The sequence below is a fragment of the Triplophysa rosa genome, linkage group LG4 (genome assembly GCF_024868665.1).
Source record: "Triplophysa rosa linkage group LG4, Trosa_1v2, whole genome shotgun sequence".
NCBI lineage: Eukaryota > Metazoa > Chordata > Actinopteri > Cypriniformes > Nemacheilidae > Triplophysa > Triplophysa rosa.
Window position 1 is genome coordinate 426,098 of NC_079893.1, and position 72,089 is coordinate 498,186.

Genomic DNA, 72,089 nt, shown 5'->3' on the forward strand with positions numbered 1-72,089 from the left:
CGATGCTTCCATAACGCTCACAGTTTGCTAATTCAAATCAAGACAAATGATCCACTGGTTAACCCTCTTAGTGCGGCCCATTTGTCTTGGTTTAAAGAGCTTGACCCCTTTACCTTGTAATAGGTTTTATTTTTTTCTCATGGAAAAGGCTGATATTATTGACAAACTCTGGACCTTGTTGAGAAGTCGGCACACTAAAACACAGATTAAAACCAGAGTTTTCCATTTATTGGTCATATATTTCAGATGCCAATTGACTGACATCATGATTATTAATCGCCTCAAACCAAACTGCAGTACATAATTTTTATGTTTTCCTCATAAGAAATTGAAGTAAATTAGCACCTCAAATGAACACAACGTATAAAGAACTGTGTTACTTTATCAAATATTTTACAATATTTTAAGCGCATTGGCGTACAAACATGTACAAAAAATGAATGCGTACATCTTGGCAACAAACACTATGTAGAATCAATGAATTACATCCTCATTTTTAATTCAAATAGTTTTTATTTCTTTATGGCTTCATGTGACATTCCTCGTCGGGTTCTAGACTGCATGCTTAAGTGTATTGTTTCTAGAAACTGATTCACATTGAGCCCCTCCTGCTTCACTTCAACTCATAAATCACAGTGGCGACGTTGTCGTCTTTAAACAGATTTCAGAGTGCATTCCTGTAAGAAATGAAAACATGACCTAAAAGTACGCAACAGTCTTACTGTAAGAGAAAATGATTGAGTTATGCACTAAAAGTTATACTTCTTTCTTTTTCAATAAAAGGCTCTTCTGAATTAGACAAGAACTTCAACTTCCAATACATTGAGTCAGTGATGAGATGGGAAAAGTTCATTTCCATTTATAATGGCAAAAGATGATTAATTGATTGAAATAATAGAATTAAGCAGATAATTGATTCGAAAAACAATCAATTGCTTTGGCGTGTCTCTCAAATAATGACTTCCTTTAAAGGAATTGAGCCTGTAAAAATACAATACTCTGTATAAATACATTTCAGCACATAACAGGACAAACTTATCTGAAAGATTAGATAATATACTCACCTGCATTGTTGTAAGGTTATAAACATTTACATTTACATTTATTCATTTGGCAGACGCTTTTATCCAAAGTAGGAGAGCATATAAACATTTTGTCAACACACTAAACAGTTTACAAGGCCATTGTCATGGCTCTGCTTCATTTAGTCATGTTTTTCTTGGTCCCGAGGCAGAGCCATGACAAAGTCTTTGGTTATGTGTGGAGAGAAACATATTATTGTCCTTTTGACAATAATATACGTTCTCTCCAGTGTCTCGTCATTGACCCCGCCCCTCTCGTTTCCTGTATTGTCTCCCTGCCGTGTCTTATGTTTCACACCTGCCCTCGCTCGTTATCCTTCGTTTGTCTTACCCTATTTAATGCCCTCTTGTTTCATTGTCCTGTGCTCGTGTATTACGTTTGGTCTGTGTACTGTTACGTTGAGTAGTGACTTTTTTGTGCTATCCACCTTGTCCAGTGTTCCTGTTCCCACCCTTGCCCGTCGTCTGTGAGTTTTGTGGTTTACCCTTTCGTGTTTTGATGTTAGACGTTTGGGCGTGTCTTTTAGTTTAGTTTTTTGCTGTTCTTGTTTTTGTTTTGCCCCCTCGTGGGAAGTCTTTTGCTTTGTTTGTATTTTTTAGTTTTGTTATCCCCATCGTGGGTGTTTTGTTTGTGCAGTGTTTTGGTTCTTTGTTTAAATTAAAGTCTCGCTTTTGTTAACCCCTTCACTGCCTGCCTGCATCGATTCTTCTCCACCTCGAATTCTTGACAGCCATGCTAGAGGATTAAAGCTGGAGTAAGCAAAGGAGGGAATGAACAATTTTTTTTGACAGACATACAGAGTTATTGGTTTGTCAAATAAATGCGGAACAGGCATGTTTTGAGCTGTTTTTTGAAAGTTGTGAAGGATGCTGCAGTTGGTGTGGAGGCTGGCTCATTCCACCACAGGGGAACTCAATGTGTAAAGGTTTTTGCAAGTGATTTGGTGCCTCGCTGTGATGGAACAACCAGGCGCCACTCATGTTCAGACCGAAGATGATGGGAGGGGATGTAGACCTGGAGCAGTGAGTTAAGGGGTGAATTTGCCGTTATCTGTCTGAAGGCCAGTGTCAGAGATTTAAACTTGACACGGGCGGCCACTGGCAGCCAGTGAAGTGAAATCAGGAGGGGTGTTACATGGGTTCTTTTAGGCTGATTGAAAACAAGACATGCAGCTGCATTCTGGATCATTTGCAAGGGCTTGACTGCATTGGTTGGAAGGCCGGCCAGTAGATATTTGCAGTAGTCCAGTCTTGATATGACCAGAGCTTGGACAAGCAGCTGAGAGGTTGCTGCGATGTGGGAGGTGAATTTCAGCTGGTCGTCGAACATCAACCCCTGAAAGCAAGATGATGCCAAGTGTCTCTGTAACGAAGCTCAAAAAAACGGAAGGAAGGAGGCAGGAACCGGCGAACATTTAACAAACTTTAATGAAAAATAAACAAACAATAATACAGAAGTAAAAAGGCCGGCAGCCCCTCACGGACGACTGCCAGCCACACGAACATAAACAAAACTTAACACTTCCGGGCCCGGTCCTCTCTCAAAATGACTCGACATGAAAACATAAATAAAAGGTTTATGGCAATAACACACTGAGAGAGAAGCGCACCTGTCTTATCAAATACCCAACATGCAGAACACCATTTTGTCCTCATCTTACATACTAAACAAATATTGTTATTTTATTTAAATAACCCAGCACATGCATTTCAAAGAAGTTTGGATCAAACCTGAAAATTTGAACGACCTCATTTCTCAATGAAATAGTTGCACAACCATTTCATGGAAAAAACAGGTTTGTGATAATTGAAGCGTTTCTACAGTCACTCAACCTCAGATATTTAAAGGTGATTATATATAAAGTTACCTTTATCTCAGTGAAGGATTTAGAGTTAACTTAGTAAATAATGTGAGGATGTACCTTGAAATGATTGTAATTTGTTATTATAGCAATGTCTTTATCAAACGAGCCTTAATATGAGACAAATCCAAAACATCACAGAATGAATCGAAACTTATACTGAAGTGTTGTGCTGTTTTCCCTCCAACATGATGTCACTTCCTGTGCGATGAGATCATTCAAGAGCTCGCATAGTTACAGGGGCATTAGACAAGATGGCTTGTGAAATTGAAAACAAAATGGTTCATTTGAAACGTTTGGTTTAGAAAAAGTATCAGCTAATCGGAGTTTAAAAAAATCTTTCATATAGTTAATTGTGATTTCCATTATTAGAAAATTGTGAGTTTAATAGTCATGTTCGGAACTGGAACGTCAATTTTATGACATTTTATCAAATCTAAAATGTACTATAAATGATGTGTATTCAAGCAAACGAGAAGCAACCAAACACATGTATTAATTCATTGTATAAAGCATTGTACAATTGAATGTTTTTAGTTTATTCAAATAAGAGTCATGAATTTTCTCCAGAAACGTGAATATTTCAGCATTGGTGCAGATCCTGCGGCACGCAGGACACTTCAGCCGTTCCTTCACCACTCCTAAACCTCATCCAGAACACAGCCATCAGGATCTGTCTTCATCTACATCACTTCTGTCCAGCCTGTCCTGTCGCTCAAAGACAGATCTCATCATCTACAGCAGTGCCAACCCAGAGAAATGAAGGAGGGGCCAAGAAACTAGCTGAATGATAGAGAGAAAGTAAGAAAGAGATGGCAGTAATTTCATTCTGCATCTTTCTGCTCTCCACGTTGACTTTTATTAGAGGATCAATACTGTGGGAGTTGCTGGCAGGTCTGTGAGATGGAAAAGTCCTGTAATCACGGATGAAGTGTATCGGCCGACTGTCGGGACCACCCCAGAGTTTGACACATCAGCCCATCCCACTGACCCCTGGACCGCAGGATTCAAACGCCGGAGAGAAACCCATTGCCTGTAGAAAGGAAAGATCTCGCTAAAATCTCAATGGTCCCTTCAGACAGTGATCCAATTCAGATGAAAAATTCTCATCCACTAATAACAAACGACTGAATACGCCCTTTTCACAATGACGTCACTTAACTTCCGCCTTTTTGCAAAGCAGTGTATCATAACATCCGTCTTGCAACAAACAAGAAGAAGAAGAAGAAGAAGAACTTCCGTTTTGCCGTCGCGCTGGAATTTAACAACAGTGAGAAAAAAAACTGACAGAACACGTATTCAAGTACTTATCCTGGCACCTTCGCTAACACAAAAAGAAAACAAAACACTTACCTTCATAATCAAACAGGTACTGTTCAACGAAGAATTTGTATCCTTTCTCTAGCTTTGATCTTGTCGTTAGCGAAAATTTCTCTGCAAGACGTTGTACATCATCTAGACGTATTTGTGGCAGATGTGCAAGCCACTTGGTAAACTATTCTGAGGCGCTAGCGGAAGTAACTTCTTCTTCTTGAGTTTTACTGGCGGTTGGCATATCAGCTTATAGGTGCATTACCGCCACCTTATGAACTGGAGTGCTAGCAGAAGTAATGATACACTGCTTCGCGGCAGCACGGAAGATGCGTGACGTCATGTGAAAAGGGCGTATTGGACAAAATGTGGGGAAACTTTGATTGACACTTGATGTTGTGAGTCAAGGTTAATGTTGTCTGCTGTGTCCCACCTGTCTCTCTCCCTCTCTTCATCTCTGGTCATCCTTCTTTCCTCTTCTCTCTCTCTCTCTCGCTCTCCTTCTGCTGAATGTATAATTCATACCTGCTAATGGGGGCTGTAGAATCAGAGCCTCGGGTATCAGATCTCGGCTCTGGTCACCGGACACCGTGCTGTGTGCAGTAATGAATACTTTAATTATGGCTCCGCTGGAAGGGCTCGGGTGTCGGGTGACTTTGGGAACGTGTCAGTGGCCCGGCCGGGATGGGATGGGACGGAGGGTCGACGTCAGCTACGGCCGGTGTTTCTGTGTGGGTGAGATATTGTGGGTCTCTACTTTTACAAAAGGTGCTGTTTCAAAAAAGAAAGTGTATGTGTGTAATATTGCCCTTACAAAAAGTACCATTGCATTACCATGGTTGTTTGATATTACATATTTGTGAAATGTTCATGGTATTTTAAACAGTAGTATATGCAAAAGACGAATGATAAGAAGTGAGAAGACCATAGAAGAAAATGAATGGGCATCATGGTTTTCTGTCTTTTTTGGTCTGTAATCTTTTTTAAAGCTTATAAAATATTTAGCGAGCCGAGGGAGTTTGCCCGGCGTGCAATAATGATTGATGGCTGGACGGGACTGCAGGAGTTAGCACTAAAAAAACATGCGATCCGGTTACGGTCCTTATCAATGTCACACCCATTAGTCTCCTAATAGTAACCAATCACACGCTGCGTCTTTCTCAATTTCCTCCAGGACACATTCACACTCTCTCAGCCAACGACAGCGGACCTCAGCGTCCCGCGGTTACTCTTTCTGTTTTTTCCATCTTCATCTTGTGCTCTTCTCTTGCATCTCCTTGTCCAGAGGTCTGAAACAGAAGGAAATGTGTGTTCTTTTTAGTCATTGGAACAAATATTATATATTAAAATGTCAAAAATATGTCATTAAACAATTAGCAGGTTTTATAGTTTGGGTTTTATGTATAATCTTTTACATCTTATCGAAGATTTGATGGAGTTGTATTATTTAAGTTCATTTAAGTATCAACTGCTGTTTTTCCTCAAATTTGCTTACAAATAAAAACGAAAAAACAGACAATTGTTGAAACACGTGAAGAGTCTGGAGGTGTAAATGAATGTAGATTGTTGAGGTCAAATAATCTTTATTTGATGAGAAATTTTTGAGTTCATATTGAGATCTTCAATAATATTGACTTTTGATTGCAGACTTAATAATACTAATAATAATAATAATAAACCTTTAATTTTCTGTAGCGCCTTTAAAAGTGCATCTCAAAGCGCTTTACAAGAAGAAGTAAGACAACAAAATACACCTTATAAAATGACACAGTAAACCATTCAAATATTAAAATAAACAATATTCAAGTGAAAGCTAGACTAAAAAAATGAGTTTTAAGACGAGATTTAAAAATGCTAAGAGACTCAGCATGCCTTATCTCAATAATTGACACAAGACTTGACAAATCTGAGCTCAGTTTGCGAAATATCTGAGACGCAGATGAGATTTGCTCTCCATTTAATCTCACTGATGTCCATGAGATGTTAAAGAGAGCTCATCTGTGATTTTTGCTTCTTATGGGCTGTTTCACACAAATTTGCCAATACCCCATAACAATGACAGGTGCCACTATTGATAAATAAAGTATATAAAGATTTGTTAACCTGAAAAAAACACAGAGTAATTTAGTTTAATAAAGAAACATTACACCTGTCTCATTTGAAATACTGTCATTGTTATATTATATGATCAACATAATATTTTCTTATTAGCATTAATGACAATTATTGTGAAAAACACAGAATACATGAGTGGTGAACTGCATTATTAATGTTTAACTGTATATTTCTCACCACCACAACACAATCAGTGTGTCTGGCTGCTGTAACACAATCATTCCTACAGTAAATCTGTTCTTCCACCCGTCTCACCTTCCTCTCTGTGGCACAGCGGTGGGTGGCACCATCATCGCAGATATTGGCTCTCACCCACACTCTGTCGGCTTGGGTGGCCGGCCCGCTCCTGTGGTTAGAGGTTTCAGACGTTTCCAAACCTTCTCTGAACCACACAGGCCTCTGGTGAGCCACAACGTCCGTGAGGTGTAGAGTGACACCAGACGAGCGGCCCGCACTCAACCAATGAAACACACACACGCGCACTCACGCACACACGCACGCACTCACACACACACACACATGCACGCACGCACGCACACACACTCACACAAACACACACACGTACTCACGCACACACACACACGCAAGCACACACACACATGCACACATGTCTGGTTGACTATCTCCGTGGGGACAGTCCATAGGCGTAATGTTTTTATACTGTACAAACTGTATATTCTATCCCCTATCCCTAACCCTATCCCTAAACCTAAAGATCATAGAACACTTTTTGCATTTTTAGATTTGTAAAAAATATTGTTCTGTACTATTTATAAGCTTTTTTTCCCATGAGGACCTCAATTTTGGTCCCCACAGTGACACGAGTCCCCATGAGTTGTACATTGGTGTGTATTCAGGTTTAGGTCCCCACCGGGATATACAAACATGAACACACACACACACTTATACAATCATGTTTTACAAGCAAAACTACTTATAAAACCTATTAGAAAATAAAAGAACTGCAGTGGTACATTGGTGCAATGATGGTGCCTTTGGTATTTCAATGCTACGTTTGAGTGTGATTCAAGAAAAAGCAAAAATATAAAAAAGCCAGGAAAATGAATTTATAGTCACTTTTGCTGAGAAATGTTTGAGCTCAATTTGAGATCTTTAGTAATATTAAGCTCAGTTTCTGACATTGTTTAGATCTCTTCTGAAACTCTAAGCTCTTACATTTCTGGTTACTATAAGCAAATGTATTCTCATTGATGTCTTGGGTAAGATATTAAAGAACTCTCATCTGTTATTTTTCTTTCTTACGTGAACAAATAAATAAAAATTACAAACTAAATCACAATTGCGCACACAAGCGACCCACAAAAACCTGAGGTCGTGCCCTTATTGTGTTCCATGGCTTTGGTTTCACCCTGACAAGTGGTAATTGATTCCGCTGTAGGTTGTGCCGGCGGTAAGTGGGGGCGACTCTCCAGTTTCACTGAAAACAAATCGCTCTTTTCTGTGGCCTGACCTTCCCTCCAATGTCCACCTTCCCAAGTCTTTAGTCTCGATCTCATCATGTGTTCATGTGTGTCATGTTGGGTGATGAAGTGTTAAAGTAGACAAAAACAATCTTTAAGCTGTCTTATATATTCTTATCACACTCCCTCAAGACTCGTTTTTCTTATGTGAAACACAAATGCTGCATGTTACTGAATAACAGCCTTAGTCAACATTAACATTCATATTTTCTCATAAGAAAAATCGCAGATGAGATCTTTGTAATATCTCCATTATTTCTCCAGTGAGATCAAATGGAAAGCAAATGGAAACTTAAAGTGATACTCACCCAAAAAATAAAATGCTGTCATCATTTCCTCACCTTCGAGTTGTTCCAAATGTATGTCTTTGTTCTGATGAACACAGAGAAAGATATTTGGAAGAATGTATGTAAGCAAACAGATCTCGACCCCCATTGACTCCCATAGTAGGAAAAAATACAATGGTAGTCAAAATTGCCCCAGAACTGTTTGCTGTCCGACATTCTTCAAAATATCTTCTTTTGTGTTCAACAGAACAAAATAAATGATAAAGTCATTTTTCCTACTATGGGAGTCAATGGGTGGCGAGATCTGTTTGGCTATAAGCATTCTTCCAAATATCTTTCTCTGTGTTCAACAGAACAAAGACATTTATACACATTTGGAACAACTCGAAGGTGAGGAAATGTTGACAGCATTTTTTGGGGGGGTTAAGTATCACTTTAAGTGTAACTTTTTGCATATTTTTTGCATGTTTTAAATTTTGTTTTATTTCTCTTGAAAGAGCAACCTGACCGGTCCAATTATTCTGGGTTGGTTGTCTATAAAATGAAAGTAAATGATTATTGAGACTGTAAGTCAGTAACATTTTTTCCTCCTTGTTTATCTCCTAAATGCAAAAAAAAAACATCAAGTCAAAAGATAAAGTACAAAGAACATTTTGTAGCAGTGTCTTCATAGAGGACGTTATGGCTAAACTATACCCAACACTGTCCCCTAGTGAGAGACTAGAGCTATGACACAGGAGGCCACCAGGAATCTACTCAATAGACTAGTCATTGCATGCCATCAAAAGTTTGCGCCTTTTATCCTTTTATATTCTCTCCCAAATATTGAGAAAATTTAGAACAAAGTACTGTGTGTGAATATGTTTATAGTGACTATGCTTGTATTAACGTCACCATTTTTGCAAGAGGCAAACACTGGCCCAGAGGCACTTCCTGTTTCAGGAAATGTTATCAAATACAATCAACATCTTAATTACAGGGTTGTTTTCTTATCTTAATTGACATTCAGTACTCGCACTCTGCTTGACGTCCATCTTGTTTTAGAAACGCGCTTCACGAACATGTCCTAGAAATGCGTGCATGCGCCCTCTACGCAAGAAGCTTCACTTTTATTTATTTTGATCAAAACTTCCATTAAAAACCAAAGACACAATTGATAACAATGTGCAATAAATAATTCTCGAAGATATATCATGTGTATACAGATATCAAGTTGGAATTTGCATCCTGTACTATAAAAAAGGCACTGCGCATTTTAATATGCCCACATGAAATAGATGTCTTACATTTATTCTAGGGCTGTCAAAAGATTAATCGCGATTAATCGCATCCAGAATAAAAGTTTGTGTTTACATAACATATGTCTATGTATTGTGCATATTAATTTTGTATTTATAAATACAAACACATACACAAGTATACATATTTAGGAAATATTTACACGTATTTATTTATATTTACCAATAATTGAAATTATATATAAATGTTTATTAATATTTAGATTTTTCTTAAATATATGCATGGATGTGTATGTGTTAATAAATACAAAATTATTATGCACAGTAAACAGATAAATATTATGTAAACACAAACTTTTATTCTGGATGCGATTAATCGCGATTAATCTTTTGACAGCCCTGATTTATTCATTTACTATTTAACAAAAACAACATAATAAAGATATCCTACTGGGTACAGATCACATCTTTGATTTTCAGGTCATGTAACGTGCGCTGTTCGATCATGACCGCATCTGTGATTAGACTTGTGCATAATGTTAAAGCAGGTGTTGAGCTATAAGATACGAATAATGTGGAATGAAAACGCCATTTTAAAGGATAACTGACACGCCAGAGAAAGATAATAAGCCTAGATTTAATCAACTGGTAAAACGTTTTGTTTCCAGTAGCCAGCCTATACGTTACTTGGATAAAAGTGTCAACCCAACCCATAAGTTAGATTGTGGAGGACCTGACAGGTCTTTCATTTGTTGTTGTTTTCAAGGATGATGGGACAAAATGGCGAGAGGTGACGTACAGTAGGCTATGCATGTAAGAGTAAGTCGAGGTAAGAGGGTGAATTCACCTTAAACGGGATGTGCAATGGTGTTTCATGCATTCTGACTTTTTTACAATGTTAAACTTGCGGTCTTCTGACGCTTAACATGGTCAACTTGTCAAAAAAACATGTTGGACGTATGAGCATACTGTATTTTTGTGCTGGATACACTCCCCCAGCATTCGTATAGGTTTCAGAAAGTTTTTTTCAAACATGAAAATCCGTTTCATAACGACTTTTCTTAGTCCCTTATTGGACAATTCTCCCAGAAAAGCACGGCCACGCGTCAACCTGTCAGAACCAGATGAAAGAGCACGACCACGCGTCGTGTTAGTGTTCTGAAGATGAACGGATGTTTTATGGATGTGAACCACTTCAGGGTGAGTAATTCATGACAGAAATTTCATTCTTTGGTGAACTTTAAGTGACATCTGCTGAACATATGCAGGTGGTTGAGAAATATACCGTACACGTGTCCTATGATGTGACAGCAAAAATGTAGAAGAAAAACTGTTAATAATAATATATTATTTGATATTATTGTTATTTACTGTATATTTCTAGTGTAAAATAGACTAAGAGAGATTTATCTTCTTAGGTTTTGTTTGATGATTCAATAATTAATGCACACAATGTGAATAACATAGCTGAGTCTCAGAGTTTAGTTTTGGTCCAGCTCTGGCTCTCGACTCCAAGTAACAAACAATCAAAGGCTACTTTCTTGGCCATGCACAGCCTGAATTTGTTTACTTAAAGAAACGGTATGTCTTCTTTTTCATCAGTACACGAGATTGGAGACTCACGCACAGACACCGATCACAGAAGTGGCGAGAGCAAGAAGGGTAATGAATTACTGGATGCTCTCTGGTCGGCTCCTGCCTTCCCGGCAACCTCCATTGAGCCACATCGGCTCCATTCCTCCATCAGTCCTGTTGTCCGCTGTGACCGCATTCCCCTTCCCTCTCTCTTGACATCACAGCACAGGGCAAACAGAAATTTACACTTTCTGTGTCATTAACACCCAACGGGATCACACACATTTTCTCGCTCAAACAGAAGTGAGCAAACGTAGCAGAATAAATTATTCGTAAAGCTTCACTGGGACTTTCTTTATTAAAGTATATGAATTTTGTCATCATTTATTCACGCTCATGTCAATACCAACCTGTATGACGTTCTTTCCTCTGCGGAACACAAAAGAAGATGTTGTAAAGAACGTTGATAACGATATTGAACCCCATTGTGTGAACAATTTCTCAAAATGCATTCAGTTTCTATTTTACCTTCAGGTCCTAATTTATGCTCATATGCATGAAGCCTATTTGCATTGGCACACACATCAAACGTCGCCCAGATTCGGGATGGCCCTTTTGACCCGTCCGAGGAGCGGACGGAGTCGTCGGGTGCGCCGCTGTGTAAGCAGTGATAAGGCCCTTCTTAATGTGTTTGCACAGGGGCCGGAGAAAAAAGGGCCTCTGACGCAGAAGGGTCCAGCGCCTGCTGCCGTCTTCACAATGTAGGACCCCGACACCAAACACAGCCCCAAATGTCACGCAACGCACAGATGTGGCAAAGACAAATGCCTAACCTGATTGGACGATGTCCATGTGGGTGTCCTCCGTACGCTCGGGTCGAGGCAGGTTTAAAAGGCCCGGGTGATCCGGCGTGATGGGAGAGGAAAGGTGACGACACGTAAAGTACAACACTTGACAAGCCTTCTCATCCAAGAGGCGCATCGCTGTAGATATTGTGACAGTTGTACGCATTTGCCCGGAGACCAAAAAAAGAGACAATTACTTCGTTTAAGAAGCTTTCTTTAAACACGACTAGACAAAGAATAGAGTCAGACCGTAAAACCTTTGAGATGAATAAGGTATTGACCGCTGTTGCTCTGTTAACTCTCGCTCCGGGTTTCTTCGCTGCTCCATTGGTGCCTGGTCAACCAGATGCTTCTGAAGACCCAACTGATGGAGGTAAGGCCGGAAACACCTATGAGCTCATGACACAGCATATTATGTACTAGAATTCTATAGACACCCAATTATTTAGACAGTTTGTAATGAAACTAGACTTGACATTGTAGAAAAAGCACAGATGAGATCTCATGTTAGTTATTTCTTCCTAGACATCAATGAGATTTAATGAAGAGCAAATGACATGCTTAATTCTCATCTGTGTCTCAGATATTCCTCATCAGAAAGAGTCAGAAATCTGACAAATGTGTCTGTCATGAGAGTTTGAGAAGTGAGTCTCAAACTGAGCTCAGATTTCTCTCGTCTGCAATCAAAAGTCAATATTAGTGAAGATCTCATTATCAACTCAAACATTTCTCATCACATTTACTCAAATCCAGATGATTTCACCTCTACAATCCACATTCATTTACACCTCCACACTCTTCATGCGTTTCAACTATTGACTCATTGGTTCCTGAGAACTCAACAGCAAATTATGTTTTATGAGTTATGAAAGATCAGTATCATTTTCTTCTGGGTAGTTTGCTCCATGAGTGCCTTTAGATAAAACTTTTTTGTGCTAAATTTTGTCTTTAAGGCTGCTCTGAAACGGAAATCAAATGATAGTAATTCTGCCAAAGACAATTGTGTTGGGTGTTTGCTTCTAACTTGACCTTGATTAGAAATGAGATACTAAGACTATTAAGACTCCAACAGCAGACACAAGTTTTAATAAAGTTTCAAAAGTTATCAGCCTTGTATCTCACACAAATGTGTCAAATTTAAAGGAGATAAATGAAACGGCTTGGTTCCCAAAGTGATGTTACAGTATTTTTTAATGAAGAACTTAAATAACATTTAAAGAGTTTATGTGTTTCCCACAGACGGTCCAATGAATATCATTTCTCACACTTGCACTGCACCTGTGTTGTCTGGACCGAGAGAGTTTTATTGACATTTCTACAAGTGGATTAAACACATTTACACACTTGCTGTTGTTCCTGATCACATGTCTTTGTTCAAGCGAGTTTAGGCAATTATTGGCTTAAAGAATAAATACAAATACAAACACAGACAGTGTGTAAAAAACACTTCAACTCTCCAATACAAACATGTATTATCAAATATATATTTGAAATTTTGAACTATATATACAGTATATAGTTGATTCACATGCACCCTTATCAAGTCTTTTAATTTTTTAGAATAGAAACATGGCATATTTGTGAACATAATTATACTGTTATTATACTGTTATACTGTAAGATATTAATCTTGAAAGAATTTGACGAGAAATGTTTGAGTTCATACTGAAATAATAATATACTTTATGTATGAATGAATGAGAGTTCTTCAGGAGAAATGAGATATCTCACTTGTGATTTCTCTTTACTTTGGGTTGCTGGTCTCTCAGTTGTCAAGTCAACAGAGTTAAAGATGTCCGAGGACCAAAATAATCAAACCATCGGCGCCAGGCGCTCGTGATCTTCTCTTGAACCCTGTGTGTAAACCTTAAAATCTTCAAACACGCTCAGCTTCTGGACTCTTCCTCCGGCTAAAATCACCTCAGTGATTAGAAGAACCATCATTTTCACATGTGGATTCAATATTTATGATTAGTTCAAAATTTGAAATTTGACATCATTTCCTGAAACTTAAGGTGAAATAGTTTTACAAGACAGATCAAGAAAAATTACAGGTTGAGATTTCATTGACCGCAGTTATTTCTCAGAATCAATGAGTTGAAATGGAGAGCAGATGGAAACATTTGCTTTAGTCTCTTTAGATGTTTCTCCTGAGAAAAGAGTCATAAATGTGTGTGTCATGAGAGTTTGAGAAGAGATGTCAACAGTGTGTCAAACTGAGCTCAGATTTGTCTCGTCTGCAATCAAAAGTCAATATTACTGAAGATCTCAATATCAACTCAAACATTTCTCATCACATTTACTCAAATCCAGATGATTTCACCTCGACAATCTACTGTATATTTATTTTTCGATCTCATTTTATCGGAGATCGTAGTCTTTTATTTTGACAATATCTTCTTCAAAGAGTTTTTAGTGGTACGGTGGTGCGTTCCATGTTTACAAATGTCTGTTTTTGCATTTCCAAAAAGCCCCTCGCTGTCATCCACCGGTGACGTCACTGAGACTCATCGCGGTAGTCGTGACAACTCTCTGACATCCCCAAAACTTCTCTTAACGACCGCGAGCAGGTCCCACACAAGTGATTTGTCACTGTCCGCCTCTTAAATCAGAATGATGATGAAGAAAAGGGTTAGAAAGTTTCACGGACAAAGAACATTTTTCATCTGTTATGTCGTGTATGTTTGACTAAGCCGAGAGAAGGCCTGTAAAGGGATATTTGATGTTGCATTGCCATCCGCGTTCACTTGTTTCTATGGGCCTGGGAACAATTCTGTGTCAACAGAACGACGGCTTTGGTTCTGTACACCACTAAATGAGACAAACCTTTCAAACAAGAGAGGAAACGCACCATTCTGGGACTATAAAGGGGAATTTTAGAGACATGCAAACAGCCAATAATTTCCTTTTGAACGGATGTTCATTACCTCATATTCCAATGTTCCCTTCTGTCCACAGACAATAAGAAACCTCCAGATCCCTGGAAAACCGTCACGGACGAAGAAGAAATGACAGCACGATCGACACAGATTCTTGATAAGCTTCTGAAGACCGGATCCATGATGACATTTCCGGATGGAGATGGAAAGAGAGATTTCCACTTAGAAATAATGAAAGCGACAAGCAGCCCACATGTCAGAGACACAGGTGTCAATAACCCATTAAAGACATTTCCAAGCCGACAACAGGAGAATCCTGCAGCATCCACCGCTGGTGATGGATCTGAAGATTCTCCGCCACAGACAGAAGACGACAGTTTGTTCAGGTCGTCTGCGGTGATGAATTCAAATGAGCGAGACGAGGATTCAACAGCAGCCAAGGGAGGTCGTGGTACCCAAGGGGAGCTTGTGAAGATGTTGAGTGCGCTTGAAGAGTTAATGAACAGCACGCTGAGCCATCGGATAACCATCATGCCAAGAGGTGCGTACGTAAAAGAAATACAACGGAAATAATGTCATTTATTCACCCTCATGTGGTTTAATACCCGTCTCTGACTTTTTCTTCGACGGAACACAAAAGAAGATATTTTGAGAAATGTCTCAGTGGTTTTGTGTTCAAACAGTGGACGTCAATGGGGTTCGATGTTGAATTGTTACCAACATTCTTCGAAATATCTTCTTTTGTGTTTTGCAGAAGAAAGAAAGTCATACAGGTTTGGAATGGCATGAGTGAATAAATGATGACAATTTACTTAACATTTACAGTTATGCATTTGGCAGACACTTTTATCCAAAGCGACTTACATTGCATTATACTATACATTTGTTTTCTAAGTATGTGCAATCCCTGGGTTCGAACCCATGACCTTGGCGTTGCTATTGCCATGCTCTAACCACTCAAAACTTTACATACTTGAATGTTTCTTAATTCTAACGCCTCTTTTTGTCTTGCTCTTTCGTCACAGGCAACGGCAATGGTCGCAATCCTGGGAAGAAGAATAAACTGGTGTGTTTCAGTCGTGCAACTTTTATATTGTGTTATTCAAGTTTCTTTATTTAATAATCATCACTTTTTGCAGGTAATGACCGAAGGAAATCTCAAAGCGACCACAGCGACCACCATAGTCAGCGGTGCGACTTCAGCGAAAGCCAGCACGGACCACACGGATCCCAAACTTAATGGGAAAGGCTTTAAAAAAAACCTTTCATCAGCTTCAAAGAAACCCAACAAGAGAGGTACAGTATGATCCATTGGTCAGCTTGAATAAAAACAGTACAGTTTAATGTAATAATAATATCATCGCCATCCTTCTCAAACCTTTTTCAGGAAAGGGAAAAGAACCCACTGTACTTTTTAATGACTAAATACTGTGTTGTCCAAGTCGACTCACACTTTTTAATACTTTTGATTGGTTAGATATTTGCAAAAGCCAGTGACAAACAAAGGGTGACTAATGATAATGATTTAAATAAAAATCACGAAATATGCAGATACAAGGTTTCAGAAGGACAGCAGTGATATAAAATGTCATCGTAATAAATCAAATCAAATTCACCATCCAAAAATGACCCATGGTTTCATTATTGTAAAAATGTCAAAACCAAGGCTCATTTTTGAAGGGATATTACAGTAGCACATTTTTTAAGATTGACATCTGCTTTTTTGCTCTCAAAAACAGTGTGTTTCTGGAAATATTGCTCTCAGAACTGAATGGATGACCACAGCTACTTCGCTACGGCTTTGTTTAGATGAGAAACCCACCCGCCGCCATCCTCTGAACCTCCTAGCGACCAAGCCTGTTCTCAAACATAGATGCTTAAACTCTACTCAATGGACCCGTCCATAACACCACTGACGCTTTCTGACGTGTGTACCTTGACTTTGTGCACGAAATCCTGTTAACCTTCCATCGGCTCCAATAAAAACCCCCAAGCATGCAAAAAATAAAGAACTTTTATTTTTCTACAGCCAGCTCTCTCGGTGATCATTGCAAAATGGTGAACTAGAAAGCACACGTTCAAAAAGATCTTAATGAATGTTCTTGTACGCTAAACGTTTGCACAAGGTCTCAATACCCCGTGGTTGGGTGTCACTATGGGGATGACGTATGTTACGTTGACTAGGGGGTCAAGATGTCCATATCATGTCATCTAAACTTACAGAACTGTTAATGCTGTTGCTTTGGCGACCGCTCAATGAGGGTCTTCAGAACACAAGAGAGTCGGTCAAGTTCAAGATGAAATGTCAAGAAATCCCAGATTTAATGATTTCATTTAACTTGTGCTTGTTTTGTCTTTGGTTAAGTCACAAATGCGACTCACAATATCAAGATCAAATCCTTCACACAAGCCTCCGTCATAGCGGAAATGAGAAATTATGAACCGTGAAGACATAATGTTGATTTCAGATTAGTTTAATTAAAGTCTTCGCATCAGAGCTTCGTAAGGCATTATTCAAGGTTACACACACGTACCTAAATAACATCTGTGCACAAATAAGCTCAATCAAATTATAAAGGAACATGTAAATGTTTTGCCCTGTAAGTTTTAAATTACACAGCAATTAACTGGAAATGTCATACAGTACGTTGTCAAAAACAAGCCTGATGTAAGCCATGATGATATAAAGAAAAGTCTAGTTAAGTTTGTGATGCTATAAGATAAACGTTTTTCTTTTTATACAAAATGAAAGATTAAACATTATGGCCTGAACAGAAGAATCCAAATTAGTTTATGAAATCAGAATACATATAAAAATAGACACATTTAGTATAAAGTATCAACAGATTAAATTGTTAGAATGAGATAAACTCATTGGTCAAGGCCATTGTGAACATTATGAATGTTAATATAATTCATGAAGACGGATTAGATATTTAAAGAGTTAAAAGATAACAAAAGTGCTATAATACTTCATTACTGGGTCACTGGGTTTTTTGGTCCTGCCATCATTAATGAAAGGAAAACATTAGCCAATGGATCAATTCATGATGAATACAACTCCAGTGCAGCTCCACCAGTGAGCGCGCGCACACACACGCACACACACACACACACACACACACACACACACACAGCACACGCACGCACACACGCACACACGCACACACACACACACACACACACACGCACAGGCTTTGGTTGACTATCCCCGTGGGGACAGTCCATAGGCGTAATGTTTTTATACTGTACAAACTGTATATTCTATCCCCTACCCCTAACCCTATCCCTAAACCTAAAGATCATAGAACACTTTTTGCATTTTTAGATTTGTAAAAAATATTGTTCTGTACAATTTATTAGCTGTTTTGCCCATGAGGACCTCAATTTTGGTCCCCAAGGTGACACGAGCCCCCATGTGTTGGTGTGTATTCAGGTTTAGGTCCCCACCGGGATGTACAAACATGAACACACACACACAGACACATGTTGGGTTTCCATGTTTTATGGGGACATTCCATCGACACAATGGTTTTTATACTGTACAAACTGTATATCATATTCCCTACCCCTAACCCTAACAATCACACACAACTGTCTGCTCTTTTACATTTTCACAAAAGTTCATTCTGTATGATTTATAAGCTTGTTTCCTCATGGGGACAAAAAAATGTCCCCACAAGGACAAGGGTTTTGGATATTGCCATCTTTGTGGGGATATTTAGTCCCCATACTGTGACAGTCCCCAAATGTGACAGTGTAACATCTAAATAAAAAGAAACTTTCTATAGTATGTTTAAAAATGATAAGATGTACAATGTGGGCTTGTGTAAACACTTTAAACTTGCTTTTAAACTCATCTTTAAGGGCTGAAATACCATATCTATGATCTATTAGATTTTTTTGGCCACGTCCAGGTAAGCGAACTCAATCTCTCGGTCGGCGGGGCAGGTGTTCATGAACTCTTCTCTCTGGTAAGCTGTATTTAAATATCGCCAGACTCCGGTCATCTCAGCTGGAATCTCAAAGCCTCTGTACTTCCTGGCCACAACCTACAAAACAGATGATATCAATCTTATATGTGCATTTTTAACTTGAGTAACAACTAAAATATCAAATTAATGGCTATAAAAACCTAAAAATATTTTATATAATACATTTCAATTACTTTAATAGTATAGTAAAAAAATAACAATAACCGTAAATGCCCTAAAAATATATAAATGACCTAATTATATTATATATCAAGGGGTCCACAATGAAGAAGTTTTTATGTAAAATGAAGATTGTGCAACATATCTAGGTCACCAATCAATTGAAGGAATATTTGTGATATTGACCTGCATGTTTACTTTTGTACCAAAAGTCATGCGAAATTTCACTGAATGAGAAATTCAATCAATTAAATCAATTTCTCTTTATTTCATAGGATATCTTGTCATTTATCACCAACCAAAAGTTCTCGAAAATTACTGAGACTCGTGTCATTCCACATGTTTGACATCATATAATTTTGCTAAACAGGCTTAAAATCTCAAATTAAAACAAACCTATTGCTTCACTGATGAAGACATGTATTAACCCAATGGATTCGTTTGGATGATTTAAAGTATTTCTTTAAATAAGTAAATGGTAGAAAGTGGTGAACTCGGGGCAGACCTTCAAGATGTGCAGTTTTGGAAGCAGGTTGCAGTCAGCCAGCGTGAGATCCGGTCTATCCAGAAAAGAGCGTGTAGATACACCGGGATCATCTGTGCTGTTGGCATCTATTTCATCTGGAAGTGGAGTCTGTAAATACTCATCTAGTCTCTTCAGTGACTTCACAAGAGCTTTCTCCAAACCTTCAGCACATGAAAACAAACACTTATATAACTGTCTTAACCAAATAAAATACAACTAAAATAATCAAACCTACCCTCATTAGCTTCCTTGCGAGGGTTTTTGATGTAGGCAGAAAATTTGGCAAATATATCTATTCCTGCTGTGTTTGATTCTGGATGCTTTGCTGCCAACTTTGGATATCTAACAAGAAACACATAAAAAGTAAGTAAGTAAGAAAGAAGGTAAATGAGACAGTAAAGAAAGTAAATATAAGTGAATGTAAGTACTGTGGTGGAGCCAGTCTGTCCTCAAGAAACTCTTCAATCTTGTTGACGTCCACAAGCACCTCTCCATTGAAGGTCAGGAACGGCGGGTGTGTGCCCGGGGCGAGATCCTGGAGGTCTGCTGGTTTTCTGTGACACACACATCCACAAAGAACATATGCATGTCAAAATCCAAAATTCAGTCAAAATGATTTACAAGATATTACTGGACATGCCTTTATATTTATGCAACATGTTTGGCTACACTTCTGTTTCTAATCATCTCACAAAGCTTTTGATCGGATGGCGTATGCCTAAACATTTCAAATTATTTCTGTAGAAAAATGCTTTTATTGTGCCAACATATCAACATCTTTCATAACAAAACAAAATGTTTCCTTTAATGTATATACAGTATATATATATTTTTTAAATAAAGTTTTTTGAATAAGAACCGCTGTGACCTCATTTGAAAAATCAACAACTGACTACACTCGATGATCAATTTTTGTATGATTTATTTCTGATTTCTTTAGTCACAACGTTCATGTTATTTCATGTTTTTTTTAATGGCCATATAGATGATTGTCATGCTCCACCTTTTAAGGTCCACAGTGGTGACGTTGAATATAACTCCCTTCAGCCAGAGGATCATGAAGATTCTTTGAGAAAAAGGACAGTTTCCAATGCTCTCACCATCACTGCCGGCCTGTGAGAGAAACACAACATCAGACCATCATTCCTTCATCTTAAACTACAGAATCTCACGGACATCTATAGTAAACAATAAATGACTTCAAACAAGCAAAGTGCTCAAATAATGAAATCAACTTCGAATCATTTCTATAGCGCTTTTCACAATTTACATCGTTGCAAAGTAGCTTTACAGTAAAAGTTAGTACAAACACTAGAGACAGAAAACTAAGGAACATCATTTGTGTGAAGTTGTTTTTGATGTGAAAACCCCAACTTAACCAAACCGTTAGTGGCGTCAGAGTGGATCATGCTAAACATACAAATTGCCATGAGATTATGTTTACTTTTATGTTTTATTGTGAAGTAATCTGTCCCGCTATATAAACAGAACAAACACATGTGGGCACATTACAGGAATTTTTCTGAACACAATTTCTGTGGCAAGGTGGCATTGTTAACAAGAAATATACATTGAATTGTTTTTACTTTCAATTTATTGGCTCAAAATCTGAGGTACTAAACCACCGAGTTTAAACATCGGCACAATTGTATTTCTTGTTGGCTGAGATCCTTGTCACTGTTTAGACAAACCATTATTTACAACTTTACATCCTTAGTTTTTAAATAGTCATAGCTCGTATTAAAACATTTCATTGTAAAATGCCAAATTTATCTAAAGAGAAAAAAAGCTTTAGCACTTTGTGTTTAGTTAACTTTGTTCACAATTTCTTTACATAATTTATATAACACAAATGAATAGAAATAACTACTACATGCTCTATCGTCTTACCTTCACAAACAGTTCAATGGTTGGAAATCCCAATTTTTTAGCTGCTACATCAAACCAAGCCATTGTGAAGTTTATAAGTAAAGACACAAAACCCTTTCTACATTTTCATCTAAAAACAATAGTACACGCTAACGGAACTAGAATGTTTCTGCGCGATTCTCTGTGTTTTACATCCAAAACAATAAGCGACTTTGACTGTTTCATGTTGTGTGGGAGTCGGGGTGGGGAACGCAGGAGGAAACACTGAGATGTTTGTTATAGCTCACAGCAACAGAGAGGTTGTTCATGAGACGTGTGTTATGAAAGAGTTGAGGAGAATGAGGATCTGTAAGAAAGTCCTTTAAGATGATGGGAATACCTGCCTGTTGTGATCAACTTCTACTGTGCCGTACATTATTACAGGCTGGAACTCGGTGCCGCTTGGTGCTTGATTCTGATTGGCTGACACACATTTCAATATTGTTGAATTCATTGTGTATCATCTTGCCAAATTACTGTACCTTTAAATGTGATCAAAACAGATCCTGTGTCGTCCTATATAAACACAAGCTTTCTCTTAATCAGAAGGCCAACATTACAAGGGTTTACTATGTTTACTGTCACTCACATCCATATGTATACACACACGTGTGATAAGCAGCACCAGCATGTGACGTCAAACTGGTTTGTTCGTCTTGTAATGGTATGTATTTGGTTGAATAGATTTATTACTGTTGCTATATTTCTGGAGTCTGGAGGTGGTGAGAATGATTATGTGAGGTCTGCTCACCTGAAGATAAGCAACAAATGCATTCTATGTGTTACAGAACTGGGGGCCAATGAGGGCATTCAAGCAAATCAGAGACCAGCGCACTAAACAAAGAAGAAAACTGAATACTGACAGAAAAGCAATATAATAAACATAACTATGTGTATAAAGACCTTACATCAGGAAGCGTCATGTGTTTATTATCTTAGAATGAGTTATTTCTGTCTACATACACCGCTGGTCCCCTTACACAGAATTCATCATGTTGTTTCTACAGAAGCCCTAAACGCACAAACTGCTCTCCAGAACGTGTTTCTTAAATACATGATCTGCTTCAGCAAAGAAGTGAAAACGTGACGACATCTTTGTGCTTCGACGGGGAGAGGGAGGGGTGGAGTGAGCCGTTGGTTGCAATTCACAATCTCACCACTAGATGCCGCTAAATTTCATTCACGGGACCTTTTTCATAAACACATCCCTGCATGCTAACAACCACTAAGAACACTTTAACAATCATGTAGCAACGTCATGGCAACCCAGAACACCCCAGCATTGTGGAGTCCAATTGCACGGGCAAGCTTTATAACTGGACACAAAACTGACCCCCTGGCCACGCTTGAATCTCAGATCCTTCTCACAACAGGCCCTGACCAGCAAACATCTTAATCTGATTAGAGTTTAGAGGAATATTGGGAGATTAACCCGTTACACATCTACAGACACACGGGTGAGCAGGCGTGCAGTGATCCAACACGTGTTTACGACACACATGTGATTTGTTTGCGAGTTGAACATACAGCGGGGTTGTGGGTGTTCCTCTTTTTTGATATTTTAGCCATTGCAGCGCACACAACGGGCCTCTTTGTTTTTATGAGTGTGGCTCTAGAGAAACATACGTGTGGGATTTAAGCCGTCTTAATGTCCTGCTGCTCAGCGCCTTCATGAAACAAGAATTTGGCTCGGTGCACTTTGTACTGAATGTCTTTGAGAATTTAGAGAAACCTCACAAAGCTAAGAAACTATTCTTACTGTAACGTTCACATTAAACATGTAACTGAACAGCTGTACATGAACAGTGCTTTTTGTACAGAATGTCTTTAATGTCTTTATACATTTCCATTCAAAAGATCATATCAATTGCCATCTTCACACAAATTAATGATATTGTAGGAAAAACTGATGTGATAACTGCATATACTGTAAGTGAAGTTTGTCAAATCTATTTAATGATTTCAATCAATACGTTTTAAAAAAAACCTTGAAAAATGATACGACCAAAATACAGTACGTTTTACTTTCATTGATGCCAAATTTGCACTTTTGTTGCTATAGATTCAGCATTTTTCAGACTTGTTTAATCTATAAAAGCACCTAGCAAGAAACTCTTTTCACCATTTGATAACTCAAACAAAAACATGCATTTCCCCTCAATATTACACAATCAGTCACAACATACACGAGCTGTGTCTCATTTTGAAGGTTGTGTCCTCCAGAAGTCACATCAAGGCTGTCTGTTTTTCAAAAAAGCAATTATTACTTTTCAAAGAAATCCCAGCAATAATAACGCCTCACAAATAAATGTTCATTTGATAATGGTTGCTTTTCTGAAATGAGATAGATTGATGAATAAAAACATGAATAAAGAATATTTTATTTTACTGTTCAAATAATTAATGTAAATAACTACTATTGTATTTAATAATGTTTTTTTTAAATGACAATTTTCTACGTGATGACCCATTTGACATCATGACGTAACAACATCACAACATCATTTGGCAACTTTTAGCAACAATGCGACTGGCCTTTAGCAATTTCCAATGAAAATGAGTTGGCAAGGCAACATTCTAGAAAAAGAACACAACACTCTCTCCATTTCATTTTTATCTGATTCAACCCGAAACTCTCACTATACATTAGTTTTAAGTCATTCGGTTAATGCAAACCATTGCAATATGCACATTTATGATATTTCAATAACTTTGTTATAACTTGCATCCCTAAAAAAAACTCCACAATTCACACTGAAAATCTGAAGGACTAAAAATGTCAAACAAATGATGTCACAAACCAGGGAAAACAGTCTACACTAATAATCACACACAGACAAATTTGTCTCCCCAATATGGCAGTGCCATGGACATATGATTCAGCGGCCAGTGCAGCATCTGTGTGTCTCTACACAGAAAAAGAACAACAAATGAGAAACCAACCAGCAGGGCCCAAACACTACTTCCGTTATCACCCGAGACATACTTGGAATCTGACTAACAATACTAACAAGGGAACTAGTAGTACCATTGAAATAGAAACTAAAGTTGAAGCACTTTGTTGCTATTCACAGCATGTTGCAAAGTTTTGTTGTACCTTCACATAGAGGGACACTTTCAGATCATCGGGATCAGCATCGCAGACATCTTCATCCATCTGTTGAGCAGTCGTCCTCGTCTTTATCACCATCTTTTCCTCTTCTTGTTGAACTAGAGAGGGTGATATCCCAGATACCCCATTCTCCACGGTGACCTCTTGACCTTTGGCCTCACCTTCAGTTTGACCACTGGTGTCTCTCCGATGACCGCTGAGGGGTCTCGGTGGCTCCTGGACATCTAAGATCTCGCTGGCCTTTAACCAGGCAGGTATTGTCACCTTGCGACCCCCCTCTCTCGCTTTCTTCTTGGGTTGATCTTGGATAAAACCTCTTGGCTCTTCCTTTCCTTGTCTCGCCCCCTCCTCTGTAGATGTCGACACTTCTTCGTTGACATGCTTGGGTTGTTCCGTTGCAAAATTCGCTTCTTCAACAACCTCCTTTTTGTCGTTGTTAACACCGTCTGGCTGTTCTGGTTCTCCCCACACCCCCTCCACTACATCCTCAGGTGCATCTGCGGTTCTGGTTTCCTGTGGGTGTTCTGGTTTTTCACTCCCTCCCTCTTCTACAGGTGACTCTTCTATAATCTCCACCTCTTCTTTTGGTTCTATCACATGATGAATTCGTTCAGTGTCCTCTTCATCAGCTTCTTTGTCTTTTATTGTCTCTTCAGGAGCTGACTGGGTATCACAGTTTTCATCTCTATGTTGGTCGGTCTCAACTTCGCCCATCATTGAAATGTTCTCAGCCACCTGCTCTAGAATTCCATGTTCTTCTAGAGTCACAGCAACAACTGCCTTTTCGGATGCCAAATGATCTGAATTCTGAAGCTTCTGGCCTTCGTTCCCACCAATCTGATCAGTGAGAACTTCAGGCGGTTCCACTGCTGTAATAAAATCAATCTCACTTCCGTCATCGTTCTGGGTCCCCAAGTCATCGTTGTGTATTGCCTCTACATTCATAGCCATTCCTTCACATTGCATTTCTTCTGTATCCTCACTGAAGCGCTGCAGATCCTCTTTTGATTCTTCTTCAATAGTGGAAACCATCCAACGCTCTTTGTCAACTGGAATGGGTTCTTCTTCGACCAACTCACCTTCATCATTGTTGCTCACCGCAGGCGGTTCTTCAGCTTCATGTGAACTCACTTCATTGACACCCTCCACTTCTTTACGTTCCTCTATTGTCTCAGTTTCAATCTGTTGTGTTTCATCATCACTAAACACTGAATTTGCAAATTCTTGTTCATCCGAAATGAAGTTGAAAGTGACCTCTCGTACCACCGGTCCTGCGCTCACGGTCTGCACATGGATGCTCTCCGCTGTCTTTTCATCCTCCAACACATGCTCGGGTTGATCCTCCATCACTTCTTTAAAAGCTTCCACAAGCTCTTCTTCTTCGAGAGGTTGGGATTCTGCTGTTGTTGATGATTCAACTTCCATTTCTAGTTCAGGCACTGCTGGTTCTGTAATTCTGTCCTCGTCCACTTCTGCCTCTGCTTTTATCTCTCTCGTCAATTCGTTTTGGGTAACCTCTCTTTCTGGCCCAGGTTTTGTTTCCTCCTGTGTGTCATCCATCAGATCATTTTCCTGCTCCGCTTGATGGGCATTTGAGGTCATTACGTTGTCTCCCGCACCATCCTCACTCACAATATGAATGTTCTCATCCACCTCCTCAGCTAGTTCAACCTCCTCCTCTTCCTCGGCAGTCCTCCGATCTTCCATCTCCAAACACGAGCCTACGGGACAGTGGACAACAGAGCCGTTCGTAATCTCCATGTTGACACTCGAATCACTCTTGGTCTTAGCCATAACACAACACGTCTGAGACGTTTAGAGTTCAGGGACTATACAGCAAGGTCTCTCTGTATAACCAGCTCACTGAAGCTCCTGGTGGTTCAGTCCCTTTGGTGCACAGAGCTACCTAGGACTATCTCTCCCTCCTTCTTTCCTTCTGAGGATTATGGTACATTTCAGTTTCTGATCCCCACAAGACTCGCCTGCCCTCTCAAATCCCCTTCGACGGGAGCCTGGTCAGCTCAAGATGGTCGGTTTATAATGCAGGGCACGTATTTCAAGTCACTTACTTGTTTGATTTATAGTTAGTGGTGTAAAATCAAGTTCTTGTGACATTTAAAAAATGTATGTGTTTTATTACTGTTTTTACATCAATTTTTCTTATTTGTTGTTTTATACTTTTTTTACTGTTTTTTTACTTATGTCTTTATGCCAAAAGGTAGTCTATATTCTGCAAAGCTCAATTCTTTGCTGTTTTCTTCAAAGCTAATAATTGTCTCGTCAACATATACACAAATTTACAAATCATGCATGTCAATAGAAAATATTATAAATAGTCTCAAACGGATATTTGCACACGTATTAAATAAAAAATAAATATATCAAAGGGCACCTGCACATGCTGATAACTTACCTAGAACATTTACCACTTTATGAAGTCACTTTTCCTCAGGTTCACGTGCATGTTCCACAAATTCTCACATACAGAAAGTGTCCAAATTTCTTGCATCTTTCTTTTAAAAATGTGATTTGCTCTGATGTTTTATCTAAATGCAAATGAAACACGTCTTTAATTGTGGCTCTAATGTCCAGATCTTATTCGAGGTCATTGTAATTCAAAGAGTGCATGAGCTCTGCACGTAGCTCTCATACACAGACACAGCATTAGCGCTATGGCGCCGCCATATTGGACAGGGCAAAACTAACCTTTAACACGTATAAGTGAACGAGACTAAAACCTATTTTGCATTACTCAGCTGATTTCAATGACTTAGGTGGAGTACATCAAAATTTCGTTTGAACGTAAAATCTCTATAGTAAAACGGAAAATTAGTTCTTGTCATAACTGATAGTAAACACTGTGGCGCCGCCTTAATGTAATATAAGTTCATGTGCATTTAATATATTTAGCGAACAGGGTTAAACGGTTTTCACTTGCTGTTTATACGGGGCCCAGTTTTCTCCAGAAATCTCCAAATTGCTCCCGTTCACTCGCACGTGTTAATAGGGCGGCTTGCCCGGTCCAATATGGCGACGCTGCGACGGGAAAAAGACCCATATGCGGCGTCCACGTCTATGACTGCACTGCATCAAATCTGACAGAAGAGGGCGCTCAGCGACCACTTTCTAACCATAAACTTAAACATTACAGTTTTAAAACGCATACGCGCACACGCACACAAAACTGTTAATGACTCGTTGTGAATACATTTTAAACATTGTACATCAATATAAATCATAATCACTAACATCGACCAATGCTCCGCACAGAGCGCGTGTGCGTAGGCGGAAATCATGACGTCACATCAGCCGTTTCGACCCCCAGTGTAGTGTCGCAAGTGCAGACGTCATCATCTTCATTTCAGGAATACATCACGCAGCACAATGCGGCACATTTCACGTGCGCTGGTGTCGACTGGGTATGAGTGGCATTGTGTGTGTTGGCTGTAGGGTTTCCGCCATGAGCTGAGCGCGGTGACGTGTGCCATCAAAGCGCCACCGCGTCTGAGATCAAAGCGCCGCCACGTTTGACATCAAGAGCGCCGACGGCCGCCAACACATCTGTTGCCATGCAGCAGTCGGAGGCGTCTGAGGTCCAGCTGAGCGACCAGCCCAACGCGCTCATCGCATGTAAGGTGGCAGAGGACGTTTTCAACGAGCACCACTTAAAGGTAGGCGTGCACCGTGCGCGCACTCGGATCCGTGTGCACCAGCGTAGCCAAACAGGACGAGAGCTAAATGCTGCTTTCATGAAGAGCTTAAGTGTTTTGGTCGATCTACTGGAGGCAGGATTGTTCGACTTCAGCATTGCGCTTAGGAAAATGCACTGTGGCTTTTATAGACATGCGCGTTGGCACTATGTGTTTTGAACATTGACTACGGTACTACCATGTTTGGGTTTTGTGTGCGCGCATGCTACCGTGTTGTTCTGTTGTTCACATGGGGGTCATGCCTTACATAGTGTTTTTCTTGGTGGTGCCATTTCCTAAGTGCATTGCCACATGGACCATCCTTTACAAAACTAACCGTTGTTTTATTATAGTAAAAGGAGGATTCTTTTAGTTTCACATACACATAGCAAACCAAATCTCTGCAAGCTATGATGAATTGATTTTGGTGTCGGGTCTATAACGTTTACTCCTCCTCCTGTCATTTCACACCTGTCTGACTTGCTTTCTTCCGCGGAACACAAAAGAGGATATTTCAAAGAATGTTGTTAACTGGCACCCATTCACTTGCATTGCTTTTGTGTGCATACATTAGAAGTACATGTGTGCCAGCGCTGTGCAGTTATTAAACTTTCTTCAAAATATCTTATTTTGTGTTCTGCAGAATGAAGAATATCGTGCAGGTTTGAAATGGCAAGAGGTTGAGTAAATGATGACAGAATTGATCAAATTTTGGGGGTGAACTATCACTTTAAAAACAGGCTGTGTTGCACTATGAGTCATAGTCAGATTCAAACACTTTACATTGAGGTTGTAAACATGCATTAGCTAACACTAACAATGAGAAATGTCTTTTTTTGGTATGTATTAATGTTATTTAATGGCACTTAATTAATGTTTTGTGTGGTTGCTAAGGTTTTTTACCATGATGCTCTGCAGTTACTATGGCTTGCTATGGCTCATGTGTGATGTTGCTCACAGGCCCCGGTATGCCTAACTATAAGAACGTTGAGTTAATTCTTTACATACAGTGACTTATTAATCATACAGTCTAGTGTTGTCACGATACTGGAATTTCTAACTTCGATTCAATACCTAAAAAAATGTTCAGTACCACGGGAAAAAACTGCCATAACATTAAGGCCCTACTTTTTTATTAAAAGTTCATTTGAACAAGAATAGACAATGAGGTATATTTTTACATTATTTACTAGTTGTTAATCTGATGTTAATTTTACTAATACATTTTCTATTTAAAATCAAAGTTGTATTTGTCAATATTAATGGACCAGAACTTACATAAATGGTTGTATTTTTAACTAACATTTAAAATGATCAATAAATACGTAAACAGATGTGTTACTCATTTTTGTTCGTTCATGTTAGTTAATACATTTATATGATTAACACATTTTAATTTGGCTTTTATTCGCATATACTCATTGATGAGCGCACATGAAGACATACCCGCGTGCATTAAACATGAGAACTGTTGCGGAGACTCTGTACTGGCCATCTTTCTAGCATAACGTTTAACCAGGGCGAATGAAACGAGTGGATGAAATGATTGATCAGGGCACATACTGTACATAGAGCGCTATGGTGAACATGGGACTAGGGCTGTGACGGTGGCAGTTTTTTACCACCGCGGTGGTAATAGACAAATCGACCGCGGTGGTTGAGAAATATATAATATTTATATATATAATATTTATATTATTATATTTGCGTGTAGCAACCACATGACGAGTGGAAGAGAAATATAGACCTTATTTAAATACTTGAAATTGTTAAATACTTGAAATTGAAATATGATATCTGAAATAAATGAGGATGAAACATCCGTCAATGTTTAACGCGCAAATCCATCAGTGAAACGGCACACTACAGCATATAAAACATTTAAATAAACATCAGTAAATAATGAAAACTTAAATGATATAAGAAAGCTAAATACTAAATAAAAAAGCTCTTGTTGCAGTAACTTCAGTCAGTGGCGTATTAACCCTTACAGTCCTTAACAATTCCATTTGAAACAAACTGTTTAAACCTACATTGGCTTTCCTATACAGATTGCCATAAAAACTTTACTTTTTCCGACTCGTTGGTGTGAAATTTACTTGTTGACATTGTCCAGATTAAAATGTGTACAGCTGCACTAAATGCGCGTTCAGAAGATGTGCACAGGAGCGCAAATTAAGAGATGTCTCTCCGCCACCGCGGCAAAACCTGCGCGCGCTCCAACACTAAGCAAGCGGGTCATAGTAGCCAGTTTTGATTTTACGTATCTGTTCATTTCACAACAAGATCCATTGCAGAACCCGCAGAATAACCTGGGTTTTGCCGTGCAGGGCCGCGCTCGAACGCACCAACGGAAACGTATGCCAATAATTTCTGTTAATGTAAAATCTTTTAAATAAAACCATCCACAACTGAAAGGCTACAACTAGCAATCGTTATCGCAACGCTCATATTTATTACACCTATATTTGTCAGAGTGACGTGCACTACCACCGCGGTGGTGCGGTTGTCACGGCCACCGTCACAGCCCTACATGGGACGCGTGCACCAAGCGCCAGATGTGTTACTGAGACTCTGCACTGGCCATTTAACATTCAGCACAATAGACGCCTATACTGTTAGTAAACATTGTGACGCGTTTCTGTGGGCGGAGCTTAGCTGGAGGCAGAAGGATCCCACTGACCGCATTTCTAATGCTAGGTAGCACGTTTTGTTTGCTTGCTTTTTGACAATGACTAGAAAAAATCTGATTACGTATTAACATTTAAAGGCGGGGTAACCGATTTCCGAATGACGCTTTGAGTGACCCTATGAGTTCAAAAGCTAACGCTAACTTACGTGAAAAATAACATTGTTCCCCAGTTTCTGATATGGGCATACGTGAGATATTTTTAGACACATACCCAAATCATAATCCACACCTACAAAAGACAGTCGCTTTATAATCTTCAGTGTTATGAAGTGAAACGCGAGCATGTTTGATGATCGTTTCGGTTCAGTCCGCTAGTTTTATTGTGTTTAACTACAGTTGTCGTCCGTGTTTTTGTTTGACAGTGGCAGCAGGTAACTTATGTGTTAAAATATCAAATTGGAGACTGTATTCTGTCGATTGTGGCACTAAACAACACAACAAGATGATATTTTAAACTCCTTATGTAGCCCAATCTGTGCTGGTTTGTATTGGCCACCTCCAGTTTTCCCGTTTTTATTTTTTTTATTGATGCTTAATTAACAACAACAGATACATGAGACAAATGCAAAAAATAACAATAACAGCAACAACATAGCATAAAAGAGAAAAAGAGAATGAAAACTATATACAAAGGGGTATTCAGACTAACAAACAACATTGTTTACATACAACATAAATAAATAATAATAAAAGGTCTATGGAAAATTGAAATTCAAGGCTTTACAATAGTCCACCGGTCTCTTAGCTTTAGTGTTCCTTACACCCTTCAACGTTTCAAAATATTGACAGAGCTCAAATTTAAAATGTGTAAAGTTTGGTGTCTTTTTTGACCATCGACATTTGTGAATATGAAACTTGCCTAAAATAATAAATAGATTAAGCAAAAAGGATTTTTTTATCTAAAGGTTTGTCATACAAAAACAAAATAGTTTTAGCATTCAAAACAATGTCAATGCCAGAAATCTCCCTAAAAAATAACTTAAAGTCAAACCAAAATAACTTGGTACAAAAGCAGTCAAAAAAAAAGATGCAAAATAGTTTCATCATCCATATTACAAAAAGCACAGGTTATATTAATGTCTTTTTAAAATCTTTTAACAATCTGGCTTACTGGGTAAATACAGTGAATCATTTTAAATGAAACTTCACGTATCTTATTGGTGACACAATACTTCCTAGATATCATAAAAGCTTTCTCCCATTCAGTGTCATGAAAGACTAAGCTCCAAATACTTTTAGCCAGTTTTCCGCTTGTTTTGCCTCCAGCTCGAGCCGTGAGGAGTGAAGTCTGTAAGAGGAGGCGGGGCTCACTGCGTTCACGTGCCATGTGTGTGTCAACTCACCGTCGGAAAAAAGAGAGAGAGCGAGAACAAGCAGCATAGATTTGGTATCGATACTGTGGGACATGCGTATTGGAACCGTACAGATGGAAAAGAAAAGAAAGTCTCAATGCTTTGTGTTTTTCCAATGACAAGATCAACGGCCAATCATCTCTTGACACCACTGAAACGAAGTTGGTTTTTCTCCATCGTGCGTGACTTTCATCGCAGCAGTTGTTAAAATTAGGTTTATTATGTAATGTTACTTGTCCTATTTTTAGTGGAAAGAAGGATTAGGTGTTGAATTTGAAGCCATCTCATAAGAGTAATGGAAAAAGTCAGTCAGGCTTACTACATGATAAACACAAAAAGGTCTTTTCCAGAAGACTGTCCGATTGGATTTTTGCAACATTGAATGCTACTTTAAGTCTCTGAAGTTTACACGGTCATGCTGTACGGTTGATGTGGATTCTCTCAAATATGTGTGTGAACTGATTTGATTAGTAAAAAATTGTCATTTGAGCTTTATGTTATGGTTAGTCTTGTATTCATAACACACTTTGAATGGCCAGACAGTGGTTTCATCGTGTCGGTTTAGCGTTCCTGTTATCAGATATTTATATGTCTGTTTAGGTAGCTGTCTATGAAGAAAACTTGATCTGCTCATTTAAACGTAGACTACACAACATGCTTGAAATTCCTTCTAATAAAAGCTGTGGAAGTTCGAAGAGCAGTTCTTCAACTTGAAGGTAATAATAGTATAGATGGCTGCGAGGGGCTTAAATGTGCCGTGCGTAAGCGACAGCTGCTGTCTCACTTCCACACTTTGCAGAACAGCATCTAGTTCTGCCTCCCTTTGCATTTTTTCCATCACCTTCATTCAGTTTCATATTTCCATGTTTCCATTCTGTCACAGCGGCAGAGATGCGCTGTTCTCTTCCCATGAACACACCTCCATGCACGTGCACGCTTGAGAAGTGTGGGTTTTGTAAACTGGGAGAACTGTCTAACCCACGAACACACATACACACCAACACGTTTCTACATTCACTGCCGTAATGGTTTTCACAATGAGCTCATGGCATAAGACCTCACACAAACCTTTCTGCATTTTTTAATGAGACATTAGCTTTGTTTCCATTCAAAGTTGCAAATTAAAAAAGGGAATTGTCGCATCAAACATTTGCAGATGAAGTCAACGGTTTCCATTCGGTGAGTCGGGGAAAAAAAATCATCACAAAACATCACTAAGAAAAATAGAAATGGAATCAATGGGTTGTATTTTTCGTAAGTATTAAAGATGAAATGAAAGTGCTGAATTTGGACATACGAGGTTTGGGAAGGCCATGGTTGATATGTCATTTTTTTAAATAAACATTTAAAAAAGTTCAGACCTCATCGTTCTAACATACCCCTTACTCTCATTTTTCTTGTCACATGATGTGTTGAGACAAAGAGCACTTTTCCACCATTGCGCCGAATCGTTCTTGTTGCTTAAAGGGGTCATATGGCGCGAACACGTGTTTTTCTGTGTCTTTGGTGTGTTATAAGTCGCTCATGCATGTATTAGACGTGTAAAATTGCAGAAATGAAAGTGTGGGAACAAAAGAGTCATTCTATGTAAAAGCGAATGCTCACCCAGACCTGTCTGAAACGCCTCGTGTAGCCACACCCCCACAAATCTACGTCAGTTGGTGGTCTGATTTGACTGAGACCGCCCAAATGTAGACGCAAGTAAGGTGGGCGTACCTGTCAGTACAACTGAAGAGGAACCTAATGTTCCAAATATGGTCAGAGGCGTCACATTTCCCTCACACGCTTGCAGTATTCCACCAATCACTACGCACTGGTGAACCGGCCAATCACAGCACACCTCGCTTTTCAGAGCCATGAGCTTTGTTAAACATCCGCGCGTTTCAGAGAGGCGGAGCAAAGAGGAGATACAAACATGCACGGTGTGTGGAAAATACCTTAAATCCTGTAGACACATTACATCACATCTAAAACAAACCATAATATTCATTTTAGCCGTGTCATATCACCCCTTTAAATGTTCCACTCCGTGCCAATCCATGCCAGCCGGTACGTAAATGGTTTCATTTTCCACCGCAGGGCTGATAACGGATATGTTTCGAATGTAAACACAAAGGCGTCACGCACTGCCTCGGTAACACAAGAGACTGAGCTGTAACGGCTCTGCGCGCATTCATTAGCACGATTCAGCACGGTTATAGGACCGTTTGTTATCGTGTCGTGTCGAACCAGGCTCACATGGAAACATAACTAATTGTTTCAGACTGTGCTTAGAACGATTCGGCGCGATGGTGGAAAAGCGCTCAGTCACATGACTGGTTTGATGCGCATTGAGACATTTATCCGGTAAATGTGTTTCCATCTTAGTTGATGTGCATATCTCCGGCGCAATTGACAGAATAATGTATGATGCACACCTTGGCGTCTCCATACAGGTTTTTTTTGCATAAAAATGCACATAACAGGTAGATGGAAACATGTTAATTGCTTAGTTTTTTAAGCCATTTGTATGTGAAAGATAAGCGAGCATCCTCTCAACGGTCCAAATGTCTGATTTTGCTTTTCTCAGAGTTCTGTCTCTGTAATGAAGGTCTTACCCACGACACAGAAACACAGAACAGCACAGGTTTGCCACAGCATTGGTGAATGTGTGACTACGGCTGCTGAAATGAATGCTTTCTAACCATGGTAGATATTTAGTGCACTATTAGTAGTATTTACTACTTTTAGAGTCTTGTGTCCAGAGTAGGAATTTTTCTCATGAAGCGTATCACAACCTCCCCACTAATACCATAACCCTGTTTAAAACCACCTAGCAACTAGGGACGCACAATATATCGAAATATCGCAAATGCGCATATCACAATATTTTTCAATAACTGAATTATTACGTCACTTTGAATGACGTAAACAACGCTGATCCAAAAGAAAAGAACTTCTCCTTTCAGTCTTTTAACACCACACGTACACAATGGTTGAACAAAATGCAACTAACAGAACATTTTTAACCCAATCAAAATGTTCAACGAATATCTTTAAGTTGCAATTATATATGTGAGATTTAAATAAATAAATAAAACTGAAAGCGGAAGGGCTTCTGGACCAGTGTTTACATCTTGTGAAGTGGTCTATAGTCTTCAAGTTTTAGGTGGATGCAGATAGCAGAGACTTGTGTGGAAGATGATCAATAATCAGAAATAATGTCAAATATCTATGTTGGTTATATAACTTTCAGTTGTTAAATCTATATTTTACAAACTTGAACATATTCTATGGAACAATGCATTATTTATCAAGTTTATGTACACTCACCTAAAGGATTATTAGGAACACCATACTAATACGGTGTTTGACCCCCTTTCGCCTTCAGAACTGCCTTAATTCTACGTGGCATTGATTCAACAAGGTGCTGAAAGCATTCTTTAGAAATGTTGGCCCATATTGATAGGATAGCATCTTGCAGTTGATGGAGATTTGTGGGATGCACATCCAGGGCACGAAGCTCCCGTTCCACCACATCCCAAAGATGTTCTATCGGGTTGAGATCTGGTGACTGTGGGGGCCATTCTAGTACAGTGAACTCATTGTCATGTTCAAGAAACCAATTTGAAATGATTCGAGCTTTGTGACATGGTGCATTATCCTGCTGGAAGTAGCCATTAGAGGATGGGTACATGGTGGTCATAAAGGGATGGACATGGTCAGAAACAATGCTCAGGTAGGCCGTGGCATTTAAACGATGCCCAATTGGCACTAAGGGGCCTAAAGTGTGCCAAGAAAACATCCCCCACACCATTACACCACCACCACCAGCCTGCACAGTGGTAACAAGGCATGATGGATCCATGTTCTCATTCTGTTTACGCCAAATTCTGACTCTACCATTTGAATGTCTCAACAGAAATCGAGACTCATCAGACCAGGCAACATTTTTCCAGTCTTCAACTGTCCAATTTTGGTGAGCTCGTGCAAATTGTAGCCTCTTTTTCCTATTTGTAGTGGAGATGAGTGGTACCCGGTGGGGTCTTCTGCTGTTGTAGCCCATCTGCCTCAAGGTTGTGCGTGTTGTGGCTTCACAAATGCTTTGCTGCATACCTCGGTTGTAACGAGTGGTTATTTCAGTCAAAGTTGCTCTTCTATCAGCTTGAATCAGTCGGCCCATTCTCCTCTGACCTCTAGCATCAACAAGGCATTTTCGCCCACAGGACTGCCGCATACTGGATGTTTTTCCCTTTTCACACCATTCTTTGTAAACCCTAGAAATGGTTGTGCGTGAAAATCCCAGTAACTGAGCAGATTGTGAAATACTCAGACCGGTCCGTCTGGCACCAACAACCATGCCACGCTCAAAATTGCTTAAATCACCTTTCTTTCCCATTCTGACATTCAGTTTGGAGTTCAGGAGATTGTCTTGACCAGGACCACACCCCTAAATGCATTGAAGCAACTGCCATGTGATTGGTTGATTAGATAATTGCATTAATGAGAAATTGAACAGGTGTTCCTAATAATCCTTTAGGTGAGTGTATATCACATTCAATACGTTTTAAAACTATTTAAATGGATTTTAGAAAGGAAATATTGTCATCGAGTATCACATTATTTAGCATGCTATGGCATATCGCATTTTTCTTTTATATGGCACAGCCCTACTAGCAACCATCAAGAACCCCTAGCAACTGCATAGTAATGAATGAATACCACGCTCAACACCTTAGCAACCGCACAACACCTTTACATTAGCACTCGCAGACCATCATCGAAACCCATGAAGTGTTCTAGTTTTGGTCATTGAGAATTGATACCAGCTGTAGTTCAGTTCTTGTTTGTCAGAAAAGAAACGAGTTTAGAATTGACAAAGTTACATTAAAAATCAAAACGTGAGGGCCATCAGAATGGACAGAGCCCTGGTGGAAACATGCTGAAGGGACAGAAGCAAAGGTTCCACTGGAGAATGTCGGACACAACCGGGTGATGTCCTCAGGTGGATTAGTCAATGACAAAGAGAGAGGGCGTTGGAGAGGTGAAGACACTCCTGTGGTCATCTCTAGCGGTGTGTAGGGGAGGGAGGAGGTGCTCGGAGGCATGGGCTGGGCTATAAACAGCAGGAGATCAACTCTGACCTGGCAGCACAGCTGAACGCACGCTAGAAGACGAGACGCTCCTCTCTGTTGGGATTGTATGGAGTCTCTTTGCTGGAGAGAAGTTCAGTATCAGTGCACGGGAGACATCCGGCTCTGTGTATGACTTTCTGAATGTTTGGACATGTGTCCTTTTTGTGGAGGAGGCTTGCTCTCAAACTGAAGTATGCATCTTAAAACAACTATGTGCAACAGTGTCTGTCTAGTGGCCACGCTTGTGGACCATGACGCTTTCAGTCGACCGGACGTCCAGGTGAGGTTCATGGTTATAGAGACAATGCTTAAGGGAATAGTTCACCCCAAAATAAAAATGCTGTGGAACACAAAAGAAGATATTCTGAGAAATGTCTCCGTGGTTTTGTGTCCATACAATGGAAGTCAATGTTGTTTGGTTAGCGACGTTCTGCAGAAGAAAGAAAATCATACAGGTTTGGAAATTATGCACTTTAAGTGATGAAAGACCTACTCGCATTCATCTGTGGATTCTCTTATTTTTAGAAAGTACATCTAATAGTACGAGATGACCCGTTTGGTTTTGAGAAAATGATTGGAAGTCCAATCTGCTTTTGTGTGAATCTTGCATTCTTATATTTTGCGTGTGGTCTGTTGAGTGACGTTCCATTTACAGTGCGGTTTCAAATTTATGTCGCTCATCATCTAACAACAAGATGATCACTTGCACTGGTTCACCACAGTTTATTTATGGCGTCTGTGTTTTTCATCTGTAGGAGCAGTTTGAAGCTTTATTTCGTGAATTCGATCCAGGCGCATCGTTCCAGTTCTTCAAAAGCTTCAGACGGGTTCGGATCAACTTCACAGATGTTCTCGCTGCAGCCGAAGCCCGAGTCAAACTCCACAAGAGCGACTTCAATGGAAAAGAGATGCGGCTGTATTTCGCTCAGGTAAAAACTTACAGAAAAGCATTGTGAAGAGACCGTGGTACAGTTAGGGTGTGGAATTAAATGATTCTTTTATTATTCAGAGTCCCTCAATCACTGTTTTCCCACTGTAGGCAACAATTGTAAGGATGATCGCTTATAAAAAAAGCTTAGAATATAATTTCACTCACATATCGTTTGTGTCTGTAGCATAAATGGAGCTACACATCAAAGTTTAATACTTAGGTCATGACATTGTTCAAATCACAAAACCCTAAATATGAGCAACTAATAGTAATGTTTGACCCAACAGAGATAGTTCCACCTGTACTTGATTGAAAACAATAGAAACCATGCTTAAAACACAACACAAAATGTAACGAATTTAAGAGTTCCCTGCTGAAAAAAAACATAGAAACCATTAAGGAAGTTGTAATGGTTTTATAGGGATTTGTATTGGTTTTAATGGAAACTGTAATGGTTCTACTGGTATGTGACAAATCCCTTTAAACCCACTAAAACCATTATAATTTCTTTAATGGTTTCTATTGTTTTTGTGAGCAGGATTCTAATGGTGATCATTAAAATACCATTACACACCATTAGCTTTTTCCATTAAAGCCATTACAAAAAATGCTTTTTTTAGTGTTTTGGGCATTATTCCAGTAGGGTTTAACATTCCACCAATAGAATCTGCCACATCCCTGCTGAAAAAAACCATAGAAACCATTAACGACGTTGTAATGGTTTGAATGGTTTTATAGGGATTTGTATTGGTTTTAATGGAAACTGTAATGGTTCTACTGGTATGTGATGGATTCTACTGGTGGGATGTTAAATCCTATTGGAATAATGCCCAAAACACACTACAAAAAGGCATTTTGTAATGGTTTTAATGGAAAAAGCTAATGGTTCATAATGGAATTTTATTGTAAACCATTAGAATTTCTGTAATGGTTTCTGTTGGGGTTCTATTTTTTTTCAGCAGGGACTATTATAGTTTCCTTTAAAACCAATACAAATCCTATTATAACCATTAAATCCATTAAAGTTTCTATAGTGTTTTGGGCAGGTTTGTATTGATTTTTAGGGGTCTTGATTGAGCTAGGGGGTAGAGTCATATGCTTTGTGTTTTATTACAATGAGAAAACTTAAAGAGACTCATGACATTTTATTACTCACAACAATAGAAAAATACACTAGAGGGTGTAAAGATGCCTTACGTTGTGTTGTATTTGAAACACCACACAAATGACATCATTGGGTAAAAGTTGGTCTTTTTCTCTCTTTGTCTTTCTGACGTCTCTGTACAGTCGATACACATCGGCAGCTCTCGCCTAGAGCCTCCTAAACCAGACAAGCAGTTCCTCATCTCTCCCCCTGCGTCGCCCCCTGTAGGCTGGGAGCAGTCGCAGGATGCCACGCCGTTCATCAACTACGACCTGCTGCGTGCCGTGACTAAACTTGGACCAGGTATAAAATACTCAGCATCACGTCTTTTTTTACTCCAATAAATATGATCATGTTTATCATCATTTGATACCAGCACGCTCTACTGGTGAGGCTGGAAGAACAGGTGCTTTCATTTTTTTAGGGTTCTCAGTTTTACATTCACGGTAGCACATTGTGTTTAAATATGATAAATATGATATATTTATTGCTAAAGAAAAATTTGTCAAAATGTATTTTAGGTGAGCAATACGAGCTCCACACGGGAACCACCAACACGCCCAGTGTGATCGTACACGTGTGTGAAGACGACAGCTCGGAGGGCGAAGAGGAGACGGAGGGCAGCAAACGCGCTCGCCCCAAAATCATCCAGACCCGTCGTCCGGACTACGTCCCTTCAGTAAACCAGTGAGAGAGCCGTTCTGGGTGATTTCATTTGCCTGACCAACATGGAAAGACCAGGAACCTGCAGTTTGTCATCCTGACCACCAGAGGGTGTTGAGCGCCAGCCTCTTCCTAGTTGGCGAGAGAGTTGACCATTCTCATAATCTCAAGTTCATTTTTTATCGTCCATCGCTGATGGAATCAGGGACTTGGCAAGTTTCTCTCGTCTTAAGAATGTCATTATTTGCTTGACATCGCGACTGTGTAATAGCGATCACATCCGGAGGAGTTTTTGTGTAGCACAGAAAGCTGAACATTGTGTCTGAAGTGTTGAGTGTGTATTGTGTCGGGGCCACGTGTGTTCATCGTCATTATCATGTAGCGTTCCTACCAGCTTTTTAAAAAGTCATTGTCGCTGAAGTACTTCTCAAGCTCCTTTAAGTATTAAGCACTTTAAGAATAGAGCCTTATAACGTGGTAAGCAGACAACATCCTGAAGTACTCGTCTTTGTATATAGAGCGCAACGGTGATCGCTCGCATGTCCAGCACTCGTGGAAGTGTGTTTCCCATTTATTTTTTCCTGAGAGAATTCTTGTTTCATTCTTCAGAGTATTTAACCCCAACCTAAATCAAACTGCTTAAGCACCAAGTGTTGAAAAATATGACAGATATCAAGGGCGTAATGAGCTAGAGAACTGCTATCCCATGAAGCATTGCGATTGACACAACCATGAGGTTGTGGAGGAGCCTGACCATTTGATCCTGTCAATCATTTTACAATAAGACTGAATAGTCGTGAAACTGTAGATTAGTCCAGAGCCGTTGAAAGAGAGTCGTGATAACGGAAGTTCACATTTTTCAGGTGTCACGTGATTCATGGAGCATTCAGATAGTTCCAGGAAGTTATGTTTTCTCTTTAAATGGTTTATTTGGTTATTTTTTTATTGAAACGGGTTAAAAGTTTGTCACAACGTTCTGTTTAGCCACAGCTCCATGAGTTACTAGTAACTTCCGGGAACTATTGAGAGGCTCCATGAACCGCCATTGCTGTGAAGTCAATGGAGTTGACGCAACGCTCTCTCTCAACGGCTCTGGATTACACTCTAGAGTCTAGACTAAGTATAAAATAGAATATATTGGGAATTTATTGTATAAAATTGCAGCTGTGGAAAAAATTAAAAGACCATTTTCAGTTTTTGTTAATTTACTATTTATATTAATTATATTATATTAATTAATCATTCTGTTAATTAGTAACAGTAGTTCTCCCAAATGTCAAATAAATATTAAATATACTGGAGAAACAGTTGAAAATAACAGATAATATGCTCTGTATTTTTCAGGCCTCAAATACTGCAAAGAAAACAAGTATATATTTACTTTTAAACAATACGACAGTAATATTTCTACATGTATTAAGGAAACGTTCAAAAGGTATTCTTTTTTTGTTGTTTTTCTCACAGTTTTCATGTGACTTGTCGTGCTGTCAGTCTTTCACATTGCTGTTGGATGACTTTGTCACTCCCGAGGTTTGATTTTGTTTGGCCACAATACATCTAGAAATGATGATTAAATGAACATTTGGAATGCTCTCGTTTTTTGCTGCGGCATATACGGTATGCTTGAGTACATCATTATACAATATTTGATTCGATTTTGACTTGTTAGTGTAGTGTAGAAGTCGGCAAATATATTTATTTGAAATGAAATGACATTGCACGAGCAGAAATCCTCACTTAATGCCAGAGCTCAAGTTAGATGAAGGTTATGAATCAAAGTACAGAGGAATGTAACCTCCTCAACACAGCCATCGTGCGCTCATGATCGTGTTACCAGAATCGCTCCGTTGTGCTCTACTGTCTCTGGAGATGTTTGCATTACTCTAGATGTTCTCATGTCATCCAGCAATTTCAAGCAACGGTAATGTACTGTGTATATTTGATGTATTTGAATGTAGCTCATATCTTGACTATTTCAGGATTTCTATCAGAAAATAAGAAATAATCAGCTAGCAGGAGTGTGAGGAGAGCTTAACCTACCTTTAATAAAACCATCTTGACCCAAGACGTGAATCTCAAGTTTATTTGTGTATTATGGAAATGAGGTTCTTGTGATCTTATTAGTTTTATGACCATACAGTGCTGCACACAGATCGGTTGTTATTTGTTAAAAACACTGAAAACAAAAGAAAATATTTGGAGAAATGTTTTGGTGGTTTTGTCAATGGAAGTCATTGGAGTTCAGTGTTGTTTGCTTACCAGCGTCTTCTGTGTTCTGCAGAAAGTCAGACAGGTTTGGAGTGACATGAGGATGAGTAAATGAGTAATTTCATTTTGGGGTGAACAATCCCTTTAAGACGGTGGATATGTTTTACTGCAGACTTTGTTTTATCAGGAAAATCTTGGTCAAAAGGTCGACATCTTGCCATGGTCATATTTCTGTGGCTTACAGTTCATCTCATAAACAATTGAACGGAGCCACCTGCTGGTGTATGGATGACTAAACCTGCAAAAATTATAAATAAATGAATGTATAAATATATAAACGAATAAATGTAATAATATGAAAATAAATACAGGAATGAATGGTTTGATAAAACAAAATAATTCGTTTTAGCTATTATTGATCTTAGCTTTAACTTTTCTTTTCATTTTTTAAATTGATTTATTATTTTTTGTGTCCATTTTTAATTATTTTTAATTATTATTATTATTTATTTTTAGATTATTTTATTTATCATTTCCTTTTATTTTTACATTTATTTATTTATACGTTTATTTATTTTTATATTTATTTATTATCGCATGTATTTATTTTCACTTTTATTTATTTATTCTTGTATTTATTCTTACTTTTCTGTGTCTTGTATGATAATTAGATGGGTTGGTCTTGCCTACTATTGGTTCAGCGTAGATTGAAGCGTTTGATCGATTACTCTTGACTTGTTTTGGACTAACGTCACGTCACTCACTGATCGTTTGCTTCGTGTATAACGTTAAGTAACTATGGCGGGCGCACAATTAGCTAGAGAGTTACAGCATTTAGCCAATGAAGTCGATAACCATGCATCAAATGTGTCATTCAGATTAGATGCATTTATTGAGGATTTATTACAGATTGACGGTGAGATAAATGACAAAATTCTTCAAAATCTGTGCGAGTCAGGGGGTGCTAAGGTGGTGACCAAGTTCCGGTTACAGGTCCTCTGCCAAAGAGGTGCATGAACGACCTCAGCAGATTCGTCGATTCTGAAAGCACAAGACGACTTGATATTAAGATGTCTAATAAACACAGACTTTCTTGTTACATGATTTTGACATTCTTGTTAAGATTGCAAATTATTGGTATGATCGCCCGTAACGGCTGAAGCGAGGTGAAAAAATAAATAAAGCGATTTGTCACGGGATTCGTACCCATACAATAAAGCGAGGCAGCGTGTCACTACGGTACCAACCACACTAAGCTATTTCGCAATGCTAGCTGCTGCGGATCTTTGCAATAATATCAAGATGTCACACAACAATATGCAGCTGGATGAATCAAGGGAATATGCCCGTTTTAACTTGTGACCTTTGTGTTATTTATCTCTTATGGAATGTAGTTTACGAGTACCGTTTAGTAACCACGTCTTTTTAGAAGGAATGGTTTCCATTTGATGGCCCCTGTAGTGAAAGAACGATGCTCATTACTACCGTGTTAACTTTTGACTTAAGTTCACTATGTCTCAATTCATTTACATTATGTTACATCATGTTACATTAAATCTTTACGCTTTTTCTAACCGAAAGGCTGCTTATAACTATCACGTTGACAAAGCGTTAGCTTGCGACTTCGGTTTACAAGCTCATCTGTGTAGTTAAACCTTATTACATTTTGTGCTTTATGATTTTCACCAGTTGAACTGTAACGCCACCATAGCATAGCACCCTCTGACTCGCACAGACTTTGAATGTGCTGCAAAGAGGCTAACAACCGAGGGAGAACTTTGTCATTTATCTCGCCGTCAATCTGTAATAAATCATCAATAAATGCATCTAATCTGAATGACACACAGTCATTTGATGCATGGTTATCGACTTCATTGGCTAAATGCTGTAACTCTCTAGCTAATTGTGCGCCCGCCAAACGATCAGTGAGTGACGTGACGTTAGTCCAAAACAAGTCAAGAGTAATCGATCAAACGCTTCAATCTACGCTGAACCAATAGTAGGCAAGACCAACCCATCTAATTATCATACAAGACACAGAAAAGTAAGAATAAATACAAGAATAAATAAATAAAAGTGGAAATAAATACATGCGATAATAAATAAATATAAAAATAAATAAACGTATAAATAAATAAATGTAAAAATAAAAGGAAATGATAAATAAAATAATCTAAAAAAATAAATAATAATAATTAAAAATAATTAAAAATGGACACAAAAAATAATAAATCAATTTAAAAAATGAAAAGAAAAGTTAAAGCTAAGATCAATAATAGCTAAAACGAATTATTTTGTTTTATCAAACCATTCATTCCTGTATTTATTTTCATATTATTACATTTATTCGTTTATATATTTATTTATTTATACATTCATTTATTTATAATTTTTGCAGGTTTAGTCCTCCATAGCTGGTGATGCTTTCAGTCAATGAGCAATGTTTTACAGTTCATACAATAAATAAAAATGATATGATGTTATATAACAGTCTATATATTTCATGGTAAAATGCTTTTATGTAAATATATCATATAAACTGCTATAAATAAAAAATAACCAGTAGACAAAGAACAGCTATAAAAAGCATTTTTATTACAAACATCAAGAGGTAATAAATAAAATCTGAGTATCAAAGAGACGTTGCAGTAACGCATGATGTCCAGATTAGCATCTGAATCCGCAGCAGATTGAACAAATGTCTACACACGACATGCTGATACTCTCCTGAAACACACAAACACTATTCAAATCATGCTGGATTTCACTGGATCTATGGAGCTCCGGAGGTTGACGTCACGCAATCTGAACTCCGCCATTTTGGCAGGCATTCAGGGGAGCGCTAGAGCGGCTGTTGACAGTGGTCAAACAATCCTTTAAAACCAGGCTGTATAGACTTTACAAATCCTACTATTTGAACATGATGGACAGCTGCTGTGCGCCGGGACAGGCGGGGAAAACGAAGGGCAAATCATTTGATCATATTCCTAACTAAGGATCCTGAATCCCCGATAAACTGCAATAAAACGTGCTAACCAACACGTCACTGCTAACGTTATCTCTCCCTCTCTGTCGTTATGCTGCCAAATCCTAAACGGGACACATGAGAGCAGCACTCGCCTAACGTTAGTCCAGCTGTGCAATCTCAGTGAGCTTTTAACACAACCTCATCGTGTCTGACCAGCACCCATGGCTTCAATGGAGGGTCATTGAGCTTTTTGGGAATGTTTAACCTGCAAGATCAGCGATTTAGCTATTCTGGCTACAAACAAACAAGGACAGCTAGGGTCGACGTTAGCTAACAACACGGTTGACTTACCCTTCCAATGACGACCAAGCGGGTTAAAGCCGGCAGACTCCAAAGTTGAACATCCATTACAAAGTGTTTAAATCAATTTTTACCACTGCAGGCTTTTAAAGAGTCTCCGGAGTAATGTAGGACGATGAAAGGTTGATGAGGTATTCTAGATATTAGAATCCTGCAGGTCAGGAAATCTAGCTGTTTCTTTATTGATACGCGTTAAAAGCACCCCGAGGGCATTGTAGGGATCTGTTATGTTTAATGTCGTTTGAATTCAAGTGCGTAGTGAACTCCGTTGCCTCGATACTCATTCATTTCATATTGGCTCCCGTCTGTCCTCGCCTGCCAGGATGGCGGTGTAAACAGAAAAGGTCACGTGACTGCCGGAGCTCTATTGAACTACAAATGCTTTTAAATCAAATATGAATTCTTATTTGTGCCTTTGACGCATATACCTGCTCACAAACTCATGAGGTCAATCATCCTTCTTGTCATCGATGATTTCTTGACTTTTCTTCTTTTCCATGTGCTGTTTGAGGGCGGCTTCTGCTTTCTTACTTTGATAGATCTTCACTCCAGCAAATGCCAAACACAACAACAGAGTTTTAGCTGCCAGTATGTAGAGCAGCAAAGGAACATTATCCAAAGCCTAGAAAACAATTCAGTCACAACAAATGTGACAAAACTATGACAATAATATTATTAAACATCACAAATGCATTAAGAAGTATGCGTGCATTAATAATACGACTCTTTTTCATACAATGATAGATAGTCCATAATGACCATGTCTGTTAAGTTTCAAAAACGACTGCCAAAAAAATAAAAACATAAGTGTGTTTGACTTCTGCAAAATAATCCTAATTTCGTGAATTCATTTGATATAAAATCTTCATGTTCAAAGCGCCACACAGTGTTTGGGTACATTTTCATTATCCCCACAAAATGTCTTAAACAAAACTTCCTTTCCTGGATATAGCTGTAAATTTTAGACCACTTAACGCGGTCATGATGCAGTCAAATCGGCTTCATTCATACAAAAGTAGGGCTGCAACAACTAATCGATAATAATCGATAATGAAATTCGTTGTCAACGAATTTCATTATCGATTAGTTGGTCTGTGACGTCACTTGCGAGCTGCGCCGTTATAAATCAAGCGCATCTTCTTCCCTTTTAAAATTACCGTTTTAGATGTGTTTCTCCATGCAGCATGAGCTGCGCAGTTTTAAAGTCAGACGTGTCTCTCCGTGCAGCGCGAGGTGCGCAGTTTTAAAGTCTCTCCGTGCAGCGCGAGGTGCGCAGTTTTAAAGTCTCTCCGTGCAGCGCGGGGTGCGCAGTTTTAAAGTCTCTCCGTGCAGCGCGGGGTGCGCAGTTTTAAAGTCTCTCCGTGCAGCGCGAGGTGCGCAGTTTTAAAGTCTCTCCGTGCAGCGCGAGGTGCGCAGTTTTAAAGTCTCTCCGTGCAGCGCGAGGTGCGCAGTTTTAAAGTCACACGTGTCTCTCCGTGCAGCGCGAGGTGCGCAGTTTTAAAGTCACACGTGTCTCCCAGTGCAGCGCGAGGTGCGCAGTTTTAAAGTCTCTCCGTGCAGCGCGAGGTGCGCAGTTTTAAAGTCTCTCCGTGCAGCGTGAGGTGCGCAGTTTTAAAGTCACACGTGTTTTGCATGCATCTCTTCAAGCTGCGCAGTTTTAAAGTTTAAAGGGGAGAGGTGTTTTAAATGACAAAATTAAAGATTATATTAGTAAAACCCAATTTGTGGCGTTTGCACTTTGCAAAGTACATATTAGGCTAAATACCCTGATTTGGTGGTTTATTTAGTTCAGAGGTGGGTAACGAAGTACATTTACTTGAGAACTGGGTAACACTTTATTGTACAGTGCCTTTGTTACACATGTTACAAGTATTTACTATAGTATTTACTATAAATTATGCATAATTACATGTAACTAACCCTGAACCAAACCCTAACCCTAACCCTATAGTAAGTACATGAAGTTACTTTTTATTACTCAGTACTTAAATGTATAATTACACTGTAACACGGGCACTGTAAAATAAAGTGTAACCGAGAACTGTATAGTACACTTTTTGAGTATTTGTACTTAAGTATTACTTTTTCTGTTTACTTTTTACTGTACTTCACTACATTTGAATGACAAATATCTCACTTTTCATGGCACAAAAAAATGATTTCCTTGGCCGACCGTCCCCTCGCTCCCACATTTGGGAGAGACTATTGTCAGTTGCTTCTAATATGACACACATGAATCAACTCACCAGGTGTGTTAATTATGGAGACATTCACAACATTTTGGGAGAAGGCTAATGAGTTCAGTTGTGTATACTTTTCCCATATCTGATTTACTTATTATAAGCAAAAGATGTAATTACATTTTATCTGATTAATCGAAAAAATAATCGCCCAACTAATCGATTATCAAAATAATCGTTAATTGAAGCCCTATACAAAAGCAACTTGTTGTACAAGGTACATGATTAATAGAAAGAGCTTTGCGAATTTAACATGTAATTAACGCAATGTTTTGCTTTTAGAACATTATTTATTGCAATGTAATATAATATATTTAGAACAATTTTTGTTTCTCATTTACTGTGAAAAGTCTTCGGTGAGGATCGAAATAAATGAATGAATAAATAAAATATTGTTTTTTTTTCTTGTAAAGGAGATATTCGCATATAATATAAAATATAAAAAAAGAGATATAAAAGCTCAGACAGTGCATATGATATGGGGGATTTATAAAAATACAGTCTGTCTTGCCATTTGCAAATTTGTGGTATTTCAGTCTCTTAAGACCCCATCTTAATTAATATGATATTAGGGAACTAAAGATTCTGCAGTCATGATCATGTCAATGAGCATTATGTGTCTTGATTGATGTCATAGACTGCATCATAGGCCTCATGTTATTTTCTGAAAATAAATTGTGATATTTGCAGGTAATATTCATTTTAATATTAGTAATAGTATTAAGCAAAAAGTAATTGAATCAATAAGGAAGCTGACTGAATAATCTCTTAGATGGTGTGTGACCTAATGTACACCTACAGTATCACCAGCACTGAAGCAGAATGACCTGAATCTGCATGAGTCAACAATCTTCAGTCACATTTATGATGAAGACACCATTCCCTGACCCAAACCTGTTACACTGCAGCCCTAGCCAGGTCAGGATCATGAAATGACCTTTGGGCAACTGACAGGAATGAAGGATTTCAGTGTATCAGATGTGCCTGACAGGGCCTGCACTGTGTCATGTGCTACACTACACACATCATCAGAAAACAGAGGAGACCTGTGAGGGAGGTACAGCCTGATGATGATCTCTAAACCACTACAGACTGAGCTTCATGAGATACCACTTTTGGTAAACATTTTTTTTATTATTCTTATATAAAAAGCAACACAAAAATGCATTATGCCCACATGCATTTTACTTTTAATCTCCATGGATAATAGGCAGGTATTTTGTGGAGTGAAATAAATAATTCACAATACAAACCATGTTTTCCACTATCTATACCACTTTTCTGTGCAGACTCAGCAGATGTAAAAGCCGTTCAGATAATGTGAACTCCTGCAACTGCTACTGAGTTAATCCAATTTAAGAAATGTTATTGAAACGGACAGTCCTCCAGACACTTTCCTCAGTATCCCATGCAGTGAACACTAATGGGTATAAAACACTTTATTTTGTGGGGAAAACACCATCTCATTGCAATTAACCATTAAAAAATATAATTTATAAAAAAAGAACTTAAAGTTAGTTTATCAAAATATACAACTTCAGTTTACAACTGCTTCAAAATGTAATACATATCTCTTAAAGTAATCTGTCTGTGCATCGTTTGAAGTGTTTAAAGGTTTTAAAATTTGTCATAATCTTTAAGCAGCGGCAAAAAAACTATGGACGTAACTGCGTCTTTTGACGTAACAACCAGCCAATAGCAGCGCTGCTGATCGCTAGTTCTTCTATCGATATATGCTGCCTTTCCAATTAAATCCAGATATACTAATTGTTCACAAGAGGTGCGTTCGAAGAACTGAATTATCCAGATCATGATTAGCGGGATTAGTAGGTCATCTCGGATATTTCATTTGATCTTGGATGTAGTAAGCGATGTACGTAGAACGGGGCCCTAGGTGTTCAGAAATATTGTCACTTCATAAACAAGAAGTCTTAAGACCTTTGCAAATGTCTATCCCAGTCTAGAAGCTAATGGAAGCCTCATGAGGTTTCTTAAGGGGGGGGGAGATGGGGGGGGTTGTGTGCGCGCGTGTTCATGTTTGTATATCCCGGTGGGGACCTAAACCTTAATGCACAGGGGACTCGTGTCACCGTGGGGACCAACATTGAGGTCCTCATGGGCACAAAAGCTTATAAATAGTACAGAACAATATTTTTCAAAATCTAAAAATACAAAAAGTGTTCTATGATCTTTAGGTTTAGGGATAGGGTTAGGGATAGGGGATAGAATATACAGTTTGTACAGTATAAAAAACATTACGCCTATGGACTGTCCCCACGGAGATAGTAAACCAGACGAGCGCGTGCGCGTCAAAAGCAGCTGTTTACACACGTTACCCCTGTACTACAGTTTGCCCTGTTTTTACAATGCAAGTTACTAACGTTGAGTATAATGCGGTTTATAAATACACTTACACTTAGCTGTTACAAACAAGTAAAAATAACGTTATCTGCCATAAGGTACCACGGTAAGACCAAGTTCTTTGCACATGTGCCATGGTAATACCATGTGTTTTGTACCATGTTACCGTTTAAAACTACGTTGTAGTACCATATAAATATCATAGTACATATAAATCGTACTTTTTAGCCATGATCCCCATGTCCATACATGTCCAAAAATGATAACGATGTTACTGTAGCATTACCGACCAACAACATACGGTTGACATAATACGTTAAATAAATAACAAAGGCATATCATTACTGTGTCTTACCCGCCAGTTGATCATGATTATATCTTCTGTATGGTGAATAAAAACTCTTCGATACACTGAATTTAACTGAAGGGTTTACTATTTAAACATCTTCAACATGAGGGAGTAAAATTACCCATTGGGGGAGTGTCTTGAGCACAGTGGTAACGTTAGAAAGAAAATCGGTAGAAAGGCAAACCTTGAAAATATGGGCATTTAAAATAAATGTGGTCTTTGGCCCACAAATAGTAAAACTGAGGACAAAAATAAAATAACTTTGTTTTATTAAATTAATCAAAATGTCACCGTAACATTGTTTAAATAGCCTATGCTTCATTGTTGTTGTTGTTGTTTTGCCTTGGCTTCATTGTTCGAGAAGCTGACGAGGCACGCAAACGACGTTGTCTTGTGACGGCCGTTACTTTTTAATTCGTTGACCAGAAAGAACCAATCAGGATCGTTTGTGATTTACGGAGTGTGACTTTTTATAAACGCATGTATGTAAATTCCTTGAGCACGTTTACATTTCTATATAGTTTCAATTCCCTATGATTGAACTATTCAAACGATCCTAACGTTGTCTATACAAATGTTACCAATACGATAAAACGCGTTCTGAAATTTGAATGCAAATCTATGGATAACTGGCTTTCTGGATCGCACAGCGCCACCTAGAGCAATAGTCAATGCGTCCAATGATCATGATTCGTGACGTTTTAAATGACCAAGCTTTACGCCTGAGGACACGTGCGAAGTACGCAGCCAATCAAAATGTCTTCCTTTAAAGGGACAGTTGCAGTTTTAGAAAGACATGTAACATTATTAAAGCAGTAGTTCACCTTCAAAATGAAAATTCTGTCATCATTTACACGCCCTTATGTCATTTCCATCTTGTATGACTTTCTTCCAGTACCTTCTCCCGACCACAAAAGAAGATATTTTGAAAAATGTATATAACAGAACAGCACAGCCCCCCATTCACTTCTATTGTAACCAATCCAAGTGAATGGGGGGCTGTTAACAACATTCTTCAAAATATCTTCTTTTGTGTTCAGCGGAAGGAAGGAAGTCATACAGGTTTGAAATGACAAGAGGGTCAGTAAATGATGACATACTTTCATTTTGAAGGTGAATTCCTTTAACATCTGATTTCTTTATCTTTGAGAATATTTGGGTTATATGTGTAGATATCTGAATATTATATACCTTTTGTTTTAATACAATATTACTTTTTTGTGTTTAGAAAAAAAATATTTATTAAAAAAAACGCAATAGTAAATTCAGATTCATTCTTTATTGTGCGCAAAGGAGGAAATTTGTTTTCACATACTGTACCCAAGCAGTAATATACACATCTTCCTACCAAATACATACATTTACATTACATGTATGCATTTGGTAGACGCTTTTATCCAAAGCAACTTCCACTGCATTGTATTATACATTTGTTTCTGACTATGTGCAATCCCCTGGGATCCAACCCATGACCTTGGCATTGCTAGTGCCATGCTATAACCCAGTGGTTCTCAACTCTGGCCCGCGAGATCCATTTTCCTGCCGAGTTTAGCCCCAACTCTGATATAAAACACCTGAACAAGCTAATCAGGGTCTTTAGGAACAGATGCGTTCAATTTAATGCGGCGCTGCGCAAATCTATCGGAGTATGACATTTAAGTACCGCGATAGCGATTCAAGTGCAGATTGCTCGGTACACATTTGAATCTCTCTCGCGGTACTTTAATGCGATGTGCCAAACAATCTGCGAAAAACCGACATTGAACGCGTCTGTTCCTGGAGTCACTGATTAGCCTCTTCAGGTGTTTTATCAGAGTTAGGGCTAAACTCGGCAGGAAAATGGATCTCGCGGGCAAGAGTTGAGAACCACTGCTCTAACCACTGAGCCTATGCACAGCTTTTGAGTGAAGTACGGGAAAATGCTGCTGCATCCGAAAGCCAGAGGGCGCTCTCGTGCGGAAACTCCACATACGCACTGCAGAAGAAGACCATAACACTAGGAAATGCCTATGGACATGTTTTTATCACTGTTCCTCAAGCCTCATCGGGTGTTTTTATGATAATAAAGTATATTTATCATGATCATGTTTGACGGGTGTTGCTTTTTTAAATGCACATTATAAGCGCCTCAAACTCGCACTGCTTTTAGATCGAGCAGCATTTCCTACTGATCCCAGAGCCGTGCTTCACGGACAAGCTACGCATTAAAACAAATATCGACACATTGTATATCGCAGCCAGCTCGATTACAATAGAATTGAGTAGTATCGTGATAAATGATCGTGCAGCCCTAGCAGCAAGTACAAATATACACACAATTTACAGCAGAAACAAGATCAATGCACATGCTACACACACCCTATGCCAGATATACATCAGCACGTGTATAGGTGTAACACCACGGTGATGGCTGAGGGTACAAAACTCTTCCCACAATGTGCTTTTTTTGTGGGGTAACTGTCTATATCTACCACCTGAGGGTTAAAGGATAAAGCATGAATTAAGAGGATGACTTCAGTTCTGTATTATATGATTTGCCCTGCGAGGGATGGCAATATCAATAAGAGCTAACTAATTAGGAGTAGGAAGACCAATTATTTTTGAAGAAGTGTTGGTGATATTAAAAACCTTATTTCTGTTTTTGCAAGAGTGCACGGTAAAATGGCAAGTGACACAATACAGAATAATGGATTGAATAATACTGCGATACAATAAAAGTAATTTTATTTTATTTCAGTTGTAGTAAACCACGAGTATACGTCAACATTTACGGTTCAAGAACATTGCCGTATGGAGACATTTTAATACAGTGAAGTGTAGTAAATACTAAAGTTACTAGAATATTATTTTCACGTGAATGCCCTGCAGGGGGCGCTGTAACATTATCTGTCTGTACCTGGATGGCTGGAGGTTTAAATATAAGGGCTACATTCTCTTTTAGATGGAGTTTAGCATGTCAGACTACAGGACTTCCTAAGTTTTTAATGTCTACTATCCACAATCCTCTTCTCTTGTCGTGCATCAACCTGATCTCACAAGAAAATGTTATGGTACAAAAACTTAAACAAAAAAGCAACAAAGAAGCCCCACCGTTAAACAGTCACTATAGGGCAAAAGTCCTACCTTATAAAATACTTGCGAATTGCCAAAAATAAATAGTTTGGGTTTGGAATCTTTGGAGTAAGAATGAAAAAATAGGAAGATAGCTGCCTAAGTAATCTTAAAGTGATACTTTACCCAAAAATGAAAATTATGTCACCACTCACCTTTGAGTTTTTACAAATCTGTATAAATGTCTTTGTTCTGATGAACACAGAGAAATATATTTGGAAGAATGCTTATAACCAATCAGAATCAGAACTCCCATTGTTAGAAAAAAATACTTTATCATTTTTTTTGTTCTGTTGAACACAAAAGAAGATATTTTGAAGAATGTAGGACAGCAAACAGTTCTGAGGTACGTTTGACTATCATTGCATTTTTTCCTACTATGGGAGTCAATGGGGGGCAAAATCTGTCTGGTTATAAACATTCTTCCAAATATCTTTCTCTGTGTTCATCAGAACAAAGACATTTATACACATTATACAGAACTTGAAGGTGAGGAAATGATGACAGAATTTTCAATTTTGGGTGAACTGTCTGTCCCCTGATAGTCCTCGCTGATTTAGATCACAAGAAAAAGGAATTGTTCGAGAAGCAAACAGGGCATCTGAATTTGTCTGGATCAGGTGAAACACTTCACAGATCTGTCTCTGTGCTTGAAAAGAAGATGGAGGAAGCTGAATTGAATTGAATTGAATGAATGCGATATGCTTTTGCGCAACTGAAGGTTAGGTCTCATTAGTACCTTTTCTAGTATTTTAACATTTTTACAATTCACACGAATTGAAATGAATTATAAAATGGTAAGAATGAATTCTTGTGACATCAGGCTGACTGGTAGAGTAACAAGCCTCGCCGATCCTGGATTTCTGTCAGCCACACCAGGATCTGTCAATTTGCATTTCACATTTTTCGAGCAGTTGAGGACTTTTTAAAATGCATTTGGATTATTATCGATGGCCTGAAGCGCTGAGCTCGCCGGTCATAAAGTGGGGCGTTAATGAGTGTTGGTGGGAGTGAATGTAGGAGGAAGAGTCCTCAGTCCATCTGAACAAACATTAAAGAAAGAGAGAGAGACACAAGACAAGTGCAGAATGTCTTGAGATCTCGATGCGCTGACCTCCCACGCCACCTTCGCTCCGCAGGCCCCCGCTCTCAAGCGCTCGGCATGCTGGGTAAAATAACACTGGATTCCGGGCAACTGGGGTCTTTTTAGAATCTGCGCAAAACAACATCTGCCGGTTTGTGCAGCTGAGCTGTTTTTGTATGTTCGGGCTGAACGATGGGAGATTGAAGGTCTACGTTTTGATAGACGCTCTCTCGTAAACTCCGTCCCAAGACCTGTGAGCCTCCGACTTGAGACAAATGTAGCTAGCTGTCATTGGCTGGCGTTATAGAGGTGAATGTAAGCCGCCACGCGTGTGTTTGTGGGACTGTAATCGATCACGCTCACGATCAAAGCGCAGGCCGCTCTGTCTCAGAATGCATGTGCTATGTGGGCCGTCGTAATGGAAAAAGACTCTTTTACATGATGTATCATGATAGTATCATGCCGTAGAGCTTTTAGCCGTGGATGGAAACATCCTGGTGCTCCAACATTTCATATGATCCCTTTGAAGTGAGCTCAGCATTTGATAATGGTCCCCAAACCTTTAATATAGTCCACATAAACCACCATGACCCACTGCAGCTTCTGTCAACCAATCGCTTTGTTCGTTTACAAGCTTTGTCTTGAAATTCCACAAATAATTGTTCTTTTCTTATTCCTTTAAATGTTACGTTGTGTTGGATCATTTGTGGTGAACTTGTGACACTGTTCATAAGCCCTTGTATTGAGTGACAGGACATTTTTTTGAGATCTGCATTATACACTTTATGTATGTTTATGTATAGATTTATGGTACATATCATATATATTTACGTTTATATTTTTCTTTAGATTTTGTTTGTTTTACACTACAGATAATATTAAAGAACATCAATCCCAAAAAATCAACGCATGTACATGTACAGCTACTGTTTAGAGTTAAATAAAATGTCTTGCAGAGAAAGTGAAAAATTCACTTTTTATGTAAAAGCACACATTGTCCTCGAGCTGTCTGTCTGTTTAGGGCCCTTGTCTTCCACCACTAGACACTTTTTATTGCTCAGAGGTTTTGTTTCTTAGCTCAGGGGACGTGGAGATTGTGAAGGTTTCATTTATATGAGAAAGTGAAAGTGACCTATTAGTCAGATATGGTGACCCATACCCGAAATGTGACCTCTGCATTTAACCCATCCAGAGAGTAGTGAACACACGCACAGCAAGTGGTGAACACACGTACACCCGGAGCAGTGGGCAGCTATCACTGCAGCGCCCGGGGAGCAAGTAGGGGTCAGGTGCCTTGCTCAAGGGCACCTCAGTCGTTACCCGCCGGCCCTGGGAATCCAACCGGCACTCTAACCGCACTCACGAGTCCGACTCTCTAACCATTAGCCCACGACTGCCCCATAAATATATGGTATCTCATTCAAAGGGACAGTTCACCCAAAAATGTCATCATTTACTCACCTCGAGTTGTTCCTAATGTGTATAAATGTCTTTGTTCTGATGAACACAGAGAAAGATATTTGGAAGAATGCTTGTAAACAAACAGTTCTTGGGCCCCATTGACTCCCATAGTAGGAACAAATGGTAGTCAAAGTTGCCCCAGAACTGTTTGCTGTCCTACATTCTTTAAAATATCTTCTTTTGTGTTCAACAGAACAAAAAAATTATGAAGTAATTCTTCCTACTATGGGAGTCAATGGGGCCCAAGAACTGTTTGTTTACAAGCATTCTTCCAAATATCTTTCTCTGTGTTCATCAGAACAAAACAGAAAATGTATGCAGATTTGGAACAACTTGATTGTATTTTTTTTATTCTTGGGTGATCTGTTCCTTTAAGCATCAAAATGGTCCCTGTTGTTTTCTTGGAGAAAATAGAATGTAATAAGACAATTGTTGACATGCAGTAAGCTTATAAAACTTGTAATATTTTATAAATAAATATAAGTAATATTGACAGCATAGCTCAAATCATTTGGTTTTGGGGAGAATTTGATAAGAAATGCTTTAGTTCACATGAAGTCAGATCTTTGACTTTATCACAACTTGTTTTAACTAAACAAGACACAAGTGGGACTGATGTCTTTTTGGACTTAAAGGTAGGGTGGGTGATCCTGTCCAGAAACATTTTTGTCATGTTGGTTGGAAATCTCTTTACATCCTGATAGCAATCAAGAAGTATAGTGGTCAAATAATATTTGTGCAAAAGACCCAAGCTGAGGAGTTAACACGCCGGAATGATGTGGGGATATTCACTGTTCCCAGAGGAGCTTTTATTATGAAAGTGAGCACCGTTCATCCGGAGCGATTGCGGAAGAGCGTTAGTTGTTGGAACAGCGCGTGGGACAGTGGTGAGGTATACACAGGCTCGTAAATCAGGCTGTAACTGAATCTTCCGAGCCAGGTTATAACGTAGTGTGCTGATGTGCGTCCAATAGAGTGAGTACAGATAGAGTTATATGTGTTCGCTTGGATTGTGTTCCTTATTGTTAATGCTAACATGCTACTAGCTACACAGCTGTTCATAGCTGTGATAATCACTCATGTTACTGTTCGTCAGCGTGTTGCTAATGAAGAGTGTTGTTTCATTATGTCAATGGTGTATTTGGTAACAATGAAGGAATGAGTGTTGTACATATTATTGTGAAGATGTATGAGGGGAGAAGCCATAGTTATCTGTTAATGCGTTAACTGCATGGATGTTATGCACCATAGCTCTGCATGCTTAGGAGTTCTGTTGTTATCTGTTCCAGGGAAACCACATCTGCACACCTGTACATCTTTGCATCTTAATCTCTCCACCTACATTTTACCTGGCCCGGTTGCAAATACGGCCAATCTTAACCGTCAGTAAATTCACCTGGATAATTCAGAAAGTACCAGTCTGAGTGAGGAACGGAACAGCACTCAGTTGGTTCATGGCTCTGGGTTCAGTAAAGGAACACTGATCGTACTCCTCGTGATCTTGTTAACGCTGGCTCTCCCCTCTGATGATTGTTCATGTGTGCCCAATAAACGGCTTAAGTTGACCCAATGCTCTCTGCTGTGTTCTGACCGACACCCTGGTTCACTGCTATACTTATTTGAAACTAGCCCCTTTCCTCTCAGAATAGCTCTTCGCTACATTTGTGGTCCTTCGAGCCGGATAGCAGCTGTGCTGGGAATATGCAGCCGAGCGAGGGAGCAGCGTGGGCCATGCCAGCCCGGCCCAAGCGCCAAATGAGACAACCGGAATATTTACAGGATTACGTGGTTGGAGCAGCTCCACCGAGGAGGTCTAGCCCAACACGTCACAGTACGCCCTCCTTTCCACCCGGAGCAGCTGAGTGGATCCCACGTTCTCACGTTCCATGGAATAAGACCCCTTGCACGAGGGATGAGTCCTCCGCTGACTGGGATGATAGCCTCCAAGACACGAACATAGCATGGTCACAACCACCAACTACCTCTACCCGGGAGCCGAGACTAGAGCGACGGACACAGCCCACAGAACCATGGCCGAGACCTCCGCCCTCCAGGCCCGATGACTTCCAATTAGGGGAAGAGGAGGAGCCTGAAGAGTTACCGCCACCGCCATGGCCCCCATTTGAGCCACATCCTATGCCCACGAGGGTGGAGGAGCACAGAGTGATTACCGTCATAGATAGGATGATGAGGGAGCTACAGCTCATGAGAGACCAAGCGGTGTCTGAAGCACCCGCTAATGATATCCAGCACTCTCACCAACGCGATCCTTCTTCGTACAGACTACGTAATGAACATTGGGATGCTCGGCCTCGACCCCAGAGGTCAGGATCTTTCTCACCAATGTCTCACACGGAGCAGTTCCCAACCAGAGTCGACATGAGCCATCCGCACCGTGCTCGAGGGCTACCTCAGTCGCCAGGAGCAATGTCACTGGGAAGAGGAGGATATCAGGGACCAGCCCCAAGAATCCCTCTTTTCGTTCATAAAGACCCGATGGAATTCTCCAGGCTGAAGCTAGCTTTAACCAACCTGTTACCTGCGGATGCCCCTGAGCTCTTTAAGTACCAGATCCTTGTGGATCATGTGAAGCTCGAGGAAGCCTGTCTCATAGCTGATTCCTTTATTAACTCACCCAGGCCTTACATGGACACAATGGCCGCCCTGACGGAGAAGTTCGGACAGCCTCATCAAGTAGCCTTAAAGAGGATTGCGACCATCATGGATTCACCTGAGATCAAACGAGGAGATATAGCGGCCTTTGAAAGATTCTCACTGCATGTACAGTCACTAGTGGGCATGCTACAGACATTGGGTCCGGATGGTGATGTGGAGCTTAGATGTGGTTCTCATGTAGCTCGGATCCTCTCCAAGCTTCCGACCGAGATGAGAGCGAACTTCAGACGACAGATGTTCTACGGTCATGGGCATACTCACACCTTGCGTGACCTGGCAGAATGGCTCAGATATGAGTCTTGGTGTCAAGGCTACGACAACATCTCAGATGTCCATACCCAAGGGTCAACAGGCTACCGAGCGGAAAAGCGACGCAGCCGACCTGCAGCTACAGTGCTTCACGGAGCAGAAGGCCGTCTGCCGAGACAGGCGGGAAACCAAGGGAGTCACAGCTCTTTTAATCCGACCAAAAGAGGCAATGTGAAACCGTACTGCCCTTATTGTGAGAACAACGACCACTTCCTGAATAAGTGTCCCGACATTCAGAAACTCACCAGAGAGGAGATCAGAGAGTGGATAAGAGTGAACAAGAGATGCTGGAAATGTGGACGAGGACATCAAGCCGTACAATGTGACCTCAAAAAGCTCTGCGATTTGTGCCATGAGAGGCACCTCCGGATTCTGCATGATGCCAATGCTCGCCCAAAGGTCGAACCGCCAAAGACGGAGAGTTGTCTAGTGAGCTCCGGAACGGAAATACTCTACTTGGACAGACCATCGGTGCATTCCCGTGTCCTACTGAAAGTCGTCAGGGTACTTCTGCGCAATAGAGACAAGACACTAGAAACGTACGCTGTCCTCGACGATGGTTCTGAGCGGACGATGCTCCTCGCGGAGGCTGCCGATCAACTGGGCCTGCCCAAGAAGCCTGAGGACCTAGCACTCCGCACAATCCGTCAGGAGGTTCAAACCTTGAAGGGATCATCAGTCTCATTCAGCATATCCTCCCCCTCTCGTCCCAAGAGGACCTTTCGAATAACAGAAGCTTTTACTTCTCGATACTTGGCTTTGGCAGATTACACCTACCCCATTGTCTGTCTGAAGAAGAAGTACAGGCATCTGGCAGACATACCCCTTGAGCCCTTCGAGCATGTGAAACCACTCTTGCTGATCGGTGCTGATTACCCCCATCTACTCACCCCGATCGAGCCGGTGAGACTGGGACCGCCAGGAGGACCAGCAGCTGTCTGCACTAGGTTGGGATGGGCCCTCCAAGGACCTGCTCATCCCATACAGTGGACAATGGGTGCCAGGCAGTGTCTCTTCACCAGTGTTTCCCCTCAGACAGAGCTAGCACAGGATGTAGAGAAGCTGTGGAAGATGGACGTGATGCCCTACCAGACCAGCAAACTGGTGGTACGATCAAAGCAGGATCAGGAAGCGATTGAGCTCCTCGAGGCAAAAACAAGGCGAATAAGGGTCGACGGTGTACTCAGGTATGCCACCCCGCTGCTGCGGAAACGCGGTGTTCCCTCCCTCAGAGCACCTAAAGAGGCCGTCCTACCAAGTCTCAGAAGTCTGGAGAGGCGCCTAGACAGGGACCCCCGACGGGCTAACGAGTACTGTGCAGCGATCCACAAGCTGGTGGAAGCAGGTGCTGTCAGGAAGATAAACCCACAGGAAGCCTCACTCACCGAAGAATCGTGGTACATACCCCACCACCTAGTGAGTCACAACGAGAAGAGACGCCTGGTCTTCAACTGTTCGTATCAGTTCCAGGGTCGAAGCCTAAATGATGCTCTCCTTCCCGGACCTACGCTAGGTCCATCTCTGCTCGGAGTTCTGCTGCGCTTCAGGGAACATGCAGTAGCGGTCAGTGGAGACATCCGCAGCATGTTTCACCAAGTTCGGCTCCCTCCGGAGGATCGAGCACTTCTCAGGTTCCTTTGGAGGGACATGAAGCGCAACGAACCCCCAGACATCTTTGAGTGGCAAGTTCTGCCGTTTGGCACTGCATGCTCACCGTGCTGTGTTACTTTTGCTCTCCAGAGGCATGCGAGAGACCATGGTGGACCAGATGGAAGAGTCAGGCATTCGGTGGAGCAGTGTTTTTACGTGGATAACTGTCTCCAGAGTGTGCCCACGGCCGAGGAGGCCAAGGGGCTGGTGGAGCGACTCAGAGAAGTCTTAGCCGCGGGTGGATTCGAGATTCGTCAATGGGCCTGCAACGTGCCTGATGTCCTTAAGCACCTACCTGGAGAAGCAAGGTCCGATGGTATGGAGAGGTGGCTGTCACACAACGAATCCGGCCTGACAGAGCCAACTCTGGGACTCAGCTGGCACTGGGAAACAGACACCTTAGGATACAAGAGCCGACCTTTGGACTATGGATCGCTGACCATGAGGAATGTGTATAAGGTGCTAGCCCGACAGTACGATCCCCTAGGGTTCATATCACCCTACACTACTCGAGCTAAACTGATCGTCCAGCGCATGTGGGAAAAGCCCCGGGATTGGGACGACCCGATTCTTCCCTCTGACCTGCAGAAGGCATGGAAGGAATGGGAATCAGAATTGCCTTTGCTATCACACATCTCCTTACCACGTGCATATGTTCCCGCTCATGCAGGTCGGAGTGTGGTCTCTAGACACATTCATGTATTCAGTGATGCCTCCGAAAGGGCTTACGGGGCAGTCTCTTACCTGAGAACCGAAGATGCACAGGGACAAATCTACCTGGCGTTCCTAGCAGCAAGATCCAGGGTGGCCCCCCGCCGGCAACACTCGATTCCCCGCCTCGAGCTTTGTGGTGCCTTGTCAGCCGCCCAGCTTGCCCAGACGATAAAGAAGGAACTGAGCATCAGTACAGATGGGACGATTCTCTGGAGTGATTCCACTACAGTGCTCACATGGCTAAAGTCAGAGTCGTGCCGCTTCAAAGTCTTTGTCGGCACGCGCATAGCCGAAATCCAAGAGCTTACAGAGCAGAGTACCTGGCGTTATGTGGACTCCGCACAGAACCCAGCTGATGACGTCACACGCGGGAAGACCTTGACAGAGTTAGCCATGCCTAATCGTTGGAGCCAAGGGCCGACTTTCCTCCTCAAAGGACCCGATGGATGGCCCACCTGGCCGGGCGTGGAACCCAAGCACGACACGGCAGAGTATAAGAAGCTGACGATATGCGGGGTGATTAACCGCGCGGAGGGACCAGAAACCTTGCCAATGCACTCACTGTCATGGAGGGATATGGTGAAGTCCGTGGCTCAGGAGCTGCATGGGGCGGCAGGAAGAGAACCGTTGAGTGCAGCCGACTACCAGCAGGCAGAGATGACGGTTTTCAAAAGAGTCCAATCTGAGTGCTTCCCTGAGGAGTTGCGACACCTGAGAGCCGGGAAGGCACTGCTTAAGAGTAGTCGCATACTTAGCCTCTCACCGGAGTTAGACCCTGAGGAGGATATTATACGGGTGGGAGGACGACTCAGACGTGCTGAGGGGTTAGATTCGGTTTTCAAGCACCCCATTGTATTGGACCCCACTCATTTGGTCACAAAGCTCCTTATCCGGGACTACGATGCCCGCCTCTGTCATCCAGGCCCTGAGCGAGTATTCGCGGAGTTGCGCCGTACCTTCTGGGTTCTTCGTGGCAGAGAGGCCGTGCGGAAGGTGCAACATCAATGTGAGGAGTGCCGAAGATGGAAGTCCAAGCCACTGGTCCCGAAGATGTCCGACTTACCTGGAGCCCGTCTGCGTCTACACAAGCCCCCGTTCTTCTCGACAGGAGTAGATTGCTTTGGACCTTTCCATGTAAAGTTGGGACGGCGCTCAGAGAAGAGATGGGGGATCATCTATAAGTGCCTTACCACCCGAGCGGTGCACGTGGATCTATTGCACAGTATGGATGTGGATTCCTTTCTTATGAGCCTCAGACGGTTTATCGCTCGCCGAGGAACTCCCGCAGAGCTCTATTCAGACCGAGGTACAAACTTTACGGCTGGAGAGAAGGAGCTCCGCGAGTCCTTCAATAGCATGTCCTCAGATCTACAACGATTACTGGCTGGACAGAAAATTGATTTCCGCTTCAACCCCCCTGCAGCTCCTCACTTCGGGGGGACGTGGGAAAGAGAGATCAAGTCTGTGAAGTCCGCTCTGTATACAGTCATAGGGGCTCAACCTGTCTCTGAAGAGGTGCTCCATACTACTCTTCTGGAGGTAGAGGCCATCCTCAACGCGAAACCGCTGGGCTACACCTCATCCAATGTGGCCGACTTGGATGCAGTAACCCCAAATGTACTTCTGATGGGGCGGCTGGATGGATCACTGCCGCCGGTGGTATATCAGAAGAGCGAGGGATTAAGCAAGCGAAGGTGGAGGCACTGTCAGGTGATGGCGGATCATTTCTGGGGAAGATTTATTAGGGATTACTTGCCAGCCCTACAACGCAGACAAAAGTGGCATGACACCCCTACGGATTTGATAGTCAATTCAGTGGTGTTGCTAATGGACCCTCAGTTTCCCAGGGCCCTCTGGCCGGTGGGTAGAGTGGTTAAAGTGCATCAGAGCGCAGATGGGCATGTTAGATCTGCAGACGTGAGAATCAAAGACAAGATCTACACTCGGCCAGTGGCCAGACTGATTACTCTTCCTGCTATCCCAGATCACAGAGATGATGCGCACGGGACCCCGGCCTCTTCAGATTAGAGACGAGTCTTTGCAGGGGCAAATTGCAAGCAATTTGGGGGCGGCTGTGCAAAAGACCCAAGCTGAGGAGTTAACACGCCGGAATGATGTGGGGATATTCACTGTTCCCAGAGGAGCTTTTATTATGAAAGTGAGCACCGTTCATCCGGAGCGATTGCGGAAGAGCGTTAGTTGTTGGAACAGCGCGTGGGACAGTGGTGAGGTATACACAGGCTCGTAAATCAGGCTGTAACTGAATCTTCCGAGCCAGGTTATAACGTAGTGTGCTGATGTGCGTCCAATAGAGTGAGTACAGATAGAGTTATATGTGTTCGCTTGGATTGTGTTCCTTATTGTTAATGCTAACATGCTACTAGCTACACAGCTGTTCATAGCTGTGATAATCACTCATGTTACTGTTCGTCAGCGTGTTGCTAATGAAGAGTGTTGTTTCATTATGTCAATGGTGTATTTGGTAACAATGAAGGAATGAGTGATGTACATATTATTGTGAAGATGTATGAGGGGAGAAGCCATAGTTATCTGTTAATGCGTTAACTGCATGGATGTTATGCACCATAGCTCTGCATGCTTAGGAGTTCTGTTGTTATCTGTTCCAGGGAAACCACATCTGCACACCTGTACATCTTTGCATCTTAATCTCTCCACCTACATTTTACCTGGCCCGGTTGCAAATACGGCCAATCTTAACCGTCAGTAAATTCACCTGGATAATTCAGAAAGTACCAGTCTGAGTGAGGAACGGAACAGCACTCAGTTGGTTCATGGCTCTGGGTTCAGTAAAGGAACACTGATCGTACTCCTCGTGATCTTGTTAACGCTGGCTCTCCCCTCTGATGATTGTTCATGTGTGCCCAATAAACGGCTTAAGTTGACCCAATGCTCTCTGCTGTGTTCTGACCGACACCCTGGTTCACTGCTATACTTATTTGAAACTAGCCCCTTTCCTCTCAGAATAGCTCTTCGCTACAATATTTGTATAATTATATATCGTCTGTGAAAGGCGTAGGACCAAAAAACGTTGGCCCAATCAAAACGTTCTGGCCGAACGCTGTGACGGGTCATGTGTACATTTTCAGCCAACGTATTTTGCATCCCACTGCGCACCCTGTTCACACAGACATCATACGTCATCAGCGCGCTCACGTCCGCTGTGTCGATGTAGGGAGAATGGCAATGACAATCAGCAACAATCAAACTTTCCCGCGGAACCGACAACAAGTCAATCTACAAAACCAAAGTCTGTTTTTGAAAAAGCAGTGACGAAAAAACGTCTGGATCATGAAAGAGGAAAAACTGGAATTAACATCGGCTCAGCTTTTACACGATGGAGACAGCTCCGGCAGACTATACCATGGTTGCTCTCTTTCTTTTGGACAGGTATGTACATGCTTCGAGAAGAATTTAATCGATTAGTTACGTGGATTTACGAAATACATTCATGTGTTCGGAGGAGGCGTGGCTTTGGACGGCGAATCGCATAGAGGGTGGGATTATAATTTCAATGCTAGCAGGCTAAAGTTATCACCTTTCCAAATCAACCACCCCACCTTTAATACAATACATTTTACATGATCTATAATCATTTTAATTATGTTATTAAGGAAACACATTCATTCCAGGGTGGCACCGATTTTGTTTTTCCTGCTAGTGCACGTGTTGTTTTAACACACATAAATCTCTGGGGGGAGGTTGATGTCCCCCAGATGTTCCAGTGTTTGTGGTGCATGTTCTGATCCACACCTGCGCTCTGCAGTTATATTACAACACTTTTTACAACAAAACTTACCAAACACAAAATAAATTCTCAAGACTCAACATTTGTTTAAACTGGTCATAAACAAATATCGTTTATGATATAAAATATAATCAAATATAAAAAAATTGCAGTGTTTTATGTTGAAATGTAAAATACATTTTGGTAACACTTTATTTTACGATGCCCTTCTTACGCATGTTAATTGTATTTGCTAACTCTATAGTAAGTACATGTACATTACTCGGTACTTAAATGTATAATTAATTACACTTTCACAAGAGCACTGTAAAATAAAACCGAATTTTTTGCAAACTACTTGCTTCCAATTGTCATATAGAGAACATTTCTCATATAGTCCGTTCATTTCCTAATAGATTAAATTAAGCCCCATCCTACATTTCTCCTCCTTGAATATCCTGTTTTGTTCGGAAACACTTCACATCAAACAATTAAAATGGCTTGCAAACACTGTATCTCGCATAAATGGTATTGAACCAGAATTGATTCCTGAGTCACATTTTATGCCATTATGCTCTTTCGAGCCACATAGACATTATGTTGAATTTAAACTGTCTTTGTTCATGTGCCATAATATTACAGATACAAACTGAGCTCAGTGTAGACAGACCATGTCCATCCATATCCATCTTCACTCCAGACATCAAGTGCATCTCATCCGTTTGGTTTTCACAAGCCATCTGAGCTCTCGAGCACATCCAGAGCCGATCCATATCTCCAGTCAGAGGCTCAGAGAGCGAGTACTGTAGCAGAGGAAAAAGGCTGAACTCAAGAGCCGTTTCAGGTCACGTGTTGAACACATGCAAACACAAACTCTGGTGATGTATGACACGCAGCTGTTTCATAAGTCTATAATGAGCTCCATATTGTGCCTGTAATATCCTGTGATGTTTCCAGATAGCAGTGTTATAAATGACATTTGAACATTTCATCAAGGAAATTTGACATAATGATGCTGGGATGTTGTGTGATTGGTTGGACGGATGTTACCATGTGGTTGCCATAGTTGTTAACACGTTTTTATACAGTCGCTACACTGTTCGAGGTGGTTGCTAGGGTGTTGCTATATGGTTGCTAAGGTGTTTTGAATGTCGTTTTAAGTTAAGTGATTTCTAAGGTGGTGTGAGGCCAACACAATCTCGTGGAAGTTCCAAACTACAGTATTTTTAAGGTGATTTTCTTATCCATTTGGAGCCAAGGTAAAATATGACTTTAAAAAATGGCAGCATCATTATTTTATTTTTACGCAGAGATTGGTAGGTCTATTAGTAGAATTTGTTGACTTCAGCCATCCTTGGTACACTACATGCCAATGGCGGCAGTTCTAAAATAAGAAAAAGCACATTTTGTGTTCGGTTTCTCAAGGTTTGCATGCCTGTAACTTAAGAAGTATTAAAGATATCTAAAAATCTTTGGGAATCTGGTTGATAGCAAACGTGTCTTATGGGGTCTCCATTTACATTGTAAGGCCCTACATGGTACAGTGCCAGAGATATGGAAATCTCAATATGTCTCCATGAGCAAACTGTACCAATTTTAGGGTTGAAAACTAATAGTAATAGTCGGCTATTATCTCATTTTGATTGTTTGATTCTAACAGATCATTTTTTAGTTTTCCCTGTGGCAGTTTTTCCACTGATGCTGAATGTGTGTGACTTCAGAACAAGGTGCATTTAAATGATTAAAAACTCAATTAATACAATCCAGTTTTATTCTTTAGGCCACAAGTGGATGTTAATTAAAGTTGTGGCATGAATATAATTTCATTGACGAATGAATCCTGCAAAAATGGTTACAGATTGAAGCTTTAAATGCTCTTAAAAGCAGCATATTTATTTCCAAGATAACTGCATGCCTTGATGATTTAAACATACAACGTAATAAAGTCACGTGATTGAAATGTTTAACACATCTTTAGAAATGAGTATGCATACTCTGCAGTATGCAGTGCACTATATTCATTCCGAACACAAATGAAAGAGTCCTTCCATAATTGATCTGATCAGGGAGGAGACTGCGGAGTCTCAGGACCAGCAGACTGAAGGAGAGCTTCATCCACCAGGCAGTCAGGAAGCTAAACTCCCTCCGCCCCTCCCCTGTCTTGCCCCATGCACCACTGAACTCTGACTACATCCCCCTATGAAGGTATTTCGGGTGCAAAACAACGGAGCGCCTGTGAGAGTGGAACTTGTAGTTGTAGAGGTCGGCCACACATGTGTATCAGTACATTTGAAGTCAAAATTTGAAGTTGCAAACTTGTAGATGTTTTTCTCTCCCGCAAACACAACACAACAGTTAGGCCTTCTTGAATCTTTCAGTGCGAGTGCACAAATCCAGTTCTACAAATCACAAACTGAGATGCTCGTGCAGTAAATATGGTGCAAAACACATTCACACACCTGCACCAAAAGCAAGCGTTCGCAGAGCAGTTTATGTGAATTCGTGCAGTGAGAGTTGAATGCTCATCAAATATTTTCTCACAAATGAAAGGTTTTATTCTTGGACATCCTTCTAACACAAACACAAGAACACAACTACAAGTGCTTGAATCTGCTGCTGCGAGTCTCTGACACAAGTTCACACACTCTCTCACATCTGTGTGATGTGTGGAGCAAAAGTGATTTGTGCACTTGCAGAGGTCAGACCAGCTAGTTTTGACGCCCAGCAGGTGGCGTCCTAACGCGCAAGTGATGGAAAAGTCCTCGAGAATCATCCCGAGCTGCTTTTTTCTGAAATCACTAATCGTCCTAGAATCCTTTGGTTTAGTTTAAACACGTATGCTGGTCAGCTACATTGACAATCCCTTACGAAAATGAAACATGGTCGTAATGTCGGTATGTAAGTGTCTTGACCACCTACAAACCGAACTACAAAACTATTAGCAAGACGCTAGTTACGTTGGCTTTTATGGGGTGTTGCGCAGGTTGCGCAGACTGATCGGCGTATGACATCAAAGTGCCGCGAGAGCAGAGCTCCGTGTGCTTTCGAAACGCGGTACTCTGATGTCAGACATTCGCCGATGTCATGCAGCATTTCAAGAAGTCGAACATTGCAATGCAAAGTCAGAAGACACATATGCAGTATTTTGTGAGGGATTATCAGTACTGTGAACGTGCACTTTATAAAAGTCTTATATGTTAGATATAATGAAGTTTAATTGAATGGAGGCCTAATGTAAAGCTGTAAGTTGTTTATAAGTCATGGAAATAATTTTTTAGAGGCCCAGATGTATGCACGGTTTCGTTTGTTTCACTGTTTTTGCCTCGTCTGTGCACATGTTCGTTCTCTTATCGAAGGCAAAGAACAATTGATCCCCACAGGGACCGTAAGTGAGACTGTGGACATAAATCAAGCTATTAGTATTGAAGACATTGAGAGATGTTATAGTTTTTGCAATGGCTCTTTTGCAAAAATAAATTAACCAAAACTGGAAAAATGGCTCTTTGGTTAAAAAAGGTTCCTGACCCCTGATCTATATGTATGTACTGCACGTGTGGCAGAATTGACAATAACGCAGTCTTTGACTTAATAATTCATCCTAACAGGTCAACATACATACAACAGGTCAAGTCTCTACATCATCTTGACCCCATTTGATTAACACGTCCCTGTATGTAGAACAGCGTATGATGCTCGAAGAGGATTTCTCCTGTGGTTTAAACCAGCTTTGAAGATCACTATGGTAAAGGCTTCGGATTTGAATACATTATTCTGAACACAGTCCAGGCTAGAAAACCTTTTTAAATAGCACGGGACGGCTGTCAGCAAAGAGATCTGCATGAGATTATTCATCGGTTAAGTGTTTTGAAGGCACGTTTCATTTGAAATGATGACACAAGGCAGAAGAGATGTCAACAATGTGTCAAACTGAGCTCAGATTTCTCTCGTCTGCGATCAAAAGTCAATATTACTGAAGGTCTCAATATCAACTCAAACATTTCTCATCACGTCATCCCAAATCCAGATGATGTTTTAGAGTCAAACATTTTCCAGCTGCATTTGGTCATTTAGGTCAAAATCATCCGAGAGATATTTATGGCAACATGCTTCGCATGAAACACATAACGCATGCATGATCATTAATGTTTCATGTGTTCTGTGAAAGTGTTTGTCATGTGGAAATGCAGCGGCGGTGTATTTCACGTGCAGATGCTCTGCTATCAAACATGTTTGTGTTGTGTAATCCCTTTGAGACGTAACACAGAGATTACTCTCATCTAGTGTAACCATAGCTGGTAAATCTCATGAAAACAGCCGTCAAATTTTTACCTATTAAATTCAATTTAAAGGCCTAATTCATTTATGAATTTAATATTTTGAGATTTTTATGAGTTTTTGGAGTTCACCAGTTTACTGCTATAGATGACAAAACATGGGACTTGTAAATGACAAGGGCACAGTCATAAAGTGAAAAAAACAAATTTATTCTTGTCTCTTTTTTTCATGACACAGATACAGAAACTCATGCAGAGACGCACACTCCGTTCTGTCGAGACTTTGTGTAAGTATTTGAAAAAGCCCAATCCATCTTTTCACATAGTCATACGGTAAATATCAGTTTGATTCAAGGCTGTCACCGGCCCTCATAAAGATCTCTCCCTGACCCCGTCCATCATTCTGACAGACAGGTCAGGAATCACGTCTGACCTCGTTGAGCTGGCGGCTGTCTCTCAGACATCACATGTTTGACCTTACCAGCATTCTGACTGACAGAACCTTCCATAATTGTCTAAATCAAACCGTTCTCCAAATATCCAGCAGGATTTTGTCATGGCTCTGCTTCCTTAGTAATGTTTTTCTTGGTCCTGTAGCAGAGCCATGTCAAAGTCTTTGGTTATGTGTGGAGAGAAACATATTATTGTCCGTTTGACAATAATATACGTTCTCTCCAGTGTCTTGTCATTGACCCCATTCCTCTCGTTTCCTCGTTATCTTTCCCTGAGTGTTTAATGTCCCACACCTGCCCCATGTCGTTATCCCTCGTTTGTCTTCCCCTATATATACCCTCTTGTTTCTGTGTCCTGTGCTCTTGTATTACGTGAACTGCGTTGTGATTGTGATTGTGATTGTGATTGTGATTGTGATTGTGATTGTGATTGTGATTGTGATTGTGATTGTGATTGTGATTGTGATTGTGAGCTTACCCATGTTCCTGTTCCTTGCCTGTTCGTGTTTTGTGAGTTTTGTGCCTTTTATGATTTAAGACGTTTGGTCGTGTCTTTGAGTTTAGTTTATTTGTCTTGTTTTCATTTTGCCCCCTCGTGGGAAATCTTTTGTTTTATTTATAGTTCTTAGTTCTGTTTTCCCCCATTGTGGGTGTTTTTGTTTTGTTTTGTTTAAAAATAAATATCTGTTAACCCCTTCACTGCCTGCCTGCGCTTGGGTTCTTCTCCCAATTTCGTGACAGATTTTCATATACGACTGAGGTTTGTGATTAATTTAGCCATAATCACAAAATAAACCCAAATGTGAAGTAGACGGAATAATTGTATGTATTTTATTGCACCAAGTTACCAATTTAATAAATAAATGGACATCACATTTATATTTAAGGTAAAGGTATTGTTTGTAAGTCACTTCGGATAAAAGCGTCTGCTAAATGACTAAATGTAAATGTGTTGTGAAAAAAATGACTGTATATTTGAATATTTGGATGCATCAGTAAAAAGTCATCAGTATCGGTCGTAACAGCCCGATCTCACAGGAAGGTGTACTATTGCACCAGGTGACTAATTCATATAAATTTGTACGAAGTGAATAGTAAAAATACTGTATGTGCAATTATTGCAATTAAATCGCAAAATAACATTGCAATGAAGAAACCCCTCTCATAACCGTCACTTTTTGTGAAATGCAAAAATGAGATCGTACAATTTTTTTGTAATTGAGATTTTGTTGTTAAAAAAGTCAACTCATACTTTTTGGTTCATATTTCAGAAAGAAAAAGGCTTTAAATGTGTATACATTTTTTTGTTTTTTGTATGAATTTGTATGAATTCGCATGATCTTATTCCTACATTTTAGTATGATTTGCTTTCGCGCTAGTGACGTTAGGGGTGGGGTTAGGGGAGGGGCTTCAGTATTGCTTTTTTCTAATAATTGTCAGGATCCTGCCTCTCTTTGTCATGAGTTTCTGGTTTTGTGGCAGGGTCATGACAACCCCACGTGTTCTGTGTGACAGCGCATGGTCAGTGTTTGTTTACGATGACCATGCGCTCTTCTGTCTCGTGTTTTGGCCCCGCCCCCTCGTTTTTAAGCCCTTAGCATTCTCTGTCCTTGGTGGTTTGTCATACGTCCATACGTATCATCTTACGTCTTAGCCTTGTGAAGTGTTTTTGGATTACTCCCCAACGTATCGTCCAGTTCCTGTTTTGCCTTTTCGTGTGTTTTGGATTTACTATTTCTTTATTTTTGACCCTCGAGGGAAGTTTTTTGATTTCTGTTTATATTTCGTACCATTCTCGTTTACCCCATTGTGGGTTTTTGTTTTGTTTGTAATAAAGTTTAAGTTGTTCCATGTACTGCTGCCTGCGCTTGGGTTCTTCCCGCTCGTTCCCGTGACAATAATCGTATGTTTGTATGGATTAAATCGCACGAATTCGTATGAATTAGCCACCTTGTAACATACTTACGAATTACCATGAGATCGGGTTGGATCGACTCTTCCCAAACTGTCATTAAATAATTCCAAGCTCTCTGTATGGACACTTGAAACACTGACGCCATATGAACAGATTTAGTAAAAAACTAAGTAAAATAATTGACAATTATTTGAAACAAAAATAATGTCTGAAATGTGTTGTTTAGGCAGTTGTAGGATGTTCACTTAAAAG

The 72,089-nt window shown here is 40.2% G+C and overlaps 5 protein-coding genes across 9 annotated transcripts in view; 4 read left to right on the top strand and 1 right to left on the bottom strand.

Moving 5' to 3' along the window:
* The first annotated feature begins 11,888 nt into the window (after positions 1-11,888).
* On the top strand, positions 11,889-16,669 carry urp2 (urotensin II-related peptide). Its single transcript, XM_057332695.1, has 5 exons — positions 11,889-12,169; positions 14,755-15,216; positions 15,701-15,741; positions 15,815-15,971; positions 16,415-16,669. The coding sequence occupies exons 1-5, from the start codon at positions 12,061-12,063 to the stop codon at positions 16,444-16,446; spliced, it is 801 nt and encodes a 266-aa protein (XP_057188678.1). The 5' UTR covers positions 11,889-12,060; the 3' UTR covers positions 16,447-16,669.
* A 464-nt stretch (positions 16,670-17,133) lies between these two features.
* On the bottom strand, positions 17,134-27,737 carry LOC130552703 (chloride intracellular channel protein 4). 4 transcript variants are annotated; one of them, XM_057331187.1, is made up of 7 exons: positions 27,625-27,737; positions 24,361-26,096; positions 20,359-20,468; positions 19,784-19,909; positions 19,591-19,697; positions 19,335-19,516; positions 17,134-18,727 (listed from the first exon to the last, which is right to left on the bottom strand). In XM_057331187.1, exons 2-7 carry the CDS (start codon positions 26,080-26,082, stop codon positions 18,569-18,571), a joined length of 2,406 nt encoding a protein of 801 aa, XP_057187170.1. In that variant the 5' UTR covers positions 26,083-26,096; positions 27,625-27,737; the 3' UTR covers positions 17,134-18,568. The 4 variants fall into 4 exon arrangements, with proteins under 4 accessions (XP_057187170.1, XP_057187172.1, XP_057187169.1 ...); XM_057331189.1 differs by lacking the exon at positions 24,361-26,096 and having other exon boundaries at positions 27,625-27,732; XM_057331186.1 differs by lacking the exon at positions 27,625-27,737 and having other exon boundaries at positions 24,361-26,588.
* On the top strand, positions 27,729-41,539 carry rcan1b (regulator of calcineurin 1b). Its single transcript, XM_057331190.1, has 4 exons — positions 27,729-28,046; positions 37,978-38,151; positions 39,441-39,600; positions 39,819-41,539. The coding sequence occupies exons 1-4, from the start codon at positions 27,945-27,947 to the stop codon at positions 39,986-39,988; spliced, it is 606 nt and encodes a 201-aa protein (XP_057187173.1). The 5' UTR covers positions 27,729-27,944; the 3' UTR covers positions 39,989-41,539.
* Positions 41,540-56,855: 15,316 nt separating this feature from the next.
* LOC130552431 (uncharacterized) lies at positions 56,856-64,483 on the top strand. 2 transcript variants are annotated; one of them, XR_008962736.1, is made up of 2 exons: positions 56,856-63,764; positions 64,079-64,483. XR_008962736.1 is itself a non-coding variant. In XM_057330703.1 (2 exons), exon 2 carries the CDS (start codon positions 57,804-57,806, stop codon positions 63,477-63,479), a length of 5,676 nt encoding a protein of 1,891 aa, XP_057186686.1. In that variant the 5' UTR covers positions 56,856-57,077; positions 57,392-57,803; the 3' UTR covers positions 63,480-64,483. The 2 variants fall into 2 exon arrangements, 1 of the variants encoding a protein (XP_057186686.1); XM_057330703.1 differs by having other exon boundaries at positions 56,856-57,077; positions 57,392-64,483.
* Positions 64,484-64,491: 8 nt separating this feature from the next.
* Positions 64,492-72,089, top strand: part of LOC130552432 (sodium/potassium-transporting ATPase subunit alpha-1) — a 36,365-nt gene continuing 28,767 nt past the window's right edge. Inside the window, exon 1 of the mRNA XM_057330704.1 lies at positions 64,492-64,859. Within this exon, the coding sequence (XP_057186687.1) occupies positions 64,761-64,859 (99 nt within the window). The 5' untranslated portion in view covers positions 64,492-64,760. The remainder of the gene's footprint in view (positions 64,860-72,089) is intronic.

Excerpts from the sequence above, each read along its gene's own strand:
- rcan1b (XM_057331190.1), top strand. The coding sequence starts at position 27,945 with ATGCAGCAGTCGGAGGCGTCTGAGGTCCAGCTGAGCGACCAGCCCAAC. Across the intron at positions 38,152-39,440 it reads TGCGGCTGTATTTCGCTCAG|TCGATACACATCGGCAGCTC; the intron begins GTAAAAACTTAC and ends GTCTCTGTACAG. Across the intron at positions 39,601-39,818 it reads CGTGACTAAACTTGGACCAG|GTGAGCAATACGAGCTCCAC; the intron begins GTATAAAATACT and ends AATGTATTTTAG.
- urp2 (XM_057332695.1), top strand. The coding sequence starts at position 12,061 with ATGAATAAGGTATTGACCGCTGTTGCTCTGTTAACTCTCGCTCCGGGT. Across the intron at positions 15,217-15,700 it reads GATAACCATCATGCCAAGAG|GCAACGGCAATGGTCGCAAT; the intron begins GTGCGTACGTAA and ends CTTTCGTCACAG. Across the intron at positions 15,742-15,814 it reads CTGGGAAGAAGAATAAACTG|GTAATGACCGAAGGAAATCT; the intron begins GTGTGTTTCAGT and ends CACTTTTTGCAG.
- LOC130552431 (XM_057330703.1), top strand. The coding sequence starts at position 57,804 with ATGCAGCCGAGCGAGGGAGCAGCGTGGGCCATGCCAGCCCGGCCCAAG.
- LOC130552703 (XM_057331186.1), bottom strand. The coding sequence starts at position 26,169 with ATGGCTAAGACCAAGAGTGATTCGAGTGTCAACATGGAGATTACGAAC. Across the intron at positions 20,469-24,360 it reads AAGTGTCCCTCTATGTGAAG|GCCGGCAGTGATGGTGAGAG; the intron begins GTACAACAAAAC and ends TTTCTCTCACAG. Across the intron at positions 19,698-19,783 it reads GACAGACTGGCTCCACCACA|ATATCCAAAGTTGGCAGCAA; the intron begins GTACTTACATTC and ends GTTTCTTGTTAG.